Raw genomic sequence first — 72,089 nt, forward strand, 5'->3', positions numbered from 1 at the left:
AATGCTCTGTACATATTGTAGTCAAGTATGACCAAATAAAAATCAATTAATCAGTTATCAAAGATATATCACAAAAAAAATCATAAGAAATTATAGCTCTCACTAAGTGATTTATACTAAGGCAGACAGAGAAACAATGCCATGCACTTAATGCCATTTTTGTCAAAACTTTCCTCAGAACTTATAGACTAATTCACTGGACACTTGTGAACTATGTATGGATAACCACAAAAAACCTGTGCATAAATGCAAGTAGCGTTAAGGTGAAATATAGGGAGGAATAGTCCAGAGAAGACACAGTTAAGGTCTAAGATGACATGTTTAAGTCTGCACTAATTTTGTTGTGTTAGAGAATTCATGTGATATGAACAGGAATTGTAAAGGTGCAAACTGGCATGATGCAGCAGAGTGACTACAATATGCTGATGGTCACAGAGTCCTGATGAAGTTAGAGATTCAGAAGGGGGATTGATGAAGGCTCGCAGATGCAACCTGAAACATCTAAAACTTCATTTGGGATTTTCATCAAGAAGACTAAATAGAGGTGATACTAATAACATGTTGTGGAACATTTATATTGGCAAGAAGGAGATGACTTGTGTATATTTGAAACAACCATGGCACAGAACAGAAACCTGTGCTACACCATGTCTAATTGAATAATTCTTATTAATTTTACTTGTACCTCCTTATTTCTATAATTATTGCATGAACTGGAAGGAATAACATCAGGAATAACTATGAAGGGACAGGATGGTTTACTTCACACAAACAGTGTGTGACAGGACTTCTCTGCAGAGTCCTTAAAAGTAAGTATATAATTTGTAACAAATGACTCATCATCCTTAGACAACCATTAGCTCCATGCTTTAAAGTGGTGCTTATGTCATTAACATCAGTTACTAAAGAGAGAGAGAAAAAATAAACGACTATAATCAGTTGAAATCATTAAACCACAAGAAGAGATTAATCATTTCTGGAAATGTGACACAATCCATTTAAGATAATAGATACACTGGACTAAAAATAAGTCAACATGGCATCATAATGGATTAGTATTATTTCCAATCAGTGTTGTTGTGGATCATATAATATTCTAAGTAAAAAGCTAAGGCAATTAGAATAAATGTAATTTTAATGAGGTAGTAGAAAAATAATAAGCTGGTTTAATGTTTGGCGTTGTTATAGTATTGCATATGCCATAGAGACAGAAAAACACATTGCAGAATATCAGTAGAGTAAGAAATGTAAACTGGGGTAAAGAGACTGAAATGATTGAACTGCAGAAATATGAAGAAAAGTATCAACCAGTTTGTTCTACCTGCTGTTTGTAATTTTATAGCAAGATCAACTATAAAGTAAATGCAATAGATCTGATCTATGTTATGATTCAGGTAAGTATTTTAGTTGTTAGGCATTTACATATCATCTCAAAAATAATGTGCTAATGCAACATATCACAATAGTTGCTGAGTGCTTTTATTTATTTTAAGTGTTAATTACATTATCCTGATTGACAATGCCAAATGTAGGCCTAGTCAAGCCAGGAACTATTCTTGATCATAGGACAAGGTACAGGAACTTTCAAGTGCTACATACAACATGCCACTTTTTTTTAGTATAGTGATAGAGCATATTCAAAGATGCCTTCACATACAGGAGAGGCATTTGCTGTTAACAAATTTACATTCAATGACAAGCATGAGAGATAAGTTGTAGTTCTGAAGGAACAGAGAACAAAATGAGCTTTCAAGGCATTAAAGTATTTTAAGACAGCAGTACACATGTCATAGAAGAAAGGAAATGAGATGATGGTGAGGGGAATTTTAATATTCTACTTCAGAGAGGAACATAATGAGGAGAGTTTCATAGTGAAAGTACAGCTTAGGATAATCCAGAAATGGGTGATAGTAAATCAAGGTTAAATATATCTTTAGAAGGTTACATAGAAGTATTGCCATCTTCACTAATGCTTCATGTCTCAAACAGAAAAAATTACCTCCAACCTCTACATCACTACTTCCCTTGAAACTGATTAAAGAAAACCAGAAATTCATATATCAATCAAAGAAGACAAGTTTTTTTTCTTTTTCAGTACACGGACTTTGCATCAGAAAATGTTTTAAATCCCTAGGGCTATTGACTTATCACCCATAATGAAATCCTATTGAATTTATTCTGAATTTTACAAACAGTTAAATTTGTCCAGAATGAGATTTTCACTCTGCAGCGGAGTGTGCGCTGATATGAAACTTCCTGGCAGATTAAAACTGTGTGCCCGACCGAGACTCGAACTCGGGACCTTTGCCTTTCGCAGGCAAGCGTTCTACCATCTGAGCTACCGAAGCACGACTCATGCCCGGTACTCACAGATACTGGCAGAAGTGAAGCTGTGAGTACCAGGCGTGAGTCGTGCTTCGGTAGCTCAGATGGTAGAGCACTTGCCCGCGAAAGGCAAAGGTCCCAAGTTCGAGTCTCAGTCGGGCACACAGTTTTAATCTGCCAGGAAGTTTCAGTTAAATTTGTGGTCACAATGTGTAGCATTTCAGGGCTACAAAATTAGTAGCAATATTTTTTGTTTTGTTACAACAGATGTCTGGAAAAAGTGATGAAACATGCTACAAAAAAGCCTATGAGGACCAGTAACTAACACCTGCCCTGATGGACACTGTATCTGTAGATATTAGAATGTCGGATGGCAAACACACAAGTGAAGAATATTCATTATCATATGTGGTTAAATCAAGAAAATACATTTCCAGAGACCGAGCGAGGTGGTGCAGTGGTTAGCACACTGGACTCGCATTCCAGAGGACGACGGTTCAATCCCGCATGCGGCCATCCTGATTTAGGTTTTCCATGATTTCCCTAAATCACTCCAGGCAAATGCCGTGATGATTCCTTGAAAGGGCATGGCCGACTTCCTTCCCCATCCTTCCTTAATCCGATGAGACAGATGACCTCGCTGTCTGGTCTCCTCCAAAACAACCCAATCCAACAGTTCCAGACTCACAGCTCCATAGAACATAACTGCAAATATACTGTTGGCTGCATGTTATGAGCAGCATAGATAAATGGGAAGATCTCTTTGTATTCTTGAAGCAACTCAAGAGTTAGTTCAGTGAACATTTACTCATGTGGCCCATAAGTGTTCAACTTCTAACACCACCAGAATGTAAGTTGTCTATCCTCACCCCCTCTCTCTGGTGTAGAGATGGTGGTGCTGGGATGACAGTTAGCTTTGTCAGGAAGTAAACTGCAAGAAACAAGTTTCTTAAAAATTATTTTAATTCTGAAGGTTTAAAAAACCACATAACAGTCTTTTTGGCAGCCTTTTTATACAAGTCCCTTGCAAAATGTAATATCCTATCGATATATTAACATAACTGTTACAGCCTTTTATTCCCATTATGGAGAGAATTGAATATCACATCCAATAAACTTTTGCACATTCATTTGATGCTATAGTTTGCTTCCATTAATGGTATCTTACTGCTCATCATTTCCACAGCTATGGAAAGCATTAATCATGGTAGATGCCATACACACATGTCAAAGCAATGAACTGTGTTGTTTCATATGATTCAGAAACATAGTTGTCATGCTGTGGATCCCATAAGCATCGAAGTCCAACATGCAGGCCTTGATTTTCCTTTTGGAAGATGCTGCATGTTACAACTATTTTATACCTGTGAACAAATTACTTAAAAGTGAGTAGAATACAAATTCATTACCATATTTATAAGTAAGTGGACATGAAATATACATTATTCATTACCATATTTATAAGCAATTGGAAATGAAGCATACATTATCATTTGAAACATAAAATGGATTCCTTAGAACATATACTGACTAACAGGTCTGGTTCCAGAACATTTTTCCACATGAGTGACTTATCATTTAGTGCCCCCCCTCCCATTTTCCCCTCATACACTTTCACCCGTACCAGTTTTTGGTACTAATTGTGACACGTGCTACATACAAATTTTGCACTTTAATGCCTCTGGTGCCCCACTCATACTGGCACTCAAAAGATGGCTTGTGTCACTTTGGCCTTTAGCCAGCCCTGCTAATTAATGCATTTAAATGTTACCAACAAAAAGGTCATATTACAGCACACAAGCAACACATTATAAAAATATTGGCAAGTAGAAATTCTTTGTAATAAAACAGTATTTGAGTTTAAAGTAAAACAATGTGCTGCAGTATTTGTAATCGGACTGTTCGCTAAATGAACTCGTGTAAGTACAGTATTAAAATGTTATAAATACAACTGTAATGAGGCAAAAAGTTCAGATCTTTGTTATGGATGCATCTTAATGCACTTAAACATTTTTTCTAGACAGGTATTTTAATGTAGCTGCATAATTTGCAGTTAAACTCTCTTTTCATTTAGTAAAATTCTAGGAAATAGGGAAAATGCATGTTTTCCCACTTTCACTAATAGTGGGTGCTGGAAATAGTGTTTTAAGGAGTTTCTTGTGACCACAAGCATGTGATGATACATCAGGCTATAAAAAAGACAATGTTTAATACATTACCTTTTGCCTTAAGTTAAAATGATCCAAGATGGACTGGAGCATTGGGGAAGGTTGACACCAGGGGAAAAGAAATGGTTTTCCTTTGTAAAACTGGAGTATTTATTTTTAAAACAACACCTGGAGTTTTTATCTTCAAAAAACACAGTGAATGCATAAATGGATGTTTGTTAACATTGAACACGTATTGTTATTGTAAGTCTGCTTCTTTGACAACAAATATTTTATTGAGCACACCTGATTCACATTTAAGGCACAGAAAGTAATAGTTCCCTACTCTTCTGGGAATACACAAAACAAAAGACTTCTTGAGGTGGATACCACACAGTCAGTACAGTAATCTGAATGTTCGTTGAATAACTCAAATGTCAGTGGTGGAGAACATTGTTTGTAGGTTTGACTGGGAAACACTCGGATATAAGTCACACTCTTGGTGCTTCCATATACCATCAGTTTGTACACTGAAAGCACAACAGTCAGTTGGATAATGAGTGAAGACAGTCCTGCATTAGGCAGTCAAGCGAATCTGTGCATTTGCCAAATGCTATTGGTAAATAACAACAAAGTCCACATCACAGTGAAGGAGGAAACCATGTAGCACAGGGTTATCATCAATACATATGCTGGAAATTCTGTTGTAAATATCCACTGGTTGACAAAAGAGGCCATGGCTGTCTGCAGCAGTCCTTAAGTCATATGTGGGTATTTTGTCAGGTGACCTGGCACTGCCAGATGTAGAGTTCTACACTGCCTCACCAGACATACAGATAATTATATTGTATGATCCATTAACACATCTGGTGGGATTAAAAGAATTGTGTATAATATTTTGTCAGTTAGGCCAAGAAATTTAATACCATTTTGTATTTGTATATGGACAGTTTAAAATTTAACTAATCTCATAAAGCTTAAAAAAAAGTAATTTAAATGATGAGAAACTTAGCTGTTAATGGTTTCTACTCTGCAAATAATTATGTATCACAATTTTATTAGAAGTATTCTAAAATTATTAATGGTAAAAACATTTTAAACTGCTGAGAATAATGACAGATGAAAGGCTTTCATCAAAATTGTATACAGAAACTGAATGCTCTGGTCTTCACTTGAATAATAATCTCCATTATCACTGACACCGAAACATAAAAGCTTATTTGCTTTGTGTAATTTCATGGTATTGTCTTTATGACATCATATTTTGGAGGAATTCAGTGCAAGTATTAAAATTATCCTTCACCAATAAGTTATCTATACCATCAGTTCGAGATCTTTGTACAGTCTGTTGTTCATTTATCACAGAATTCTAGCTCTATCACCCAGTACGTCCTCAAGATATTTGTGTTTAACCCCATGGACAGATCCCTGCCCTGTAATAAAAGTTTAATATATGTTCTTATTCCATTTTAAAATTACAGCATTCACTTTATGTGTGGTGAACTCTTTTTTCTGAAATTACAAATATAACTCTGGAAATGTAAGATTTTTCCAAATGTGAAAACCTGTTTCAAGGCACAAAATAGTCATATACCTAGGGGCAAATATTCTATTCAAGTTGAAAAGTGTTGCAGTCGAGATATCTTGTCAGTATTATATTTATAAGTGTGTGAGTTTCATTATTAATTTACTACATACCAATAATCAGTAACTGAAATCAAATTAAGAAGAAGTATTATCAAAAACGAGTTACCAGTTAAAACATTTTGAAATGGAAGCTACTAACAGCTAACACAAAATTCCATTTTTGAGACAGAACTCAGCTAATTTGCAAATGTCTTTTGTGCTAAGGTAGAGAGATCTTCTGTTTCAAGGTACAAGATGGTACACGGATAATGAAGTATGGCTTAATTGTTCATACATTATTAACTAGTTTAAAAAACAGAGAATTTTACACACCATAAAACTCTAACTTAATAATTAGCAATATCCTCAAAATAGCTTTAATAAATTATGCAGCACTTAAATATGTAGAGCTCATAATATTTACAAATGCTTCACAAGGCACAACCTCATTTCTCACAGCAGCAAAAGCAGTAGAAAATGCTGGAAGCTGATTACGGCTCTCTCTTGTGTATGTTCCTTCATATGATTCTAAAATTGGTCACTAGATTGAAAGACCAACCAAGAAACATCATCTGTTTCTATGTACATCATCTGCCAGGTACTGAAATCTTCCCTAGATTCACTCAGAAAATGTTACAAGCCTTAAGTAATAAAATATCACCAGTTGGCATTTTTTGTGATATTTCCAAGATATTTGATTACGTACATCATATTACTCTCTTAGAAAAATTTAAGTTTTCTGGAACTGGTGGCTTTACACACAACTGGTTTGAGTCATACTTAAACAGAATGCAAAAAGCTGTGTTGAATAATTCAAAAAATGTAGAAAAGAGAGACAATTTTAGTGACTGGGGAGAAATCACAAAAGGAGTCCCACAAGATTCAATTTTGGGTCAAGTCCTATCACTTTCACAGGGTGTTTCAAAAGTCATGTGTAATAGCACAAGTTTGGTATTAATGGAGGAATGGCCCACCACCACTACATCGCTGAAATGATTAGTTGCATGCAATGTGCAGTATCAAATGGTCAGTTGTCTGTAGGGCCACTGATGAACATATTAAATAGACACCATTTACCATAGCTGCATCATGTGGTGCTGTTCTGCAGTGTAGTGAATCATACAACAAGGTATACACATCAGGAGAAGGCAGAAATGGTTCTCATCCACGCGGCAGGCATGAGACGAAGGGAGGCAGCAGCAGGATACCACAGGTGACATCAAAACTGACATAAGTCTAATCACACAATCACTGAACTTTTAATGGAATGGTTCAAGTCTATGGGCAATGTTCACAATGAAGGACCTCCTGGAGGACCACACACAGAAACAAGGGTACACAATTAGCAGTTGCACTAGTTAATTTAATAGCGAATCCAACTCAGTCATCAAAGAAAGTGGCACAGGAATGCAGGATCAGCCAAGCCTCCATGTCCAGGATATTGTCCTCTAATCATTTCCATCACTACTGAATCCACTTTGTCGAAGAACTCCATGATAAAGATACTGACAGGTAATTCTGTAAAAGGTTGAAGAAACATGCACACATTAATGGACCTCTTCACTGGCAATGCTAGTTTCCATTTGAATGAGAGGGTGAATAGATATAACATTATTTATTGGACAAACAACAATTCACATCTTGCTGTCACTCATAGGCTACCCCTTGGTTTGCTATGCTGGAGCCTGTGTTGAAACCTTGGTTACATGTGTGGTGTAACATACATGGGGATATTCTCATTTGTCCCATATTTTCTAATGGAACACTCAATGCTGCATGCTTTACATGCTACATCATCTTGAGCAAACATTACTACCCTATTTGGACAATCTGCCTCTCGAATCAAACAAATATGTGTGTTTTTCTCCCAGTAGGATGGCCATCTCCACATTTCAGGTTAAACATCTACTGATTCCTGGATGAGGTTTTTCCCAGACACTGGATTGGTACATGGTGTTTAGTGAAATGCCACCTAGGTCACCAGACTTGGTGTCAGTAGACTTTTTCCTTTGGGGGCACCTCAAGACGACAACATACACTAACATACCACAAACATTAATTGATCTGCAGGGGAATATCACCAGAGCCTGTACAGAAATACCAACAGCAACATTACGGTCACCGGCAGTGTCTGCCAGATGTGTCATTTGCAGAATGGCTGTTCAATTTTAACACCTTGTGCATTAGAGGTATGTGTGAGCAGCTGACCAGGGATGGAAGCTGCATTGTACTTTTAAGTTTCAGATCATCATGTGTAAATAAAGCATATCTGTAGCACACATTCTCTCTTTGCATTTTCACTACCTCCACTAATTATGACTTTGTCCTATGGGCCAAGACTCAAATCACCAATGTAGACTTTATCAGATGGGACATGACCTTTAAACCACCCTGTATATGTGAATGACTCTCCACTTAACATTTCTCAACCAGAATTGGTGCTTTTTCCAGACGATACTAGTGTTATAATAAATCTCATTAGAGAAAAAGCAACAGAAGAAATTGTTAATGATGCTTTCCAAATAATTATTAAGTTACATGATAATGGCATTTCTCTTCATTTTGACAAAAGACACTACATTCAGTTCTGTACAACAGATAGAATCATACCAACAAGTGGTGTAGCACACGAACAGAAGTCATTACACGGGGTAGAATGCTCCAAATTTTTTGTTGCCTCATACCCACCATCACGTGCACTTCACTCATTATACACTAGAACTCTACTGTTACCAATGTCTCTCTTCCTCTGTTCTATCACACCCTCCCAGTCCACTTATACATGTCACTGTGTGTGACACACAACTCCCCCTGCCTGCACAACAATGAGCTCTCTAGTGCCACATTCCTATCCTGCAGTGTTGCTGCATCTCACTCCCAGCTCTCTCTCAGAATTCTCTCCCCCGCCTAAATTTTCTTCTGGCCTTACCCAAGCCACCTGATCTAGCCCCTCAACCCAGTTGAGCTGCAGTGCCTGTACAAAGTAGCCAAGCCACACAGGTGTGTGTGTGTGTGTGTGTGTGTGTGTGTGTGTGTGTGTGTGTGTGTGTGTAACTACAAAGAAGAACACTATCCAAAAACTTAGCAATGTTCACGTCTTTATCCACCTACTGATGACTCAATAGCTCAACTACATGGTGAGTTGTTACCTCTGCTCCTTTCATTATTTAGATGCAGTCTTAAATAGAAAATTTTTCATGGGTTTCTCCTCAGCTTTACATTTTGACAGCATATGGTTGCTACAACTTTAAACTTAAATCAAACTCTCAACCAGCTTTAACTGTGTCATATGCTCAAAATCAAGATTATATGGAATGAAGGCTACACTGAGTTTTGTAACAATTTTAGCAGACCCTAAAACATGGGTCAAATGACAGAAAACTAATTTTCAATCTATATATTTACAACAGACTAGCTTCTCTGTCGATGTGGTAATCGAAAGTTATTGTATAATGTAAATAATTTAGGAGTATGGGAACAGTATTGGATGGAAAAAACAACTTCCTGTGCCATTTACATGGCACTTGAAGTAAAGACCAGCTGATGACATGTTGTGAAGTGATAACAATAAGCATAGAAACAAGCCAACCAGTCAAAATTCAGTTTTCAGAAGTAATGTAATTCCAGGGGGCAATGGAAACAAAATAAATAAATGCACATTTAATTGTGTTTGGGTCTAAAATAGAAAAACAAACATTTGATATTTTACAGTAATAAACTGACAGACACAGAAGGTATCTAAACATGTTTGGGTAAACAGAAAGAGAAGTACATTGCATTTTGCAGAGGTGGAGTTTAAAAATCCAAACCAGTTGAGAAATATGATACACAGTTTGAGAGTTAGTGAAAAAGGTCTACATCTACATCTACATTTATACTCCGCAAGCCACCCAACGGTGTGTGGCGGAGGGCACTTTGCTTGCCACTGTCATTACCTCCCTTTCCTGTTCCAGTCGCGTATGGTTCGCGGGAAGAACGACTGTCTGAAAGCCTCCGTGCGCGCTCTAATCTCTCTAATTTTACATTCGTGATCTCCTCAGGAGGTATAAGTAGGGGGAAGCAATATATTCGATACCTCATCCAGAAACGCACCCTCTCGAAACCTGGCGAGTAAGCTACACCGCGATGCAGAGCGCCTCTCTTGCAGAGTCTGCCACTTGAGTTTATTAAACATCTCCGTAACGCTATCACGGTTACCAAATAACCCTGTGACAAAACGCGCCGCTCTTCTTTGGATCTTCTCTATCTCCTCCGTCAAGCCGATCTGGTACGGATCCCACACTGATGAGCAATACTCAAGTATAGGTCGAACGAGTGTTTTGTAAGCCACCTCCTTTGTTGATGGACTACATTTTCTAAGCACTCTCCCAATGAATCTCAGCCTGGTACCCGCCTTACCAACAATTAATTTTATATGATCATTCCACTTCAAATCGTTCCGCACGCATACTCCCAGATATTTTACAGAAGTAACTGCTACCAGTGTTTGTTCCGCTATCATATAATCATACAATAAAGGATCCTTCTTTCTATGTATTCGCAATACATTACATTTGTCTATGTTAAGGGACAGTTGCCACTCCCTGCACCAAGTGCCTATCCGCTGCAGATCTTCCTGCATTTCGCTACAATTTTCTAATGCTGCAACTTCTCTGTATACTACAGCATCATCCGCAAAAAGCTGCATGGAACTTCCGACACTATCTACTAGGTCATTTATATATATTGTGAAAAGCAATGGTCCCATAACACTCCCCTGTGGCACGCCAGAGGTTACTTTAACGTCTGTAGACGTCTCTCCATTGATAACAACATGCTGTCTTCTGTTTGCTGAAAACTCTTCAATCCAGCCACACAGCTGGTCTGGTAGTCCGTAGGCTCTTACTTTGTTTATCAGGCGACAGTGCAGAACTGTATCGAACGCCTTCTGGAAGTCAAGAAAAATAGCATCTACCTGGGAGCCTGTATCTAATATTTTCTGGGTCTCATGAACAAATAAAGCGAGTTGGGTCTCACACGATCGCTGTTTCCGGAATCCATGTTGATTCCTACATAGTAGATTCTGGGTTTCCAAAAACGACATGATACTCGAGCAAAAAACATGTTCTAAAATTCTACAACAGATCGACGTCAGAGATATAGGTCTATAGTTTTGCGCATCTGCTCGACGACCCTTCTTGAAGACTGGGACTACCTGTGCTCTTTTCCAATCATTTGGAATCCTCCGTTCCTCTAGAGACTTGCGGTACACGGCTGTTAGAAGGGGGGCAAGTTCTTTCGCGTACTCTGTGTAGAATCGAATTGGTATGCCGTCAGGTCCAGTGGACTTTCCTCTGTTGACTGATTCCAGTTGCTTTTCTATTCCTTGGACACTTATTTCGATGTCAGCCATTTTTTCGTTTGTGCGAGGATTTAGAGAAGGAACTGCAGTGCGGTCTTCCTCTGTGAAACAGCTTTGGAAAAAGATGTTTAGTATTTCAGCTTTACGCGTGTCATCCTCTGTTTCAATGCCATCATCATCCCGGAGTGTCTGGATATGCTGTTTCGAGCCACTTACTGATTTAACGTAAGACCAGAACTTCCTAGGATTTTCTGTCAAGTCGGTACATAGAATTTTACTTTCGAATTCACTGAACGCTTCACGCATAGCCCTCCTTATGCTAACTTTGACATCGTTTAGCTTCTGTTTGTCTGAGAGGTTTTGGCTGCGTTTAAACTTGGAGTGAAGCTCTCTTTGCTTTCACAGTAGTTTCCTAACTTTGTTGTTGTACCACGGTGGGTTTTTCCCGTCCCTCACAGTTTTACTCGGCACGTACCTGTCTAAAACGCATTTTACGATTGCCTTAAACTTTTTCCATAAACACTCAACATTGTCAGTGTCGGAACAGAAATTTTCGTTTTGATCTGTTAGGTAGGTCCTTAATACTCTAGTGTTAACCTAATAAAATTTCTGTTGACATGTCTATTGGGCAGTACAAGTGTGCAGACCTTGTAGAAAATTCCCAGTGATTATTTAGTGTCACAAGAATTTTGCATTTTAGACGAGTATATAAAGAAGTTATATGTTCTATGATATGTATATACCAGTTGTAGGCATCATTGTCAAAGGATATCTGTAAATAACATTAAGACCTAGTGTAAAACTGCAGATAATTATAAAGCGAAGTATTGTACATGTGTCCTATATAAAGCAATGTATTGTACATATGTCCTATAGTCACCTATGGAGATAATGTCTAAGAAACTTTAAGACCTGAATGTGTAGCAATGAATAAAAGTACATAACTTTGCTAGTTATCATATTTTCCAATTTTTTGTTTTTAATTTGTAGGCTAAATATCAAGACACTGGAGTAAGCTGGCTTGTAGTATACAGTATTATAAGTACAAAAATTGTACATAATGTAATCAAACAGGACCAAATAAAATGAACCACATTAGTCAATCGAGGTGATAGGAGAAGAAACATCTCAGTACCATAGGAAAGTCTGCTCCTCTTACGCAGCCACAAAAGGACACTAGTTGAAAACTGGACCACCCGCAAGTGCCCTCTGCACACATTCCAAGAGCCTCTGCTGAGAGCTTAAAAAATTTATATGGTGGACTGCAGTACAATGCAGTGAACATGAACTATATGCCACCACCTCTTATTCTTTTGCCAATCAAAATCAGCTAACGAAAATTTCTTCACCCTCAGGATTTACCTCTCTGTTGAGCATGGTCATGCCACCTAACATTTGCAGATTTCAAATGTTACACAGTAAACAGTTTGTGAAATAATATGAAAAATTAAAATTATTGAATCTTTGCACTGGTGCAATACATATCCTTCTGAAGTGCTCTTTCTTTAAAGATTTGCCTGTTGTATTACTTATCATCCACCCACTCAATCAATGCATAGCTGTGATTTCTCTACTTGATCTGTGAACACCGAAGATGCTCAGTTAAGCTTACGATAAGATGTAATAGCTTTCAAGAATGTAATTACCTGTCAAAATTCATGGCCTTCACTTTCTCCCTGACATTCCTTGTGATGTGGGCACAGAGCTGTGGACAGGCAGCAGGCTCATACTTTACTGTGGATAGGTGGGTCTCCATGACCTCATGGAGAATTTTTATCACCAGTTCAATGTTGAAAGGGCGTCGTGGAGCCAACTGATATGTAGACATGCTGTAAAATTTTCAGTTAGTCGGCCCCTATCATCACGTTACAAATTACATATAGTACATTCAGCAGACATTAATAATGTAAAGTCTGCAGACTTCGAAGGAGTAACATTATGGAAAGGAGACAAATACATGGTGGTTACACACATGTTCAGCAACCTGTCAGAGAACATTAAATGTCATGCTGATAATGTGGTGGAGTTTAAGACTGAATTAAAGAACTTTCTGATGGGCAATTCTTTCTATGCTTTTGAAGAGCATCTTCACAGGAACTCTTGAAATTAATATTTTGGTTTAACACTGTAATATGGTAGTCCCGAGTAATGTTAAGTCAGTTCTTTGGATTAAACTTAAATTCAGTTAAATGTATGTCTTTGACCTCTACATCGCAGAGAACTACTAGTGTATTTGGCCCCCAATTACCAATGTAATGTTATGAGAGAAGCACATACCTGAAATCAGTGAACAAATTTTTGTCTATTTCTGACATTTGAGATGTAGTGGTTAAATTGTGTCTTACTCTTAAGTATTATTTACAGTTACTTCCATTTTAATATATCTTTCTTCATGCTCAAATATATTAGATTCTATGTATTCTATTAGAGGTCTCATAATTATATGCAGTCACCTAGATATGAAGGCTCAAAATTTATTAGAGTTTAAACACGAGGTGTAGTGAATGGTGTAGTTTAGTATGACTTTGATAATTGCAGGTATCTTATATGGGACTGAGAAGCAACTGATATCTGACTCTCAAAAAGATATATGGGTGAGTCACAGAAGAGTGATTTCACTGGAAATAAAATTGTAACACAGCAGAAGGAGAACAATAAATTTTGATCCTTACATAAAGAACATGGAAAATGGTACAACCAGATCAGAAATTATAGCCAGAATTATGTTTCAGTCTTCACCTTAATAAAAAGGATAAGACAGTGTTTCTTAGAATTAACATTTCATGTTATTCTGACCACATTTTCTTGTATTTTCTGAATGTAACTGAAGTAAAGAGAATATGTCTACAACATTATACCATTATAAATATGTGACTGGAAGATCAAAGTGCAGATACGTCATACTTAGGTAGTCACTAGTTGCTGCATTTACCAGTTTCTACATTTAACAGTACATCCATGCTATTCCCTTGCAGTACAATTGGCATGTTCATCTCAGTGTACTTTTGAATCTCTAAAAGATTTTCTGATTTGTTGCAATCCAGTTTGTTACTGAATCTAGTGTTTTCACGGGATGAATGGGGGGAGAGTGAAACGTAGGGTGAATAATATTGGCCACATGATCCCATGCATCCTGTGTACAAACCCATAACACAGTTCCAACCTCTAACAACTCTGTTAATCAAGAGCTATAGCAGCCCTGGGAGAAAGGAAATGATGGATCAAAGTTTAGGCACAGCCTATGGGCTGTTTTTGTGATGAATCTTACACTTGTGGAAGAATGTTGTGAAACATTCTGAAAATTTAAAAATGTGTGATGGAGCAGGATTTGAACCTGGACCCTAGCTTTCAGTGGGCAATGCTCTTACCAACTGAGATATCCAGTCAAAACTCACAGTATACATTCATCCTCTTAAATCTCTCAGGCTGTGGGTGTGACTCCTGATGAGGTACACAGTTTTAATCAGTCAGGAAATTTCAAAAACTGCATAAGCACTCCAGAGTGAAAGGTTCATTCTGTAAGTGACACTGAGTCATGACTAAACTTTTTCTCTGCCTTATTCTTCTCAGTCTTACCAGTCCAGCGAGTAAGGGAAGAGAGAGGTAATGGCAGATTTGTAGCTGCGATGTGGATATGATAGACGTCTGTAGGTCACTGCTCATAAGAAGCTATGGTGTGGGTTTGAGTCCTTGTTTGGCACACAGCTATAATAGCAAGGAAGTTTTAAAAATTATTCCTATTTTTCCAGGGAGTGAAAAATCCATTCTGTTAACTACACTATGTTTGAGTATGTATTAAGCAGTATTGCGCCATGTGCATAACAGATACCACACTGATTCATACAGTCAGGTAAATCATCATGGTAATTACAAATATGAAAAAGGAAAGGTCCAGAGACAGTCTGCATACCAGCACTACTACCTTTGAAGAAGAAATCTATTTTTAACTCAGATGAACTGCATCCTTAAGATTTGATTACAGCTCAAGACCTTTTGAATAGACAAATGTAATTCATGGTTTGTAGGAAGAATATGATAAACATATGCCTACTTACTAAGAGACCAGAGTACAAAAGACAACTGTATCATTATTCTGGACTGTGACAATGCAAAAGACAGCAGCAGTAGTAGTATTTTTACAGCCATATAGGAAACTAAATTGACTGCTGAAGGATATATTACACTCATTAAAATAGCTATTATCTGAGCTAACATAAGTGACTCAGTTACTTTAGCAAGGTAGTTTTGGGTATATGTTCACATACTCTTTAAAAATTGGTTCTAGTTGAGAAGTTACGATGAGTTGATTTTGTTCTCAGCTATTTAGTAAGGGATAAAGTTCCATGTCATTTATAAAGGAATAAATTTATGATTTGTATCAGTGTTCAAATTTTTGTTGGAGAATTTCAGTCAACTTTGTCCACAAAAGAGGCCATTAACTAGTCTCACTTTTTTTTACTAATGAGTTATTTTGCCAATCTCATTCTACTCACTTCATGAATATTACTATCATCTTAATCTTCTGGCACTTGACTTATTGTCATTTGGCTGCTTGCTTCCTAATACAATGTTGTTTTAAGTCTGTATTAATTGTACACTCTTTTACATGCTTTTTGTTCATGATGGAACCAATCTTGTGACACAGAACACATTCTGGAGACCTTATTTAGATTGGTGGCCAAATATTCACCAGTGCTAGTGAAGCAGAATATGGTTACTGCTTCTCTTCTTAGTCCATGAGGCATTACCAAATCATCTATGAGTTTTTCCAGATCTTTTCTTCACATTACTGCACATATATTTCCCTCACATTACTGCGCATATATGAAAATGCAGAACAATTAATGAAACCCATTGTGAACAATGGCATTTGTAGCAAATATAAAACTCAAAACAAGGTTAATAAAAATGGTAATTAGTTACATTTTCTCTTAGAATAGACAATCTCCTGTGTCATTCAAGTTTCCAGGCACAGAAAATGTTACTTTCTTCTGTTTTATTAAGCATGTTCAGAATGTGTTGCTTGGAGCACACATCACAATTGCAATGAATTCACATGTCTTGAAAGTTGCTTTTGAACAGAGAAGGAAATACTGAATCAATTTCCACTTGGGGAATAGATAGTATGTAATATGGTATGTATTCATGGGAAATTTTGAAGTTACATGTCTTGTAGCACCAATATGCGTTAGCGGTAGCTGTATTATCTGCCCTCTTGTCCTTGAGCTCTTGACTTCCAGTTTGTCAGTGAAGGTATAGGTCAAAACACTTACTGTTGATAACATTTAGTGTGTAACATGCTTTCACAAATGATTATTTTGGAAATTGAGCGCAGCAACCTTTAGCTTTCCTCAAACTGTACAGTCCACTGGAGTAACTTTGTACCATTTTCTGAAAATACTGGACAAAAATAAGTTAAACATCAGACATTATAACATTTTACATCTACAGTTACTGAGTGCTTAGGAAAGTGAAAATGTTCACTGACTATGCCCTATCAGGGTTTTTTTTAGTGCTATTACAAAGTTACACTGTCATGTAGGGTAACTTTAGACCAGTCTTAAAAAACATAGTATTTTTATATCTAATTCCCTGGGTAAATTTCGATCATGCCAGAAGGAAATCAGGTGTTAATAAGAAGTAATACTGTTAATAAGTAATAACAGTGTTGATTCAGTACTGCAGGTTTACTTTGTAATATCAAGATATTTGTATAATCTGACATTGTTCAGCTTAAATCACCAGAGACTCTCTTCACAGGCAGTGTAATTAAAGCATAATCACAAGCCTGAGAACTTGTGAAAAGGTGGAGGAACAATTGAAACACGACCTAGAAAGCACAGAGGTATAAAACTGTAAATTTTTTGTAAATAGTAATGCAAGTAGGTGGAACAGCAACCATTGTAAACAAAAGTGATAAGTGGTACTAAGATACCGTGATTCGTAAAAGTAAAAAGTCACCCTGATTGACAATAGCAGTTTTATTACAAGTGCTCTAATATCGCCTATTTAAAAACCACAAGTTTCACATGGCTAAACAATGAACCAAAGTTGAAAGCAGTCCTTACGACACACTTGTTTTACTATGTAGGCCCTACAGTTACTCCTCTAAGTAGTTGAGAGAATTTCACACTATTGTGTCATTTATATGTAAATACTACTGCAAATTACTGGTTTCCAGACTTATCTACTTAATTCTGTTAGCAGCTCACATGTTTTATACACATAAATTTTCAGTTTCCATGGAACTATGAGTCAATGTTACTTGCACATGGAATATTGAATGCTGATTTATGCCAGTAATGTTTTGCAATAATAAGATTTCACTGCTGTGTGATTTATCATGGCATTCTTCCCCTATTAATGTGGCTCGAAGAAGTGTGAACTGCTGTTTGTGTTACACATGAACAAGTTAGAGCATAACAGCATTTTCAATTTTAGGCTGTTATCATATGGCATGGATATCAATGATAAAGGGAGATATAAATAATTTTCTGCGAGCATGGTGGCACCGTGGCTAAGTATTCAGAAGACTGAGGTTCAAAACTCCATTAAGACATTGTAGGTTTTCTGTGGATCTAATTGTACAGAAATATAAATTTGTGAACTTCATGAAAAGTAAAAATGCAGTGATATCTGACTATATGATAAATTAATAGTATGGGGAGTAGCGTTGCCTCAATATCGAGGAGTAACAAAATGCAAGCATATTTAACTCAGCAACCACAACATCCAGTTGTAGCAACAGAAAGCAACCTTTGAATCATTTGCAGGATAATGGGAAAGCAACCTTTGAATCATTTGCAGGATAATGGGAAAAACTAGTTCATTCACACAGGAATTGGCATATACTTATACAGTAATAATGCTTGAGGGCATGGCAACCATAGTAGGTCAGACCAACTGCACTCACTGTAAGCCGACACTTGAGTTTGGCTTGGCTCTGACCACTATGGGACTTAACATCTGAGGTCATCAGTCACCTAGAACTTAGAACTACTTAAAGCTAACTAACCTAACATCCATGCCTGAGGCAGGATTCAAACCTGCGACCGTAGCGGTCGCGCATTTCCAGACTGAAGTGCCTAGAACCGCTCGGCCACTCCGGCTGGCTACACTTGAGTTTCACTTGGCCAGTTATTTCTGGCAAAAAATTGAGAACTCTGGTAGTATCATAGTTAACTGGAGGTGCTGTCCGTGCAGCAGTGTGTACACTTATTTGAAACTTACTGGCAGATGAAAACTGTGTGTGCTGGACTGGGAATGGAACTTGGGCCCTGTCCTTGTGCAAGCAAGTGCTTTACTGACTTGGCTGTCCAAGCACAACTCACTAACCCCCTCACAGCTTCATTTCCTTCAACATGCCTCACCTATCTTCCAAGCTGCACAGAAGTTACACATACTGTGCACGACATGCACTCTTTGAAGAAATCTGCATGCATTTTAGTCCAGCTGTATCAAATTTTGCTACCTTTCTGAATACAAGAGACGTATGTAGAGATAATATTTTGTATAAAATTACAATGAAATGAATACCCTTAGCTGCATACAGGCATTGATATAAGTCAACAGGGACAGTTGAAAATGTGTGCCCTGACCGGGACTTGAGCCCTGGATCTCCTGCTTACATGGCAGACACTATCCATCTGAGCCACTAAGGACTGCAGGGACTCATTTCTGGCATGCCTCCCGTGAGACCCACACTCACAACTTGTTGTCCCGCACTATATTCATAGTGGAAAATTGTACTGAAATGCAGGAGGATCTGCAGCGAATTGACACATGGTGCAGGGAATGGCAATTCAATCTCAATGTAGACAAGTGTAATGTGCTGCAAATACATAGAAAGATAGATCCCTTATCATTTAGCTACAAAATAGCAGGTCAGCAACTGGAAGTAGTTAATTCCATAAATTATCTGGGAGTAGGCATTAGGAGTGATTTAAAATGGAATGATCATATAAAGTTGATCGCCGGCAAAGCAGATGCCAGACAGATTCATTGGAAGAATCCTAAGGAAATGCAATCTGAAAACAAAGGAAGTAGGTTACAGTACGCTTGTTCACCCACTGCTTGAATACTGCTAAGCAGTGTGGGATCCGTACCAGATAGGGTTGATAGAAGAGATAGAGAAGATCCAACAGAGAGCAGCGCGCTTCGTTACAGAATAATTTAGTAATCGCGAAAGCGTTATGGAGATGATAGATAAACTCTGCAGGAGAGACGCTCAGTAGCTCGGTATGGGCTTTTGTTGAAGTTTCAAGAACATACCTTCACCGAGGAGTCAAGAAGTATATTGCTCCCTCCTAAGTATATCTCGCGAAGAGACCATGAGGATAAAATCAGAGAGATTAGAGCCCACACAGAAGCATACCGACAATCTTCCTTTCCACGAATAATACGATACTGGAATAGAAGGGAGAACCGATAGAGGTACTCAGGGTACCCTCCGCCACACACCGTCAGGTGGCTTGCGGAGTATGGATGTGGATGTAGATGTAGACCCTGCCCATCATACTCATTAGTCGTGGCTTTACTGCCGATTCACGTAAGAGTTTGGGCACTGTTTGTGCATCTGCACAGAAGAAGATGGTCAAATGGCTGGTGAGCCTTAACTATGTATACACATCCAAAAGAACAGATACCATCTTCATATATATAATATTTTGTGACTTATCTTGGAAAGTTTGCTCTCTGAATGCTGTGAATAAGCTTTTCACGATGAAACACCACACCATTCTTGTAGTATCTCACACTGAAGGCTGTTGAGTATTTGTTACATTCTGGTTTAAAAAAAAATCACTTGGAATAACGTTTTGGGGAGACATACTCTGTAGATGCATTATGCCTCAGTTGGGTTTTCTAACAAATCTATGGGACATTACTCTGTACTAGATTTATGTATTCATTGCAATCTGATTGAATGTCAATATATTTTTGACAGTTGTAGTTGATTCAAAAGATTCATTGTCAATTACATGGTCAATCAATGTTACGACTTGCTGCTGATTTCCATGCATTACACACATTAGCACGTGTTGTCAGCTGCCAGGTTTCTCACTGAGTGATAATCATTGGTATTTGACTGTTTTGTCTGTTGGATAACATGTGCCATCAACATTAGTCAGGCATTGTCCATCAGCTCATAATTATATATTGTAAGCAGTTATGAATTGTACCTGGATCAATAATCTGCAGATGCGTGCTGATCACGAGGTGTACGGGAAAGTATTGTTGTTGAGTGACTGTAATAGGATACAAGATGATTTAGACAAAATTTTTAGTTGGTGTGATGAGTGGGAGATTGCTCTAAATGCAAAAAAATGTAAGTTAATGCAGGTGAGTAAGAAAAACAATCCCGTAAAGTTCAAATTCAGCATTAGAAGTGTGCCGCTTGATAGTCGCATCGATTAAATGTCTAGGCATAATGGTGCAAAGTGATATGAAAAGGGACAAGCACGTAATGATTGTAGTAGGGAATGCAAATGGTCGACTTTGTTTTATTGCTCAGAGAATCTAGGGAATGTGTGGTTCATCTGTAAATGAGACTATGTATACAACAGTAGTTATGAACCATGCTTGAGTATTACTTGAGTGTTTGCGATACCCACCAGGTCGGATTAAAGGAAGACACTGAAGTAATTCATGGGCGGGTTGCTAGCTTTGTAATTACAAAGACCCTTCATAAACTTAAGACGTTGTTTCGTGGAACAGTATCGAGAAAATTTAGAGAACCGGCATTTGAAGCTGGCTGCAGACGATTAAACTGCCGCCAACGTACATTTCGTGTGAGGACCATGTAGATAAGATAAGGCAAATTAGGGCTCGTACATAGGCATGTAGATAGTTGTTTTTCCCTCGCTCTGTTTGCAACTGGAACATGAAAGAAAATGATTAGTAGCAGTCGAAGGTGCAAGTCTTCTACGCGAGAAATGTATTTAATGGAACTCTAATACCACGGAATACAGTTATACTGCTTTATTAATATCACGAGTACAATAGAAACACATTTGGCAGGCATTTGGATGGGTAACCATCCTGTCTCACGTGGGCGATTTCTTTAAGAACTTTCTCTAGCAGTGAATCGTGACAGCACTTACCAACACGGTTAAGACCAGCTCTTATTGTAATTATGGCGTTCACCATAATATTAGTTAGTCTGTTTTTTATTAAATTTAGTTAGCTAAAGGCCCTTTCCACCTTTGCATTGGACCATGGTAAAACCGAAGGCATAATAGCCAGATCTGAGAGTTCTTGGAAACGATTTAAGCCGCTGGTATCTCACTATAACCTAATTTCATTCCAGAACGCTGCAATGTTGTTGATTTGTTTCCATTGGACAGTGGTGAGCTTGGACCACTGAAAATCAATTTTTGTTACTGTGCTGTCTGACAAGTCCTTAGCCAGCGATACTATTGGTTCTTTTATCACTCTCGAGCATTCTCTTGCAGTAATTAAGGATACTTTTCGCAACACTATTACGTTTTGGGGCAAGTGGCGTTGGAGCTCAGAAACAAGGGAAACAAGAAAATGTTCACATATTTTCCTTATGGCAGTCTCTTTCTCAGATGACATTTTGTTGGAAGTATTCGTATCCTGCAATAAGACTTCGACTTCATGACCTAAGTATATTCTTGGCGACTTATATTTGCGAACATATGCACTTAAAAGATCGCCTCTACACCCTGGTACAATTCTCCTTACGAGCCCACTGTTTAGAAACACAACATTGTTTAGGAGCTGTGATCGGTCTGCAGAATTTGACTGAAATTCCCTATTTACAAGCTGACATTCTTCCAAATAAGGTTTCAGAAAAGTAAGATAAAGTTTGTTTACGTCATCACTGTACATATTATGGAGGACTCAGGCAGTATAACACTTCTCGTGAAGCGCTGTTATCTCAAAGTGGGTTTCTAGTTCAAATCATTGAGACAAAGCACGAGAAACAGCCTCTAAAATAGACATCCAAGGTGTATTGCACTTCTGAACTGTTTTCAATGGATTAGCTCCGTCATTTATTGCACTGAATAACTTTCTATAAGCAATTTGACGAGATGAAGACTTTGAGAACCAAGAATACGTTTCTGACAACAAAAATTCCAAATTCCGGGGCAAAGTTTCTGCTGCGGCCTGCCGCACGGAATGGCAGACATGAGGAATTAAGACAAGATGAGGAACTTCTCTTTTCAAATCCTGACACACACCATTATTGACGGCCACCATAACTGCTCCATTGACCGTACCCACACTGTGCATTAAATGAATGTTCAAGCAGTACTCGTTGAGCAAAGATTTCAAACCATTTGCTGCTGCCACTGCATTGCCTTCCTCTAACTCAACCATTCCCAAGAATGTGGAAACAGTGCGACCTTGGGCATCAGAAAAGTATATCACACATACAGCTAAAAATTTACTGACACTAATGCCTGTATTTCATCCAAAAGTACACTGAAATATCCGTCTCCTATGTCCTTTTTCAGACTGGTCTTGAAATGTGGGTAAAGAATGTTTTTAATCACACCACTACACTTGCTTCTATGCAAACGCTTCAGAAAGACATGGTCAGCGCCTATAAAACACCTTTTTGAAAGGCTGCAAAGGTGATCCACAGGTCTTATTGCGCAATGTTTAGCCACAAATAAACATAATGAGCTTCTGCAGCAGAAACTTCATTGGACCGCCTAACTACATGTGCATCTAGTTTCAACTGCCCCGAAAAGTGTGCCGCAGCTTTTACATGTTTTTTGAAAGATTCAATAAATCCGACAGACGCGAATTTAAACTGCAGTTGCAAAATCGACATCGGACACTCGAAGGCTCGGCGGGGATCTCAAGAAGGCAGTCTTTCAACTGTCTGTTGCTAAGCCACTCTTTTCTAAACTTTTGTGTGTGTTTTTTGTCCTTTTGCTTCGACATTTTGATGAGACAAATAACAAAAAAGGAAATAAAATCACTGATTACAACGCGATTAACTGCACCATAAAGATTAACAATTCAACTCAATGCACTGTGCCGACTTCGATCCACGGTAACTTGTAATTGCAATGCTAAAAGCAAAGAACTAAGAGTGGAAAGGCAGGGGAAACACTACATCGAATTTGATTAAGAGTTAGCTGGAGCCATATTGTTGCCAGTTTAGGATTTTTCACGCTAAATATAATTTCAAATTGTGTAATGGAAAGACTGAATTAAACGTAAAAATATTGTTGCAGAAATCAATCCACAAATCCGTTTAAATATCCGTTGACCGTTAAATGCAAAATTTCACCTGCTGGCAGTGTGTAAAATCCGTCAAATTTAGCGGAAATTCCGCTAGCTTGGCAACCCTGAAAGTAACTCCAGGGGGGGTACACATGCTCTCGCACCTTGAGGAAGAACAAAAATGTTACTGGTGTCAAAGACTGTAGTTTATGACACATCCACATTTCACTGGTTGACATCCCCACAAAGCTACCCTCCGCCATGCGACAAATGGTAGATATGATAAGCAGATGTAGATCATCGATCACATCAAAGTTGACCACCCCTGCGCACCGCAAATGGGTCACATGAAATTTTGAATCGGAGATTGTTTCACAAAAATCCTAAAATGGTAGATCCTATGAGAAATCACCTACCATCTTTGGGAAAACTAGTATGAAAATTCCATGGATCAGTTTTCTAATAGTAGTGTTAACTTGTCATTGTAACACAGTTATCGGTATGTGTGCTGGTGACGATAATACGTAAAAACCCTATTCATGAAAGGAAACCAAAATAATGCACTTCGTACTACAATTGTTTTGCAGCAGTTAACGTGGCTGCCACATATGGTAACGCTTCGCGTAGCCTATGTTTAAAAAAATCGAGTTTAACAAGCGTTGTTGCCTTCTACCCAATCTGTGTGTTTATGTCTGTTTCATAACAATATAACCTGATGTTTACTACTGAAGTTGACACGAAAAAAAATATTTACCCACGAACGACACAACACTATTTGCCTTACCTTTATTTAAATGACTGTTACCACTAGCAAAACTGAAATTACGTTACGCGAATGCACCGCGCAAATGCGGTGTTTCGCCAGCGACAGCTCGCACCGACTGTGCCGTGTATAGTCCAATCGACTGGATCGTACCTTGCAGCGCAAGGCACGGTTCGGTTCGATATCGATTCGGACGCACTTCCTGTAGCTCGTGCCGGTTTCGCCAGAAGCAGCAACCGCAGGTAGCAGAGGTACAGTAACAACGACCTATAGATTCAATATTATATTATGTAACTCTTTCGAGAATAGCGAAAAAGTGAGATCGCAGTGGCATGAAGTGGCTCTTACGCAGCTGGCAATGCTCTCTTTCTGAGATTTGTTAATGAATTAGCCACAAAGTTGAAATTGCTTTCAGTCTGAGTTTCGCGGTAGTTCTTAGAACAAACGTCTGAGCTGCTTTTTCGCCAAACGTAGATCAGAAATTTCTCTGGAGTAAGCATTCAGATGCTTTCCAAACAAACAGTGCCAAAGTGTTTGAAGCGCAGATTATGACTCTCGGGACTAGTCTTTTACCAAAATGTCGCTTCCATCCCTACTTTCTGCAGATTAGCATTTTATTACTTCTAGAGAAATTCTCCTCTGGCCATGACCGCGGTAGCGTCGGAATTCTGTCAAACTGCAGGTGTTTCTGCTGAGACTTGTAGTAATATACTTGGACAGAAGTGACGGCCACGGACAAAAAAACCGGAGAATTTTAATGTAGTAGTTGTTACACTCGGAAAAATATTTGAAACGGAAAAGCATTAAAGAGATGGACTAGTTCGCTTGGTATGTTAAAGCAGAACGGTAAGATGGGAGCAAGCGAAGTACCATGCTTGCATAGGAAACAAAGACAGTAATTCGAATTTCAAATGCACTTGGGGTAAACTACACAGAGAGAGAATGGGAGTTTTTAACTAGCCACGCCTGGGCGCCAACTTTCCAAAATTGCAGATCAGTGGCGGGACGTGGTACATGTTTTCAGGGGACTCCCGATATTTTCTTATAGTGATGGAAATTCCAGTGCATCTGCTGGCAATGGTGTACGTAGTGCCAGTTCCAAATGCGTCTCTGTGCCAAAGCACACTGTCTGTGCCACGATGCGTACTTATTCACTGCATTCGTATAAAAACGTTTATGCATCGAGCATCGAAAAAAAGGAACTACACGTTGATATACCGTAATTTATATTAATATTTACATGCAAAATTCTTCAGAATAACCCTCAAATAAGTTTTCCATTAACATTCAAGAACATAATTTTTTTGTTCACTGTGTTCACTGACAGTCTGTTTCGTACATTAGTAAAAATTTGACCAGCTTTCGAAAACACACGTTCAACATGGACAGATGTTACTAGAACACCAATTTAACGAATCTGCCTGCTTAGCTGTTAAGGGGTCTTTATAAAAAGATAATATAAACATTATTTCTCTAATCTGAATGTCCAATAACCGAGTTCCTGTTTTAGTAGAATATCACTCTGAATATTTTAAAGTGATTGAAATAATAGTAGCAATAAAAACATACGTAGTTTGCTTATCTGTTTACTTCTTCAGTAGCTTGAGATACAGATGTTGAAATTTTTGGTTGCTGGCATCTAGCTACGTCCTCGTTGTAGGTAGCCCATGGTGAATATTCGCCTAGTTCATCTTCATCAGCAACTGTATCTGTAGCAACAGAATTTCCAGTTCCCTGCAAACTCTCTTCTGGATGGGATCTTAAAATTAGGTCTGCTACATCTATGATGACATCTTCTTTGATCTTTCTGGCATCAAGAAGGTCGTTAAAATGCTTTCTTTCTTGAACTTATGATCCAAGAATGTGCAGGCTGCAAATGTCTTGCTCTTCTAAATGTCTTTGAGGTACCTGGTTAAACTGACCACTAGAGATGTTACAACTTGCATCACGAGGCTATGAAACTTCTTTGAATCGATCAATTTCTGGCAGGAAGAAAGTAATCCCTTCCTTTAAACAATCACTTTCGACGCCGATATATATTGGTCTGCACTCATTTCCCGTGTCACTATTCCGAATGGCTTCAGAACTGCCGCGCGGGATAAGCCGAGCGGTCTTAGGCGCTGCAGCCATGGACTGTGCGGCTGGTCCCGGCGGAGGTTCGAGTCCTCCCTCGGGCATGGGTGTGTGTGTTTGACCTTAGGGTAATTTAGGTTAAGTAGTGTGTAAGCTTAGGGACTGATGACCTTAGCAGTTGAGTCCCATAAGATTTCACACACATTTGAACATTTTGCTTCAGAACTGCACACGTGTTACGAATAATAGCCATTCTTCCACTGCAATGGCGGGAACCTTAGCGTTTAGTGCAGCAGCCGTACTTTTCACAGCACTTGAAAGTTTATGGAAGCGTTCGATCATGAAAAATGTCGAGTTCCACCTAGCTGATGCATCGTGGATGAGTTTTTCTAATGGGAGGTCGTTTTGGTGTAAATAGTTTCTTACAAGGGAACCTCCCCATTGCACCCCCCTCAGATTTAGTTATAAGTTGGCACAGTGGATAGGCCTTGAAAAACTGAACACAGATCAATCGAGAAAACAGGAAGAAGTTGTGTGGAACTACGAAAAAAATTAATAAAATATACAAATTGAGTAGTCCATGCGCAACATAGGCAACATCAAGGAGAAAGTGACCTCAGGAGCGTCGTGGTCCCGTGGTTAGCATGAGTAGCTGAGGAACGAGAGGTCCTTGGTTCAAGTCCTCCCTCGAGTGAAAAGTTTACTTTTTTTATCTTCGCAAAGTTATGATCTGTCCGTTCGTTCATTGACGTCTCTGTTCACTGTAATAAGTTTAGTGCCTGTGTTTTGCAACCGCAAAACCGCGCGATTAGTAGACGAAAGGACGTGCCTCTCCAATGAGTACCGAAAACATTTGATTACAAGGTCATAAGTCAACCGATTCCTCCACAGGAAAACACGTCTCACATATTCTATACAATACTGGTGACGGCATGTGCGTCACATGACAGGAATATGTTGTCGACCCACCTAACTTGTACACTTAGCGAATGGGTAAAAAGATTCTACCTTGCCCGATTTAGGTTTTCTTGTGGATGTGATAACACTCCCAAAAAAGTGATGAAAACATAAGAGTTTTTCACATAAACTGTAAATAAAAAATTGAAATTTTCACTCGAGGGAAGACTTGAACCTAGGACTTCTCGTCCCGTAGCTGCTCGTGCTAACCACGGGACCACGGCGCTATTTGTCTCCCACTGTCCTTGATGTTGCCTATCTTCGCATGGACTACTCAGTTTGTATATTTTACTAATTTTTTTCATAGTTCCACACAACTTCTTCCTGTTTTCTCGACTGATCTGTGTTCAGTTTTTCAAGTCTTATCCACTGTGCCAACTTATAACTAAATCTGAGGGGGGTGCGATGGGGAGGTTCCCTTGTTAGGGTTGCCGTTGCTATCGTGCTTCTTTTGAAGTACTCCACGGTTTCCCTCACTTTCTTCAGAACAACTTGTAACTCACGCTGCTTTAACACAAATTGCGCTTTTAAATACAACGTATGAGCGAAAAAGAAAATTAGTACATTTACCTCGTTCGATTGCGCGAACAATATTTGCAGAATTGTCGGACACAACAGTTACAACTTTCTCGTCGATGTTCCGTTCGTTTGTGATGCGCTAAAGCTGAACACATCGATTTTCCGCAATATGTACCTCTGAATACGAGAAACAATCTGACAAGACACTGAGTGATCATAATATCTGGCGAAATAAAATGGGCGGTGACAGCCATGAAACTTCCCGTATTAAGTTATGCCCAACAGTAAGGAAAAAATGTGTGTGAAATCTTATGGGACTTAACTGCTAAGGTCATCAGTCCCTAAGCTTACACACTACTTAACCTAAATTATCCTAAGGACAAACACACACACCCATGCCCGAGGGAGGACTCGAACCTCCGCCGGGACCAGCCGCACCCAACAGTAAGTATTTTAGACAGACAGAAGGTGCAAGAGCAAAGGTATACTGGTACTTTAAGCCGAGAAGACTCATACAAAGAATTTATCAGCGAATGATTTAAAACATATTTTGACGGGAATTCATTGTCAGGATTCAGAGCTTGCGTGTACTCCACAAATCCCGTGTCCTCAACCAAACTGTACGGCTCTAAACCCATGTAGATCATTTTCGTCGAACCGAGGCCTATTTTCTTCTTTTGAGAAACAGTTAGTTTTCTTCTGACGAACGCAGCTACCATCAACTATCTGGTTGTTAGCCTTTGGAACAGGTACTTTCGAAAATTGAGTAGCCGCTGATGTTATAGGAGAGGCAGCTAGATCAATAGACCGACTAGAAATCGAAGCACTATTTCGACACTCAACTTCCCGTTGTTCGTCACTCTTCCTTCTACTTTCCGGCGTCTGAGTAACTTTTCCACCTCCAGACAAAATCACAAAAAAAAGTGCCTCTGAGCACTATGGGACTCAGCTCCTGAGGTCATCAGTCCCCTATAGCGCCTAGAACCGCTCGGGCACCCCGGCCGGCTACAAAATCACAGTCGGGTAGCGACGAAACGTATGCCGTTTAAAAGATGTCATCGTCGATTTGAACTATGTAAAAGATTGACAAGTATCACACACTGCTATGAACTAGTTTTTATAATCTGGAGTGAAATAGCTCCACAAATGGCTAGGTTTCGTCTATCTGTCATTGACACGGAATTCAAGACAATCGATAACATAACGAAAGAGAATAAATCATAGTGTGGCACGGTCCGGCAGCACTTTGTAAGACGGAGAAGCTTGCAGAAACAATTTGTCCCGGCTCTACCACTGACACGGGCACGCATCTGAAAGCACTGTCGTGTATGTGCCATGCCGTTGGCACCAGACAACGACCGTGCAGCCGAGGCAGTCACGTGGCCACATACAGTACTGCTTCGTTCGGCAAGTGCCCGTGCCCGCAATACTGTTCGCTGTATTTATGGAGAAGCAGGCGTCATTGACTGGTGTTCTTGGTTCAAATGGTTCTGAGCACTATGCAGCTCAGTTCCTGAGGTCATCAGTCCCCTAGAATTCAGAACTACTTAAACCTAACTAACCTAAGGACATCACACACATCCATGCCCGAGGCAGGATTCGAACCTACGACCGTAGCGGTTGCTCGGCTCCAGACTGTAGCACCTAGAACCGCACGGCCACTCCGGCCGGAGACTGGTGTTCTTGCCCTTACTAAATAAGGAGTAGCGCTTTAAGTTCAATGTTCACGTCACAGACCTTTTTATTCTCGCAAACGTTTCACAGATTCATTTTTACAGCGGTGCTGGTTCATTTGAAATCATGGCACCATGCCTACCGCGCCGTCTCTGGCACCGGTGTCAAAGCACGGTGCCAGTGCTTTCCTTACATCACAATTTTTTGTAGAATGATTACCGTCTATTCATAATTTTTCGTGAACACTACCTGTATTATAAAGGGGTGTGCTGTGACAAAGTAAAATATACCGCTATTGGTAGGATAATTTGAAGCTGTCCTAGCTCAGTCGGTAACACAGCTGACTTGAACGCAAGTGGCACGGGTTCAAACCCAGGTCCAAATGTAATTGGATGGATCCAGAGGGCATACCTTTCCGAGGTTGACCCAGTCTGAAATGAGTACCAGGGGAACCCTGGGATCAAAGTGACGCAACGACCACGAGTCTGCCTACACAATGTCTTTTGTGACAGGCCCTATCCCGAAGGCTGCCGCGACCGTTGTGACCGAGCGGTTCTACGCGCTTCAGTCCGGAACTGCGCTGCTGCCACGGTCGCAGGTTCGAATCCCGCCTCGGGCATGGAAGTGTGTGATGTCCTTAGGGATGTGTGTGATGTCCTTAGGGATGTGTGTGATGTCCTTAGGGATGTGTGTGATGTCCTTAGGGATGTGTGTGATGTCCTTAGGGATGTGTGTGATGTCCTTAGGGATGTGTGTGATGTCCTTAGGGATGTGTGTGATGTCCTTAGGGATGTGTGTGATGTCCTTACGTTAGTTAGGTTTAAGTAGCTCTAAGTCTAGGGAACTGATGACCTCAGATGTTAAGCCCCATAGTGCTTAGAGCCATTTGAACCATTCGAAGGCTGCCGCGCTAGTGGATTTGGGCTATAAGGATAAGTTGCTGTAATGAACATTCTCAACATATGTAATCGTAACATTAAATGATTCTTTCTGTGAAACTTCCTGGAAGATTATAACAGTGCGCTGGACCGACACTCGAAATCAGGCCCTATGCTTTTCGCCGGCAAGTGCTCTAGCGACTGCGATACTTAAGCGCGATTGACGATCCGTCCTCACAGATTTGCACTTGCCCGCCAAAGGCAAAGGTCCCGAGTTCGGGTCTCGGTGTGGCACACAGTTTTAATCTGACAGGAAGTTTCATATTAATGAACACTCCGCTGCAGAGTGAAAAAATCGTTCTGGATTTTTTCTGTATAAAATAATTAGTTTGCTTTTCGACTTTTAACTCACTAATAAACCTGCCAGTTCCATCGTAATTATTAAGTGTTGTTTACTTCAAACAAATTATAAGCACAATGATAGCAAGAGGCAATGATATTATAAACACATTACTAAGAGAAAATACCACATTCATAAAAATTACAATGACAAAATCTTCATAAATGCAAAAAGAAGAATGTAAAGATTTTGTTGTGACCAGAAACTACAAAATGACTAACTCTGTGTACCAAATAATAATAATAATCATCATGACATGTTAACTTTCAATGTAAAATACATTCCTTCTTACATCATTTTACTTATGCATTTGTTTGCAATTCTGTTAATGTGAGTATTTTATTCATTTTCTCATAAACATGAAGAATTCCAAATCATTCAGTCTGTTTCGGGTCATTGTTAGCGCGAAAACATTTTCAGTTGTCTAAATGCTGAAAATGACCGCTCAGAGGTACAAGAAATACCAGGTATAATTAAAATAATCTGTACAAACTTCATAAATTCTGTGAGGATTTCACACATGGGACCTCTGTTTCCTGTACATAAAATACTTGTAACGTCTGACAAGTGGGCCACTTCTTTCTTCCTTCTGCACCCATGTAGAAACATGTCCCTCCGTAATGTCAGTTATTGTTTATCACACACTGTCCAATAGAACTACAGAATTCGATCAGCACCAATTTGGTCGATAGCATAAGCTTCAGTTTGTGAAATTAATTCCAAAACCGTTGTTTGAAATCTACGATTTCGCGAATCAACAGCCACATCCATCAGTTATTTCAAAAAATAATTGTCAATGCATTTTCTTGGTAGATATCACGTATAAGGATCACTACCTTCGTCGTAGCGTTTTGGCATCTTCTTATTTCCAGACAAAACTGGTTCCTCCGCTTTCCTCATGGTTTCATTCCACGTCTCAAAAAATACATCCCTTTTTTAAGCATAACTTGTAAATAAAGTTTCCACCAAAACAGTGACTTCTCAGTATGACAATGATTTCTTCTGAAAAGAAGAATGAAGTTGTTCAATCCTGCCGAAAACTGAAATTAATATTTTCAGGAAAATAAGAAATCTGAATTGATGTAGGTTTGAAAAATATCCACCAGCCTTCCCATCGAATTCACCTTTTTCGCCTGACAGGTCTTCCAAAAATTTCAAGAGAATGTCATAATTACTTTCCAAAGATTTTAATGATTCTTCTCTCAGACACCACCTTGTGGGACAGAATGGCAACAAAGTGAGTCTGGGAATGTTTTTTACAACACCATATTCATTGTTTTCTTGTAGCGATTCAAATACTCATAGCCTCTTTGGCAAATATCACACAAATGATATTAATCCACGAATAATCATCAGACAGTCTTGCACATAACTAATACCTTGCATTGCATTGCATCTTGTACTACCAAATTCAAATTATGCACCGAACAATGAACAACCAATGCTCTCTGCTCCAAATGAGTAATTCACTTATGGAATCCTGTGAAATACCCACTGGCATTATTCGCACCATCATAACGTTGACCATGACAGTATTTTACGTCGAGATGTAAACGTCTTACAGCCCAGCGGGAGATTGCTGCGTTGCCAGTTGCACGCGCCAAGAGAAGCAGCGCCACAGTATAGTTCGCAAACTTACGTTTAGGGGGGAGCGCGCAGTTTATGAAGTCAAGTCACCACGGCCGCATTAACCCTTTCGCTGCTACAGAGACGTGCTCCCCGCATTCCGCGCTGTGCGCGATTGTCATCACTGCACTGCTCGCCTGTGCAGACACATGGTGTTTCGACTGCTTTGACACACTTCATCATTCGATTTCACAAAAACTATTTGCCCCAAAATTTGATTTTTCACATCTTCTTGACCGATTCCTTCCCCCATAAATGACTTAATTTTGTTTCGATGTTCAACGCAGTTATTGTGCAGCATTAGATGTAGTAAATCATTGCACGAAATTTTGAAGAGTTTGCAGAGGTAAAAAAGTCCATAGCGTATACTTTTCGTATTGTCGATTTTAGTTGCCACTAGAAATTTCAAAAAATTACATTCAAACGAATAAAATTCATGAAGTAAGACACTTCGATATTGTTTTTAAGTAAAGAAAATATCAAGCACCAAACAAGATTTCAACTCAGGACCTTTCGCTTAGCAGCCAAACACTTTAACCATTACGCTAATGCAGCTCATCATTCAAGAGACCTCCTGGAGGACTTTAAAATATCACGCAAAATACCGACAAACACTGTTGGTATGACTATGAGTTACTCACGTTTCGTCGAAGTACAATATGAAATAAACAATTACCGCTGTTCTTTATTGCGAAAAAGCGGTTAGTGAGAATGATACAAACACCTTTCCTTGCTATCGCCTGAATTAGGAGGCTTATTGCTTGTTTGCTATTTGCTATTTGGGGAGCAAAATAACTGATGATGGTCGAAGTAGAGAGGATATAAAATGTAGACTGGCATGGCAAGGAAAGCATTTCTGAAGAAGAGAAATTTGTTAACATCGAGTATAGATTTAAGTGTCAGGAAGTCGTTTCTGAAAGTATTTGTATGGAGTTTAGCCATGTATGGAAGTGAAACATGGACGATAACTAGTTTACACAAGACGAGAATAGAAGCTTTCGACTGAAGACCACAACAACAACAATTGCTTGTTTGGTTTAATTAATTAATAGAATATGAAGCAATTGGTATAACGAATGATTTTTTCAAACTTTCAATAAAAGAAAGTCTGCTATCAAGACATTGCTTTTGTTCAATTACTTTATTTATGACTGAACGTTTCTAAAACTGAAGAGACTTGTCCTCACTCTGCACTGCAGTGGAGCTCTGGCAACGTCGTTCTCTGTTCATTGGCTGACTGTTTTGTGACGTCAGATGTGCAGAACGAACCTAAACTCGGCCACCGTCGTAAATGACGCGCACTTTAGCAGATTTTTGTGCAGTGCTAGGAGGGAGTGTCATGAACAACATACAAAGGGCGTTCAAAAAGTTTTGCACAGTCGTCCATAATATTTTCATTTTTTGCAGAAGGGAATGACATTTCTTTGTGAACATACTTGGAACATTTAGCTATAAGTTGGTACATAAAAGTATTTTCTTTTATTTACAGGTGAGCCATAATGGACTGTGAAGTTGATGTCAGGTTGCGACAACGGTCGGTGATGGAGTTCCTCTTCAAGACCGGCGATGACTCTGCCACATCGATTCACAGGAAGTTGCTCCTTCTTTATGGGGAGGACACAGTAGACCGCAGCACTATCCAGCGGTGGTTGCAGAGGTTTAAAGAGGGTGATTTCTCTCTACTGGAGAATCCATGATGCGGTAGACCATCGACGGCAGTGAGTGATGTGAATAAGGAGACCATTGATCAAATCATCCAAAATGGCAGATGTGTGACGACACGACAGCTAGCTGAAATGACTCGTCTGTCATTGGGTAGTGTGGTATCACTGGTACAGTCACAAGGGTACAGAAAAAACTGTACACGTTGGGTGCTTAGAATACTGACAAGAGAAATGAAAACGATGAGGAAGAATGTGTGTGAGGGTCTCATGAAGGCCTTTACTGAAGAGTGGAAACAGTTTTTTGACGGCGTCATTACCCAGGATGAAACATGGTTGTTTTTGTTCGAACCTGAGAGCAAAACCCAGTCCATGGAGTGACGTCATCCGTGTTCCCCTCGGAAGAAGAAACCAAGAATTTCACGAACAGCAGGCCGAAAGGTGATTGCCTCCTTCTTCTGGTATCAGTGTGGTGTCATTTTCATTGACTTTTTGGAACCTGGCTCCACATTTAACCGGGACCGTTACTGTTTGTCATTGGACAAGTTGCGACGTGCCATCAAGACCCACAGACCACAGCTTCAGGGTCAGCTCATCAGACTACACCATGGCAATGCCAAACCCCATACAGTCCTTATGACGCAGGAGAAAATCAGGAAAATGGGCTGGAAAATTGTTCCTCATCCGCCCTACAGTCCGGACTATACTCCGTCTGATTTTTACCCCTTTGGTCGTCTGAAGGCCCACCTGTGCGGTAAAACATTTGATAGCGAGAAAGACATTTTCTGTGTCAAGCGATGGTGTAAAAGTCAATCCCCAGCATTTTAACAAAGTGCATTTACATCATGGAAAGAACGTTGGGACAAATGCGTCACAGCTGATGGAGGCTACATTCAGTAGGCTCAATGTATAGATAAATGTTCGAAGTATGTTCACAAAACATTTCATTCTCCTCCTACAAAAAATAAAAAATAGAGACGACTGTACAAAACTTTTTGAACGCCCTTTGTACTAAAAATCCTGACCGACAGAGAGTGAGCATTGGAGTTGGGGACGTTTAAAGGTCACTATTTTATGTTGTTCTTGAATAACTCTAAAACTGCGGCTTCTATCGAAAATGTTTCGCAGTACAAACTTAAATTAAATTTACTACAGGAAAAAACCAATAATTTTTTCACTACGACTACATTTCCGCATTGCAGGGAATGAAAAAATAGTATATAATTAAAAACGGTGTTTTAATTGAATAAAATTAATGTTTTACATAAATTGGGTTAAGAACAAATATTAAATTTGTATACCACGTCTAATCGCAGTAGAGCCGTATTAAGGGATAAATTGTGTTCTGGGGGTGTAGTAGGGTGGGGGGCGTGGTGGTGGAGGGTAGAAGCGCGAGGGAAGGTAGGTCGCCAGATTGCGGTCGTGCACTTCCCTCCTTCATAGATCTGCAAACTGGAGAGCTAAAAGGTGATTCCCCTCTGTATCTACTCCACAACATCAAAATAAGCAAATACAGGGTGTTTACAAAATTATACCATTCCCCCACTTTTTCACTAGTGTGTTAACTCTACATAGAATACAGGTAAGAGTTACTAATAATACTAACGCAAGATATGCATATGGACCGAATCTACGCACGTCTCTGCATAATGCTCTGCGCTGCTAGAGGGTAAATAGATTTTTAGTCATCATGTACAGCTGCTTTATCATTCTAATGGGAAAAGTAACTTCCCCCACCACAAGTGCCACTTGCTATTCATTTTGCAGATTCTTACTCTATCTGTATTCCATGTAGTGTTAACGCTTTTATGGAAACTAAACATACCTGGGCATGTCTGCACACTATGTCGCCAGTGATTCATAAGTCCCGCTGCGTAGGGTCGAATAAATTTTTTTAAACACCCTGTAGTTGCTTCTTGTGAAGTTGTAGGGGAGACAGAGCGGAGTATCACCTGCTCCCTCTTCGGTTTGCAAACCTGTCAAGGACGGAAATGCATACCTATGAAGAAGGGAAGTGCATAATCATAACTCGACAAGCTATCTTCTCCCGCGCTTCTACCCTCCACCCGCTCGCGAATTGGTGACACTTGCACGGAGACACAGTTGTACGGAGAGGAAATGTGTTGCCATTTGTACGGAGCCTAGGGCGCTGTTGGTTGTGGACAGGGTGTTCCAGAAGTAGGGCACAATGGCCTGTCCGCCGCAACCTGTGAAGTCTTCTGGGTGAGACCAAAGTCTATTTCCTGCGCAAAGTTCCCTGTCCGTAGTGAGCGTGGCTTTCTTCCAGAGTTCAGAACTGCAGTTGATCTCTTACTGGCAAGTAGTGTTCTGTTTTTTGGTGTGGAAGTAACGGAGTTCACCGACACCAAAAATGGTTCAAATGGCTCTGAGCACTATGCGACTTAACTTCTGAGGTCATCAGTCGCCTAGAACTTAGAACTAATTAAACCTAACTAACCTAAGGACATCACACACATCCATGCCCGAGGCAGGATTCGAACCTGCGACCGTAGCGGTCGCTCGGTTCCAGACTGCAGCGCCTAGTTCAAAAATGGTTCAAATGACTTTGAGCACTATGGGACTTAACATCTGAGGTCATCAGTCCCCTAGAACTTAGAACTACTTAAACGTAACTAACCTAAGGACATCACACACATCCATACCCGAGGCAGGATTCGAACCTGCGACCGTAGCGCCCGCACAGTTCCGGACTGAAGTGGCAGCGCCTAGAACCGCACGGCCAACCCGGCCGGCCCCGTGGCTTCGAACTTCAAAATCATTCTCGCCACAGCTGCATTTGTCAACGGACCTTTACCCATTCGAATCACCTCCCTACGGCGATAGGATCGTAACGCTGAACTAGCACATCCCCATTCTGATGATACAGCTTCACTAAAAGCGCCTTTTCAGGTAACGTCAACATGCTGCGACTGCTGGCGCATCTGATTCTCTCTCTCTCATTACAGCTCTTTTTATACACGATTGTCATGCGCAGTCACTGACGTTTTGCTGTCCAGCGCCATCTGTCGGACATTTTGTGAACATTGTTTTTTTTTTGTTCTAATAAAACCCCATGTCATTCCAAGCATATTTGTCAATTTTTACCTCTCTATTTACATTATTCCGTGGTTTATTAAGTTTTCAAATTTATACTCATTTTTTGATCACCCGGTATATAGCGGACTATACAAGCAAGAAGTGATTTACCGGCGTTGTGTAAACTTTCAAAAGGATAAGTGCAAAGGAAGACTATCCACAAAAAGTAACAATGTTTTAGGAGAAGACAGCCATGTTTGTATTCCGGATAAAGCAGCATGTGAAGTGCGAAAACATTTCGTCATCGCAAAGAAGAGGGCAACAGAAACACATGCTACAGTTTCATCTGTTTACGTTGAAGAAGTAGGGCAGCTCTTCAACCGAAGCTACGACTTAGTAACATCGTTACTATCACACAGAAGTGCGAAACAAACGTTACATCCTATTAGGAGAAAATGCACAGAAGAGCCAAAGAAACTGGTACACCTGCCTAATATCGTGTAGGTCCCCCACGAGCACGCAGAAGTGCTGCAACACGACGTGGCATGGACTCGGCTAATGTCTGAAGTAGTGCTGGAGGGAATTGATACCATGAATCCCACTGGCCTGTCCATAAATTCATAAGAGAACGAGTGGGTGGAGATCTCTTCTGTACAGTACGTTGCAAGCCATCCAGATATGTCTGGGGAGTTTGGTGGCCAGCTGAAGTGTTTAAACTGAGAAGAGTGTTCCTGGAGCCACTCTGTAGCAATTATGGACGTGTGGGGTGTCGCATTGTCCTGCTGGAATTTCCCAAGTCCGTCGGCATGCACAATGGACACTAATGGATGCAGGTGATCAGGCAGGATGCTTACGTATGTGTCACCTGTCAGTCGTATCTAGACGTTTCAGGCGCCCCATATCACTCCAATTGCACACGCCCCACACCATTACAGAGCCTCCACCAGCTTGAACAGTTCCCTGCTGATATGCGGGGTCCATGGATTCGTGAGGTTGTCTCCATACCCATACACGTCCGTTCACTCGATACAATTTTAAACGAGACTCGTCCGACCAGGCAACATGTTTCGAGTCAACAGTCCAATGTCGGTGTTGACGGGCCCAGGTGAGGCGTATAGCTTTGTGTCGTGCAGTCATCAAGGGTACACGAGTGGGCTTTCGGCTCCGAAAGCCCATATCGATGATGTTTCATTGAATGGTTCGCACTCTGACACTTGTTGATGGCCGCTTTGAAATCTGCAGCAATCTGCAGAAGGGTTGCACATCTGTCACGTTGAACGATTCTCTTCAGTCGTCGTTGGTCCCGTTCTTGCAGGATCTTTTTCCGGCCGCAGGGATGTCGGAGATTTGATGTTTTACCGGATTCCTGACATCCACGGTCCACTCTTGAAATGGGCGAACGGGAAAATCCGCACTTCATCGCTATATTGGAGATGCTGTGTCCCATCGCCCGTGCGCCGACTTTAACATTACGTTCAAACTCACTTAAGTCTTGACTACCTGCCATTGCAGCAGTAACCGGTCTAAAAACTACGCCAGACACTTGTTGCCACCCGCAGCGCCGTATTCTACCGGTTTACATATATCTTTACGTATCAAGTCTATACAGATTTCTTTAGCGTTTCAGTGTATATGGGCACTACGCAAGGTCCCACTGATTCTGGAGGAATATTCTCCCAAGAAAATAGTTTGCTGATGAAAGAAAGTAGCAATTTTTTGCTTGTAGATGATAACAGGGGACCGCATGGTATTGAAAAACATGTGGATGGAACGTTCAAGAGTTCGAGCAAGCAGTTTTGACAGTTGTTTATACTCCACGCCGAGCTTAATAGTTCCAGTTGTTTACACTTTGTTGCCAAATAAAAATCCAGAAACCATATTAACGTTTTTTTTTTGAAGCTATTGAAACTAACGTGCCTGGATTGAACCCTGCATTTCTGATGACGGACTTCGAAATTGCCGTCGTACAAGCAGCTAACAGTTTGTTTCCTGAAACAGAAATTATTGGTTGCAGCTGTCATTTTAATCAATGTTCGTGGAATAAAGTTCAATGTTACGGCCTCGTTCCAGCCTACAAGGAAAACGAGGAAATACGCCGCCACATAAGAATGTGTTCTGCTCTAGCACATTTTCCCTTGGAGATATTGCATGATGGTTGGCTGTGTGTTCAAGAGAGCACGCCTGAAGACCAAAAACTTCAGGACTTTTATGACTATTTTGTGGCCCAGTGGCTCAATAAGGAACATATGCCAAGAGAAATGTGGAATTGCAGTGGAAGGCGCCATACCATCATTAATAGCATCTCGGAAGGATGGAACCGAAGAATAAACCCATCAATATCAAAAGTTCATCCGACTGTTTACTCTTTAGTGAAAAATCTTCGAGAAGATGCACAGTACCACGGCTACCAGTTTCAACGACTAATTTTAAACATTGATGGGAACAGAAGGAAAAAGTCAGCAATGAAGGCAGACAAAACGATTGCAAAGGCTTTAAAGAAACTCCAAGCTAATGGGAGCTTAAAATCATTTCTGACTTGGCTCAAATGGCTCTGAGCACTATGGGACTCAACTGCTGAGGTCATTAGTCCCCTAGAACTTAGAACTAGTTAAACCTAACTAACCTAAGGACATCACAAACATCCATGCCCGAGGCAGGATTCGAACCTGCGACCGTAGCGGTCTTGCGGTTCCAGACTGCAGCGCCTTTAACCGCACGGCCACTTCGGCCGGCTTCTGACTTGTGTGGCCTCCTCACAGAAATTACAATGACGAGGAAAACATCAGAATCGTTGAAGCATTTGTAAGTATTGAAATGTTGTTTAATGTAATCATCGGAAATCATGTAAATATTTAAATAAATTTAATTGGGGGACGAAAAGAGACTACCTCCCCATGGTGCCCCCTCGAAACGACACAAAGTCTGCTAAATTTCTCTTGAAATTTGTAAAATATTCCCTAATGAAGACTGAGAAGACTCTCTCAAAGGCCAAGCTTTTCCTAGGGAGTAATCGCAGCATTCGCCTTGGGAGGTTCTTAGAACCAAAATTTGTGTGACCAGACATCGAATATAATATCTTTGCAATGGAAACGCAAGCAGATGTCACGCAGTGAAATCCAACTTTCTCCCTCCGTTAGAAGACGAGCAAACCAGCACGAAACTAGCAAAGACAAAATAAATTAACATAAAAAAGTGACTGATTGCAGTTTTGCAAACTTTCAACATATTTTAAAAATAATTTCTAGTGACACATATAGACTACAGCAGGAATGTTGGAGGATACGTCTAGGCGAACAAGAGCTGTCGCCCTCACTCGCCGCCTGTGTGTGAGTGCTCGCGGTAAAATGGGTCAGACGTCGTTACGTAGCGCAGCACGGCCGATTGATAGCGCAGAAGTGCAAACAATGTGCTGCCTTCAGAGGAATATCATAATTAGGATCGGATTAGCCTTAGATACGAACATACAGTACATACGGCGCAGTGCTTAAGGGGAAATTCCATCCAAAAAATTAATTTTTCTTTCACTTTGCCCATAGCAACCAAATTTTAAAATCGTGTCTACTATGTAAAGGTGTAACAACAACCACGTTTAGAAGTCCATAACTTCACCGGTTTTCGAGTTTTGAATTTTTAACGTGATTTTAATGGTATTCTTGAAAACATCTTTTGGTGCTGAAGCACAGTCTTCACATGGCAGATTTTGTAGGTACAATCTCAAAACATAGTTCAACGGTTCTGTGCACTCATTTTATAAGAAATATTAATTATTTTATTTTCAGTGTTAATTTCAGCCTTAAATTTTCTTTAGCAGTACATAAATGTGATGCTACAGTAAAAAAATTATATTGTCGATAATATTAATGCATAGAAGTTCAAATGGTTCAAATGGCTCTGAGCACTATGGGACTTAACATCTGAGGTCATCAGTCCCCTAGAACTTAGAACTACGCAAAGCTAACTAACCTAAGGACATCACATACATCCATGCCCGAGGCAGGATTCGAACCTGCGACCGTAGCGGTCGCGCGGTTCCAGACTGAAGCGCCTAGAACCGCTCGGCCACACCGGCCGGCTTGCATAGAAGTACGCAGACACATCAAGACTACTTCCTGCAAAACTTTCGTTCAGACTGCTTAATATTTATGATAAAAAATTTAGCATTGAGCTTAGAACAACAAACTTCTCGAAAAACGGATTTTATCATTTTATGAAAAACTGAACTTTACTACAAGACACATAACCATTACAATTCACCGGCGCTATAACGTTTTTCCTTCTTGCTTATATAAGGCTTCTTGTAATGTTAAGATCATGGAAGCCTTTTTTTTTAATTTTGTGAACAGAAACCTACTCACAGTCTTCTTGAGGAGGCACAGTGGCAGGGATATCTGATCATAGGCCAGTGCCTATTTCCTTGGAGCTTGTGATTGTACTGAACAGAATTTCATTGTACTCCCTAAACTTATATTTACACAGTCGACAGGCAAACGAACTAATTTCCAACGACTGACTGCCAATCGTTTCTCTTCAGTTTTCTGGAAAGTGTGATATATTCCTGGCTGTGGCCGCCAGTATTTTATTTTGCTAGAAGCTCGCCTTTATACAGCTTCATACAGGTGAGGTAGCATATGGCACAAAAGTGGGGTGAGGTACAAGCGAAAGATGGTACAGTAGGTACCAGTCCCGTGGGAGAGTCCGCCAATTGGACTGAACTTGCTTCTGGTTGGTCGGCACATTCGGGTGTTAGGCGCCAAAACGCCAAACTTCTCTTATTCATTATTTATATACTTTTCATTGTATTTAACCCAGTTTTCAGTACGACAATCTCTCACGACTTTATCGTTTTTGTTTATTAAATTTCACTAGTTATGAGTAACAAAAGAATAACGATATTGCAACCGAAGTGCTTCGGATACCTTCGGGTCGCTTTGGCGCGCCTGGGAGACAAAGTACTTCAGCTGCGCTAGTCACTTTGTTTCGGGTGTTTCGGAGGACAGGACGTGTATTTGTTTCGGGCGGACATGTTGTATTCTATATCGAGAGTGGATAGAAAATTAATTAAGAAAGCTATGTCGAGTGTTGTAAAAGACAGTATAAATACGTGATTATTTTAAATATAACAAAACAGGATACAATAATGAGAAGCGTCGCCTACAATCATTGTCAGTACTACAGATATTTCCCTCTGTAGATACGGAGACTAACCTGGGCAAGTGGCATCCCATAAAAAGCACAATCACAGGTTCAAGTTGACAGCGTAGCAGCCTCCGCCGAAGAAGGTCCCATGACCGACGAGCTGTCTTCTGCACTGGGGTCGCAGCTGTAGAAGACGACAGGTTGGTGGAAAGAACGGTTACGGACTCTTATTCAATCTCTCCAGATCTCTTCAGATTCCAGATCTGACGTCCAAGGAGCACGCATAATTTATGAAAGCTTGCAACTTGTTTTTCCCAGTTTGAGTTTATGCCAAGTTCGGTGTGGGGCTGGCTCTGTTTGATGGTGATAGAAATAAAAAATTGTCTTTGGTATCTCTCGGGGTGCCACATCCCCCTAATGCAGTCCGTATTTCGAACATTTCTTAGACGTATTTGTAATTCGAATGTGGCGAAATCATTTTTGATTCAAGAGTAAACACTCCAAAGATTGAAATAGTCAGTAAATCTCTTCTGAAAAAAAATGAAGTTTTAGGATGGATTCTCCACTTAAAATAGAGAGTAGCTGTTTTTAAAGGATGGAAAGTAATATAATGGTTGGGTTAGGAACCTCAAATCAGTCAGACACATCAACATCAGTGTATCAGTGTGGGGTGCGTAGTCTAATGTTTATTGTATGTGATGGTATCTTGATACGTTTAGTGTTGTATCAATGTGCTTCAAAACTTTGAACACAATGAAAAAGTTCAGGTTACAACTACATTACAATAGCTTCCATGCAAAAGATTATGGGCACTTGGAAGGCGAACAGAGAGAAAATTATGTGGAAAATAAATAAGGAAAGAAAGAAAAAAAAACGCTTTTAAGCGATATGACTGAAGAAAGTATTCATCATACATACACCTGCAATGTAATGTTTGGGTGATTTATAGTTTCATAGTACGACTAGTTTCGTCGACTTATGTTTCTTTAATGTAAATTTTCACGCATTTAGAATTCTGCAGTTACGATTATGTCGATGTTTGGACTTACGTGTACATGCTGCTTTTTTGCGTAATTAAGAGAACGAAATCCGCCCACACAAGCTCACTGGGGACTTAAGAGCTTGGCTTCGAATTAGCATTACTCATAAAATGTCACCAGACGTTGATCCTAGTATTCTTTGACATTCTGTGTTTTTATATTTAACATTTATGTGTAATGGTAATGAAATATAAGTTTTTAAATTGAAATTTCATCCTAAAATGGCAATCGTCATAAGACTGAAATAGTCGTAAGAATTACCATGTTTCTTATTTAGCACTCCCACTCTGTTCTTTGAAGCATAAAAATATTAAAAGAGATGTGAATTTAATTGCCACTGCTCATTATGTTGAATTTAATTCCAAGTTGTCATTAATACAAAATGGTTCAAATGGCTCTGAGCACTATGGGACTTAACTTCTGAGGCCATCAGTTCCCTAGAACTTAGTACTACTTAAACCCAACTAACCTAAGGACATCACACACATCCATGCCCGAGGCAGGATTCGAACCTGCGACGTAGCGGTCGCGCGGTTCCAGACTGTAGCGCCTAGAACCGCTCGGCCACTTCGGCCGGCTCATTAATACAAGTCTTCAAAATAAATTTACCACGAAAAGCATTAATGAGCCGCCCTGAAGCGATGCAGGTTGCTCACCGTTGTGGTGTGAGCGCAGGCCGGCTCGCACGAGTAGCTCTGCTGTACTGCACCTCTTATACACCCCGTCCTACGTGAGCGGTCAAATGCGAACGCGGCGCGCCACAGGACCGCGTGAACAGGCGACATATAGCGAAGCGGTGCGGTACGGTCGTTCTGTCCTACGTGAGCTGTCAGCTGCGCGGCGAATGATAACAGTTCAAGAGAAAAAAGTGTTTTCCGATTTTCTTGCAGTGAAAAATACTGTGTGTTAATGAAGCACAGCTACATCAACTCCTGTAGTTAGTTTTTCGGTAGAGATTCTCCTGTTCCTTTAAAAAATTAAAAACCCATTCTTTCCGTTTTGGGAGTTTTCTTCACAATAGCCGGCCAGAGTGGCCGAGCGGTTCTAGGCGCTACATGTCTGGAACCGCGCGACCTCTTCGGTCGCAGGTTCGAATCCTGCCTCGGGCATGGATGTGTGTGATGTCCTTAGGTTAGTTAGGTTTAAGTAGTTCTAAGTGCTAGGGGACTGATGACCTCAGAAGTTAAGTCCCATAGTGCTCAGAGCCATTTGTACCATTTCTTCACAATATAATACTTCTCATTCGATTATAAGAAAACTAATCGTTGCAAAGATCTGATTTTTCCGTATCTTACAGTATCATATCGCAGCTTGATGCTGCAGTGTCAATTTTTTTCGATATTTGTCATAGTCGTTGTGATAATCAATTTCTAAGTAAGTTACCTCATCAAATTTAGAGTGTTTACAGTGAAAAATGCGGTCGCTGGCTACTTTACGTTTGGTTAATTTTAGGTGATATGTTCCTGCGTATAAAATGTAGCTGACATATCGAAATTGTTTTTAAAGCTGAAATAATAGCAATATCTCACTACAGAATGGAGAAAGATGCTGAAGAATTTTTATTCCAGGGCGCAGGTGCCGAGCGTTGTGCCTGCAAGCAGCTTGCAGCTCAGTCGTGGATAGTTGTGGAAGCAGACGCGTTATTCTGGTGTCAGCACACCCGCTATTCTGGTGTCAGCACACCCCCCCTTTCAGTACACTACATTCATTATGAAAAGAAGGAAGATATTTTTAATGGAAAACTCGTATCTCAGGTATCAAATACTGAAGAAATATTGTCTACAACAAAGTAGTGAAACTAATATATTTGGAGAGGCATATTCGTGGAGAATTTCACCATTTGTATGAAGAATTGAAATGCCAACCTTTGCTATTCAAGGAGTATGCTCGAATGTTACCTACAACGTTTGATTATATCGTGGACGCTATAAAACCTGTTCTGGCATTGAATTCAACTAATTTCCAGCGACCTATTTCAGTTGAAGAACGGTCGATGGTGTCTTTAAGGTAAGAACACAAACAAATAATAAATCAGTCCTTTTACTTCTTTATTCACATAACTGTATGTACTTAATATTTTACATTTCTCAAACGTTTGTAAGGTCTGAAAGATCAACTTGTGGCACCCGTGGCGTATTTAGCTTCGACAACTCCTTACAAAAAAATCGCGAAGTGAACTGTTTGATAATCTGTAACTAACAAAACTGTATCGTTATAGATCCCACTGATGATGCCTTAGAACTAGACAAGGCGAAACGCGTATGGGATAAATAAAATAACTAGCAGCAGGAAAATGCAGTTTTATTTACAAAACAAGTATCCTGCATTTGTGTTCTAAAATGTAATTTATTTAATGATGGCAACTGTTTCATATATGGCAATATTGTCTTGAACCACAGAAAGTCTTCATCATTGTTATTTTCTTGGTCCTGACGCATTATTTTAATTTTCTCTCTCTCTAATTGGAGAAATGTATATAGGCCATCTTCTTTTTGCATACGTTTATTTCTCGTTGCAGCCGGTGCATTTATCGAGCCTGCTATCATTGCGAGCATGCTATCATTGCGGGTAGTTTCTGTTGCTTGGGGCATGGCCTGCTCTGACTGTTCAAATACAGGAACCTAAAGTTCAGGCTCATCGTTGTCGTTAACACCACTGTCACTGAGAGTCTCATTTTCTGTGTTCCTCACATCCATTTCGTCTTTCAAAGTAGTGTCGTGTGACGAGGGCCTCCCGTCGGGTAGACCGCTCGCCTGGTGCAAGTCTTTCGATTTGACGCCACTTCGGCAACTTGCGCGTCGATGGGGATGAAATGATGATGATTAGGACAACACAACACCCACTCCCTGAGCGGAGAAAATCTCCAACCCAGCCGGGAATCGAACCCCGGCCCGTAGGATTGACTGTCTGTCGCGCTGACCACTCAGCTACCGGGGGGCGGGCTTTCAGAGTAGTAGCACATGCAGAGTTTAAAAAATCCGAAGACGTGCTCGCTGCCGAGTGTTCTGGCTGAACGTTCCCTTCTGTTTTTCGTTGTGTCAAAATATCTTTTAAAAATAGCATGGACTCAAAATATGGCGAAGTGCCTCTATATAGCGGTTCACTGTCGGCGTCAGCTCCAGAACGAGGCTTAGGTACTTTTTTCAATTCTTTTGCAAACGTGTCCCTTATATTTTTCCATTTTTTCTTTGCCGCATCACCTGAAGTAAAAATTTAAAAAGAAAAAGACTTCAAAGCATAACGGTACTAAAAGGTTGTTATCATGTCTCTTTAACAATTGCCGTTTCAATGGGGAACGCTACGAATTGTTGACTTGAATGTTTAGAATTAATGGCGAGCAGTACATTCTCTCTCAGTGAAAATGGAACTTTCCATACGCTATATGAGCTGAGCGAACATGAGACAAATTTAGTACCAAACTCTCCATACTACTGATTCATCCTTGTACATAGAAGCTTAGGAAATTAATGCGATTGTTTAATGACATAATAACTGATGAGGTGCTGCAGACGTTTACTCCACAGTTATTGTGTTCTGGCAAATTTGACCTACGTAATTTATAATTGCTTTTCGACTGAATCTCTCTATATCATAACAACTGACTGCTTGTTGACGATCTATTCAAAAATGGCTCAAATGGTTCTGAGCACTATGGGACTTACCATCTGAGGTCATCAGTTCCGTAGAACTTAGAACTACTTAAACCTAACTAACCTAAGGACATCACACACATCCATGCCAGAGGCAGGATTCGAACCTGCGACCGTAGCGGTCGCGCGATTCCAGACTGTAGCGCCTAGAACCGCTCGGCCACTCCGGCCAACGATCTATTGCAAAAGATGTTAATGGCACATAATGGCAGGATATCACTCTGAATACTATGGTGAGTTTATGTCTGCCGGGAGTGCAAACATAGGTTGGAATCGGTAGCAGAACGTGACCGGGGTGTGACGCAAGATCTGATGGCCGAGAAAAGATTAGTCTCAAAGTAAGGCGCCAGCGATCAGGAAGATTACTTATCTTTATTCTCCACATTGAAGCAGGCACCGTCTACTGCTTCCATAGCAAGTAGCTACGTAATTAAGTTCACAAGACAATTCACAAATCCACAGTGCAATCCAAATCGTAACTAAGTTCTAAGCCCAAGGTTGTCATATAAAATTTATACAATAACACTTCGATATTAACACAGCTATCGAACAAGAGCGAGTGGCCGTCGCGTCAGGTCTGTGCTCCCGTTATATGTTGTGGCCATAGAGAGAACTGCAGGCAAGAACTATTGAATGGCGCGACGTGGCTGGGCTCTGAGCACTATGGGACTTAACATCTTACGTCATCAGTCCCCTAGAACTTAGAACTATTTAAACCTAACTAACCTAAGGACATCACACACATCCATGCCCGAGGCAGGATTCGAACCTGCGACCGTAGCAGTCCCGCGGTTCCGGACTGCAGCGCCTAGAACCGCACGGCCACCGCGGCCGGCTGGCGCGTCTTCAGCCGGAGATAAGGCCATGAACCTCCGATGGCCGCGATATGAAGCTAACAATTTCTAAAACGGCTATTTCCAAAATCGTTGCAGAGGTTTTTAAAGCTATCTGGACAACACTCTTAATGAAGCACATGCTTGAGCCAACAGAAGATGATTTTAAAAAATAGCATAATGACTTTGGGACAGATGGCAATTCCCTAACTGTCTTGGAAGTATAGATGCAAAACACATCCGCATTAAAAAAAAAACAGTAAATTTGGTTCCATGTGTTACTGCTACAAATCCTTCTTTTCCATTGGATTATTAGCCGTCACCTACGCAAATTACAGATTTGTCATGGTGAGTGTAGGCTCCTACGACAAAGACAATGACGCAAGTGTGTTTGATGAATGCCCCTTCCGACATGCTATAGAAAAGGGAAAACAAACTGCCTGAAGAAGAATTTTTGCCAGGATCCAGTATCAAGTGTCCATATGTTTACCTACGTGATGCAGGATTTCCACTAAAGGAATATTTAATGAGGCCCTTCCCAGAAAGAACGACGACTGCAGGTGACGGTAAAGAGATATACAAGTATCGGTTATCTCGGGCAAGCATGGTGGTGGAATGCTCAGTTGGTTCTATAACATCTAAATTTAGAATTTTACATAAACCTATCGACACTAGTGTGGAAATTGCAGTACATATTGTTAAAGCTATAACTTTATTACACAACATCGTCCGTGATCTTGAATCAATAAACGAGCCAGAGGAGGCATTTTTTCAAGATGTGTACCGAAATATACCAAATTCAGCACAAGACAATTTACAAACGAGATACAATGCATCATCACGAGCAGCTGTGCAAGTGAAGGATGATTTTAAATTGTATTTTGAACAAAATCCTGTACACAGAATGTAGACTACACTGCTTAAAAATGTGTTATGTGCTCTTACTTGTAGTATCATTCATATATATATATATATATATATATATATATATATATATATATATATATATATGAAGAAAAATTTTAAATTGTTTGAACAAAATCCTGCGCACAGAAAGTAAACAACATGGCTCAATAAATGTATGTTACACATGTATTGTATTGTATTGTACTGTATGTTAAACGGGGACCTAGAAACGACGGAGAGGCTCCGTCCCCGCCGCAGTGGTCCACAACCCCACGACGACTACCGCAGTCCACTTCGCCCCTCCGCCGCCCCACACCGAACCCAGGACCCAGGGCTATTGTGCGGTTCGGGCCCCGGTGGACCCCCCCCCCCCCCCCTCCAGGGAACGTCACACACCAGACGAGTGTAACCCCTATGTTTGCGTGGTAGAGTAATGGTGGTGTACGCGTACGTGGAGAACTTGTTTGCGCAGCAATCGCCGACATAGTGTAACTGAGGCGGAATAAGGGGAACCAGCCCGCATTCGCCGAGGCAAATGGAAAACCGCCTAAAAACCATCCACAGACTGGCCGGTTCACCGGACCTCGACACAAATTCGCATTCTTGCCGTGGACCAGGCGCTCCTTACCGCCTGGAAAGCCGTGCGTTAGACCGCACGGCCAACCGGGCGGGCTATGTTAGGCTAAATTTACACTGCCCGTGATGCGATGCGATGCAATGCGATGCCGAGCGGAGCGATGACGCGCTGAAATAGCGTGACAATGGGCAGGCTTGGTTTAACAGTGGCAACGGAGCGGTGCCCGTTTAGACTGCAGGCTGGGCCAAGCGACGTGATGCGGTGCAATGCGATGAAATGAAATGTCGTGTGACGAGAGCCTCCCGTCGGGTAGAAAGGTCGCCTGGTGCAAGTCTTTCGATTTGACGCCACTTCGGCGACTTGCGCGTCGATGGGGATGATATGATGATGATTAGGACAACACAACACCCAGTCCCTGAGCGGAGAAAGTCTCCGACCCAACCGGGAATCGAACCTGGGCCCTTAGGATTGACAGTCTGTCGCGCTGACCACTCAGCTACCGGGGGCGGACAGGTGCGATGCGATGACTCCGCTGTAGTCGCAACCGAGTTTGTGTTTCGCGCGAGTGTTCGGAACGATTGCTTGTTTGCGCTTGCGTCTGGAGTAATTGCTTGCTTGCGATGGACGTCGAAAGACTAACAATGTGCGTGAACGCCCCGTGTTGTGGGACCCGAAAAATAAATATTACAACAATAGGGAATTTGTTCGTCAAGCGTGGAATGAAATAGCTGATGATTGTGGAACAGACAGTAAGTACAAAAAAGTAAAATAAGTAACACAAACAACTTCGTTTATTTTCTAATTTTAATTGTGTATAGATACTATTACAGTATTTTGATAATGAAATGACGTTCACAATAGTTACAGTATTTGATAATTTCGACATGAAATATATTTGCGTTAATGACTGTTGACATAGTTTTTGAAGGCCTCTCTGACACTCTTCGCTCTTCTTGAGGCACTACTGTTTGCTCTGTCATTTTGGAAGTGTGCTGCTAAAGCACTGTGTTCTGTTATGTCCTGGTCAATAGACAATTTAAGGGAAATATAGGCCCATCTTTATCGATTACTATATTGTGCAAGACGCAGATGATGCACTGAATAATAATGGCTGCATTTCTACAGAAGTTTCAATTTCCTTTCGGAGAAGACGCCACTTGTTGTTGTGGTCTTCAGTCCTGAGTCTGGTTTGATGCAGCTCTCCTTGCTACTCTATCCTGTGCAAGCTTCTTCATTTCCTAATATGTGCTGCAGCCTACATCCTTCTCAATCTGCTTAGTGTATTCATCTCTCGGTCTCCCTCTACGATTTTTACCCTCCACGCTGCCCTCCAATACTAAATTGGTGATCCCTTGATGCCTCAGAACATGTCCTACCAACAGATCCCTTCTTCTAGTCAAGTTGTGCCACAAACTCCTCTTCTCCCCAACCCTATTCAGCACTTCCTCATTAGTTATGTGATCTACCCATCTAATCTTCAGCATTCTTCTGTAGCACCACATTTCGAAAGTTTCTATTCTCTTCTTGTCTAAACTATTTATCGTCCATGTTTCACTTCCATACATGGCTACACTCCATACAAATACTTTCAGAAACGACTTCCTGACACTTAAATCTATACTCGATGTTAAAAAATTTCTCTTCTTCAGAAAAGCTTTCCTTGCCATTGCCAGTCTACATTTTATATCCTCTCTACTTCGACCATCATCAGTTATTTTTCTCCCTAAATAGCAAAACTCCTTTACTACTTTAAGTGTCTCATTTCCTTATCTAATTCCCTCAGCATCACCCGAATTAATTCGGCTGCATTCCATTATTCTCGTTTTGCTTTTGTTGATGTTCATCTTATATCCTCCTTTGAAGACACTGTCCATTCCGTTCAACAGCTCTTCCAAGTCCTTTGCTGTCTCTGACAGAATTACAATGTCATCGGCGAACCTTAAAGTTTTTATTCTTCTCCATGGATTTTAATACCTACTCCGAATTTTTCTTTTGTTTCCTTTACTGCTTGCTCAATATACAGATTGAACAACATTGGGGAGAGGCTACAACCCTGTCTTACTCCCTTCCCAACCACTGCTTCCCTTTCATGTCCCTCGACTCTTATAACTGCCATCTGGTTTCTGTACAAATTGTAAATAGCCTTTCGCTCCCTGTATTTTACCCCTGCCACCTTTAGAATTTGAAAGAGAGTATTCCAGTCAACATTGTCAAAAGCTTTCTCTAAGTCTACAAATGCTATAAATGTAGGTTTGCCGCCGGCCGAAGTGGCCGTGCGGTTAAAGGCGCTGCAGTCTGGAACCGCAAGACCGCTACGGTCGCAGGTTCGAATCCTGCCTCGGGCATGGATGTTTGTGATGTCCTTAGGTTAGTTAGGTTTAAGTAGTTCTAAGTTCTAGGGGACTAATTACCTCAGCAGTTGAGTCCCATAGTGCTCAGAGCCATTTGAACCATTTTGTAGGTTTGCCTTTCCTTAATCTATTTTCTAAGATAAGTCGTAGGGTCAGTATTGCCTCACGTGTTCCAACATTTCTGCGGAATCCAAACTGATCTTCGCCAAGGTCGGCTTCTACCAGTTTTTCCATTCGCCTGTAAAGAATTCACGTTAGTATTTTGCAGCTGTGACTTATTAAACTGATAGTTCGGTAATTTTCACATCTGTCAACACCTGCTTTCTTTGGGATTGGAATTATTATATTCTTCTTGAAGTCTGAGGGTATTTCGCCTGTCTCATACATCTTGCTCACCAGATGGTAGAGTTTTTTCAGGACTGGCTCTCCCAAGGCTGTCAGTAGTTCTAATGGAATGTTGTCTACTCCCGGGGCCTTGTTTCGTTTAAGGTCTTTCAGTGCTAGACGCCACTTGCTGGCCATAATTCCGAAAGTGCGTTCCAACACCGTTCTAGCCCTCGATAGCCCCTCTTAAATAACCTCTCTTCCTCAGTCAGTGACAGTCCAGGAAAAGGGCGCATTAAGTTTTCCAGTAGTGGAAAGGCTTCATCTCCAACCAACAGTAATGGGGCTTTTACTGAAGTACCTGGTAGTTCTTTCGGCGGAGGCCAGTTTTCAGTTTCGTTCGAAATATTATTGTACAAGTTTCTTGCTCTAAATGTGCCACCATCTGATTGCTTGCCATAGCCTCCAATGTCAACTGCTATTAATCTGCAGTTAGCATCGGCTACAGCTAGTAAAGCAAGCGAAAAATATTTTTTGTTGCCAGCAATGCGAAAACTATCACAAGCAGCTCATTTGAGAGCCAGGATAATAATTCAGCAGGTTCTTTTGGAAGAATTGGAACAATCAACCACTTCCACTGCACATTCGTTGATGTCACCCTATGCACCTGAAAATCCAATTGAAATCATAATTGCTGGAAATCCGCAAAATGAAATAGTCATTTCTGAAATTCAACCTGATGACATTGTTATTTCAAGCCACCAAGATTCTGAAAACTTTGATACTTAAGTGAGTGAACTGTGGTGTATTTTACTTCTCATTGTCAACTAAGTCAAAATTTATTAAAAGAAAGTTTGAATCTATCACAATTTGTGAATTTTTCATAATAAAATTATTGCTGTAAACTTATTATTGTGTACTTACTTGATGGTGACCATAACTTTCTCTTCAGGGGTAATAGCCAGTCTGAAATTTGTGTTTTGCTTCTGTACTCTATTTGAAACAGACGACACTATATAATCAAATGTCTCTGTACTCATTCTGAAATAATTTCAAAATTTATCCTCATCTTTTCTCAAGTCAATGTACAAATGATGAAATTCTCCTACAGCCCTCCTCTCCTTGTTGATTTCATGCATCCACTCACGACTGCGTTGACTTCTCAGAGCATTATTTTCTAATAAAAGAGAATTTACTGGGTCGAGGAAAAACGACATAACGCCGAGACTGCTCAATAATTGCTGGCCAGATCGCGCGCGCGCTGTATCGTGTGCAATGTGAACGTCGCATTGCATCGCATCGCATCACAGGCAGTGTAAACGTACCCTTACACATTTTCTTACCTGTAGTATCAATTATTTTCGCAACTTCCTCCCATTCACGGTATGATATTAAACGGTTATGATAATTTTTATTTTTCTTGTCCCACAATACACGCCGTTCTTGAACAGCACTGATCAGAATTTCAGCAATTTTAAGATGAGAAACACACTGCAAACCGCGTCCACTTCGCCCGGAAATATCGATTTTATCGCGTCCGCTTCGCCAACTCGCCTGCCTCGCACGTGCGCGCTCACGTAGGACAATTTGACCGTTGGCCATTGTATGTCACTCAGTACAAGTCTGCCAACCCCCCCCACCCCCCACCCTCTCGCCCACCACCCTGTTACACCATCAGAACACAATTTATCCCTTAATACGGCTCTATGCAGTTAGACGTGGTACACACATTTAACATATTTGTTCTTAACCCACAACAGTTAATAGTAAAGATTAATTTTATACCATGAAAACATAGTTTTTAATTATATGCTATTTTTCCATCCACTGCAAAGCCTAAACTACTAGTCATAGAGAAAAGATGAACAGGACCTGTTGTGCAGGAAATTTAATGTTGTATACATTTGTACTGGGAAACATCTTCGCTTGTTCAAGAAAAACATTACAGAAAGTGACCTTTATAAACTCCAACAACCTTCCCCGAATCTCCCACCAGCCCTACGCTCATACCCTACCGGTCAGGATTTTTAATATGTTGTTCGTGACATTTTCTCCTGTCACTGTAGAAAAATTTGCGACTACACGATTTTTTACCCTAATTTTCCTTCGTTGGACTATTATGACATCCTGGACGACTTCAAGCGATGTCTTAGAACTTGTTGAAGCTACTTCAAGAAGCCCATAAGCACCTCAACTTACACATTTTGGAGAAATGAAGACCATGAGTGGGCCTACATTTCTATATTCTGAAAAACCAAATAGTGATGATCTACAGCGGGAGGGAGTAGGATCGTTCCTAAGTAAAGGAATGAAGAACAACAGCCTGTGCCTTCAAGAATTCTCTTCACAAGGATCACTGGATGAAGGAGAAACATATTGGTAGTGCGATGTTATGCACCAACTGAAGAGGCTAGTGAAGAGTTTGAAGCCAACTTCCACGTGGAACTCCAGAAAATAGCTGAGAACGCCAGCAGGAAAGATATTTTGACTACGATGGGCATTTTCATCCAAAGATGAGAGCAGACGATCTAGGATTAGAGCAAGTAATTGGACAACATGGAGTGGGGAACATGAATAATAACTGAGACCTTTTTGTGGATTTCTGTTCCAGTTATGATCTTCTATAATTATTGGTGACACGATCTTTTCCTCAAAGAATATTATAAAATAGCACAGGTGTCTCCAATTTTTCACACTCAGAATCAAACTTACCATGTACCTTTTAGCGGAAAGTGGAGAAAATTTCTCATAGACTTGAGGCACTGAAGGGGAGCAGACATAGGCAATGACCACCATCTTATCACTGCACCTGTTCGCATCAAGATAGCGCTATGAAAAAATTATTCCACTCTCAAAGCAAGAGATGTGATGTTGCAAAATTGAAAAATGAAAGTAGTACCCAAGAGTGCAAACCAGAACTAACAAAGTGGTTTAAGTGCCTTCGCATTGATGAAGAAAGGACATCGATGAACACTGGGAGAATGTGAAAATTTACTTTACAGTTAGAGCTGAAAAAAATTACTGCGTTTAGGAACCCAAAAAGAGAAAGGAATAGATGTCAGAAACAACCTGCAATTGTATCGAACAACGGAGAGAAGTAAAACAAACTGAACACTAGCAAGACACAGCTCCAATAGATTAAACTACTGGTGGAATATAAAACTAAGGAAATGTCAACGTGTACATCTGCACGATTACTCTGCAATTCACAGTCAGGTGCCTGACAAAGAGCTCATCGAACCACCTTCGTGATATTTCTGTACCATTCCACTCTCGAACAGAACAAGAGGTTCAAAAATTGCTCTGAGCACTGTGGGACTTAACATCTGAGGTCATCAATCCCCTAGAACTTAGAACTACTTAAACCTAACTAACCTAAGGACATCACACACATCTATGCCCGAGGCAGGATTCGAACCTGCGACTGTAGAGGTCGTGCGGTTCCAGACAAGCGCCTAGAACCGCTCGGTCACACCGGCCGACTGAGAACAAGAGGAAAAACGAACACTTACGTCGATTTCTCTTCTTTTAATTTTGATGAACTTTTCTCCCTATGTAGATGGGCTCCAGTAAAATACTGGGTGATTCACAAAGATATATAATTATTTTTATATGTTATATTACAAGTAAAACTATAGAAAAAAGTACATATAAACATAGGTCAGCAAATGTTTAGTTACGGGGTTACAGCTAATAAAAGATTTTGCCTGAAATTTAGCAACTTCGATAATATGAAGCCATCGCAAAACTGTACACGGTTAAGGTAAAGCACGATTTCCATTTATTTTAGCCGGCCGCGGTGCCGGAGCGGTTCTAGGCGCTTCAGTCCGGAACCGCGCGACTGCTACCGTCGCAGGTTCGAATCCTGCCTCGGGCATGGATGTGTGTGATGTCCTTAGGTTAGTTAGGTTTAAGTAGTTCCAAGTTCTAGGGGACTGATGACCACAGATGTTAAGTCCCATAGTGCTCAGAGCCATTTTGTTGTTATTGGTCTGGTGTTCAAAATGTTCAAATGTGTGTGAAATCTTATGGGACTTAACTGCTAAGGTCATCAGTCCCTATGCTTACACACTACTTAACCTAAATTATCCTAAGGACAAACACACATACCCATGCCCGAGGGAGGACTCGAACCTCCGCCGGGACCAGCCGCACAGTCCATGACTGCAGCGCCCGAGACCGCTCGGCTAATCCCGCGCTATTGGTCTGGTGAATCTAATAAAACATGTCCCAGACATGTATCTGCGGTTGTTTCCCAGAACATCCAGAGAAGCAAAGATTATCATGCAAGTAAATTTGTTTAATTTCCATTAAGAATGGCCCGCATCTCGTGGTCGTGCGGTAGCGTTCTCGCTTCCCACGCCCGGGTTCCCGGGTTCGATTCCCGGCGGGGTCAGAGATTTTCTCTGCCTCGTGATGGCTGGGTGTTGTGTGATGTCCTTAGGATAGTTAGGTTTAAGTAGTTCTAAGTTCTAGGGGACTGATGACCATAGATGTTAAGTCCCATAGTGCTCAGAGCCATTAAGAATGTAGAAACGTTTATGACATTGTTGGCAACCGTTAGTGAGTTGTTTCAGTCGTTTCCTAATCTTGAAACGAGTTAGTTTTCTGTATTGTTCAGTGAAAGAACATAATAACAACAGTGTATTTAAGTGAAACCACATAGTAACTGTTGTAGTTTGTAGATTATTTATGAAATAGGGATGCCTTTCAAGTTTTCGACAAATGAATACGCAGATGTGGTGTTTATTTATGGAAAAAGGTGATGGTAATGCTACGGCTGCAGTTAACGAATATCGTGTACGCTATACAACTCGGAGGATTCCGAATGCACGAACGATTAGCGGAGTATTTCGAATGTTATGGGAGACAGGTTCTCTACTACCTAGCGTTCATAGTCAGTACTAGCGCTCGATACGTGAAGACGATACTGAGGATATTATAGATGCTGTTCAACGTAGCCCGGGTACCAGTACACGACGTATCTCTCAACGATTAGGCGTTTCACAATCTAAGGTATGCTGTACACTGAAGTACAATAATCTGTATCCTTACCATAAACAAAAAGTGCATCTTTTACATTTGGGAGATCCTGACCTTCGCTTGGAGGTGTGCAACTGGTTAAATACCAATCGGCAGTTACACAACTACATTGTATTTACAGATAAGGTACAGTTTACTTGAGATGGTATAAAAAATTTATATAACGAGCACGTATGGTCTGAGGCAATCCCACATGCTACAGAGCAATGCAATTTCCAGCAGTGATTTAGCATAAATGTGTGGCGTTCATTTTCCCAGAATGTCTAACTGGCGTGACGTACTTACAATTCCTTCAAGAAGAAATGCCACACTTGCTCTAAGATGTTCCACTTGCTACGCGACTGCAAACGAAGTTTTAACGTGATGGTGCACCTCCGCATTTCACCAAATCCGTTACTACACATTTAAATGAACATTTTTCCCAGAAATGGATTGGTCGTGGTGCTACACTTCCGTGGCCACCCACATAGCCCGATTTAATACCAATGGATTTTTGTGTATGGGGATGGATGAAAGACATAGTTTATGAGGACAAAGCCAACACATAAGAGGCATTACTTGCTCGCATTATGAATACAATAGACGAAATTAAGAACAACCCTGTGAAACTGAAACGAGCAACAAAATCTCTTCATACACGTGCAGTTAAATGCATTGAACTCGGTGGAGACATTTTTGAACATTTATGTGAATGTATTGCACGGTAGCACAGCGTGTTCGGTCAGAGGGCTGTTTGCTTTCCGTAATAAAAAAAGGAAGAAAGAAACTGAGTAAAGGAATCAACGATCAACTAGAACGGATGCCTTGCGACGTCCGCTCAGACCAAACGCAACGAACAATACCGACCAAAACGCAAAAAAATAAAAAGTCGTAATCGTTGTGCTTTCTAAACTTATATTCACGTGTTCGTGTCCAAACATACCTTTTTTTTTATTTTTTTGGCACATTTCGACCCTCGTCTAAGGTTACGAGTCTGATTGAACACAGAAGCCAATTCGCTTCACATTCTACACACCAGTAATAACACATACAGTAGAGCGTCGATTATCCGAACGTCGGTCAACCGAACGACCGCTTAACCGAACTGTGTACTCGCTCGCACCTGTTAATCTTCCACCCTACCGTCCATCATCCCCTCACTCCCAAACCAAGTTTCCCACAGTAGTCGCCTCACTGGGCCACCGCTGGCGAAACATTGCTTCTAATGGGGCCTTCACAAGGCGCTGCTGACCGGCCAAGCCGCCAGTCGCTGTGTTTCAACAATCAGCACACTTCTGTCGGCTTGGCACTGGCAGTAGAAGTAGCGGCAGTATCACAGCTGTTCACAGCAACAGCTGCGCCAGCTTAGAGTTGAGGCGTGCCGCTCCGCGCAGTTTGAAGGATTGCGCGCCCCCAAGAAGAGCTTCGGTGCAAACAGTCACCTTCTGTTCTCTGTTTCGACCACTAGTGTGCTGCTGCGTGAAGAAGTGAACTTGACTATAATAAAATGCTTAAACGTAAACGTGTGGTCCTTTCTATGAGGGACAAGTACGAGATTATTACTATATATTCCTACTGAAGTTGCCTTTGTATGTTACTTTGTAATACTAAACGAGATGCCTGTTTTTTATGAATAAATTTACTGTACAGTACTTCGTTTTGGCAAATAAACATGCACAGTTCGATTATCCGAACAAATCAGTTTTCCGAACACCCTTGTCCCCCAATTACTTCGGATAATCGACGCTCTACTGTACTTCCGGAAACAACTCCGCAGGACAGCTCGTGGCTGCGTCGCGATCAGAACAGCTTACGCTTCAACATTTCCTCGCGCTGCAGCGGCTACCGGCCACCGGCCAGACGCCACGCGCCGCCTGAAATCGGGCGCCGCCCAGGTGAATGCGGCGCGACGCTGTCAGTGTATTTATCAACTGTCATTTTCTAATTTGAAGTTCTAGTTATCAACTTGCAGTTAAGCACTGGATTTTGCATACTTGAAAATCGTAAACTATGGTTAAGCGTTTTAAAATTGGGTTGCAAGTGGAAAAAGGTGTAATAACTGCAACACAGTATTTACTTTTTGTGTAACAGAGGGGTGAATGCAGAGGAGGCACCTCGAAAGATTTTAACTGTGCGTGGAGTACTTGCTTTTGGGAAAAATACGCCAGAAAAAGATATTCTTGTTTCAACAAAGATTGTACTGGCATGAATGATTTTCCACATTAAGGAATCTCGACTACTGATATAAGTGATGGATTACCATTTAACCATCATGCGACATTTGCATTCAACAGGCAAGGTTCAGAAGTCTGGTGTAGGAGTACTGCATGCTCTAATTCGGAACAACAAAAATCAACGGAGTGACTATTATTGCAGTTTTGCATGAACGTCATCAGGTCGCTCATTTAGCATTCTTATGCAATATTGTTACTGGTGACCAGTTATGATGCCTTTATCGTTAACTTCCTAAGAAGAAATGAAAGGCTGAGCTCCACCAAAAAACGCAAACTCGAGCAAGGAGTAGTTTGAACATATTTTCATTCTGATAGCTCCAAAAGTGTGTTTTGCACTACGAATTCTTCCCAAAGGGTGTGTCCATCACAGCTGGAATTTGTTGCCAACAATTGAGACACCTTTCGGTTGTAGTGTAAAAAAACCAACCGACAAAACTACATCACGTGTGCTACTGCATGATAACGCACCCTGTTGATTTGAGAAACAAAACTATCCAGGAGATTGATAGGGAAGTCATGTCTCAGACACAGGTCCATCTGATCGTAAACTCGTAAAATTTTACCTTTCCCGCTCTTGATCGATCAACCATTAAGGCAATTGATTTCTAGACGAAAATGCTCTTCAAACTACACTGGTTTAATTACATCGTTAGAACCAGTACGTTTCTACAGACGTAGAATTTGTAAACTACTTTAGCATTGTCAGATTGTTTTAGATATTGTGACAGAATATACTGTTGCTGATTAATTTCTCTTTGATGATTACTGTTGTGTTCAATAAACTAATGGCAAACGCAATTAAAATATTCACTGTACTGATATAAATTAAATTTAACTTACCACAGAAACATCACGACGGCAGTCTATCTTAATAAAGCATTAAGTGTCTATAAGATGATTGTGCCTATCTTAACACGAATTAGTGGGATATTACCGACTTGACTTCGAAAAGGTCTGTATTTACTTCATGTCCTGTATCATACTCTAGTATTATGAAAATGTGGAAGTTCATAGATAAAATTATGTATTCACAACAGCAAAAATATGTCGGCAGAAAAGAAAAGTGGCACTATGAATTTTGCAGTACAGTAAGGTTTTCGCTCTGACATTAAGGAGTACTGAAGTAGCAAGACGAATTTTGCTCATGCGTTGTCTTACGATTCCCTGACTGAGTTTCTATCGGCCTGCCTGTAGCTTTGCTACAAGAGTAATAAAAATTTGACTTTCAGCGAGTCTCGAAAGGCGAATTCCTATACCGAGTAGACATCATTTTGAGGTTGAATTATTGGCAAATGTCAATCAGACGTGTGCCGTTGTTTCGGTGTGCTGAATTTTTAACAATGATTTTTATATAGGTTTTTTCTGTCCTATATTGAGCGTTGGAATTCCATTAACATTTTTACGTCATCTTGGTGAATTTTGCTCATAGTTTTTTCGAATGTGTTCCAGAATTTGACATTTTCGGGTTTTTTCTTATTTTCGATGTTGGTAGAGGTATGTGCATTGACGAGTGTATATTTTTTAACGGGGCTCTGAATGCGCATCGTCGTAAGTCGATTGTTGATGGGTGTGATTACTTTGACAGAGTTGATGATGGATCTGTGTACGAGAAATTTCATGCCGAAGATTGGTGCGCCTTTCGCTACCTTTTGTTGTGTTTTGCTTTGGAAGATGCGATAGTTTCGTAATTCAAGGTTTCATTGTCAATTAGTCATGTTTCTTGAACAGCAAGGATGAGAAATTTTGGTCGGTCGATTTCTTATTTGAGATTTTTTAGTTTTCCTGTTATGATCAAATGTTTAAATGTGTGTGAGTTCTAAGGGACCAAACTGCTTAGGTCATCGGTCCTTAGACTTGCACACTACTTAAACTAATTTATACTAAGAACAACACACACACCCATGCCCGAGGGAGGACTCGAACCTCCGGCGGGAGGGGCCGCGCAGTCCGTCACATGACGCCAAAATCCGCGCGGCCACTCCGCGCGGGAATGTTGTGATCAGTGTATTGATATTTAGTTGTTCAAAAAATGTTATTATGTGTGTGAGGTCTTATGGCACTTAACTGACAAGGTCATCAGTCCCTAAGCTTACACACTACTTAACCTAAATTATCCTAAGGACAAACACACACACCCATGCCCGAGGGAGGACTCGAACCTCCGCCGGGACCAGCCGCACAGCCCATGACTGCAGCGCCTGAGACCGCTCGACTAATCCCGTACAGCTGATATTTAGTGTTTCAATGAATGTTTTCTGCTTCCAGTGAAGTTTACCAGAGATCTCCAATATTCTCTGCTGTGCTAGCTTGGACTCCCCAGAGTCCGAAAGTCCAATTGTCATCTGTCGACGGGCGGGCTGTGTACCACCTGGCGTAAAATTGAATTTACTTGCACAGTTCTTGTTTGCTTGTGTTGCATTGGTTTGGCCTAGATGATACCAGGACCAGATAGGTTCTTGAAGCCATTAGAACCAAATATTTTCAGCCGAGCTAACAAAAGGCGGCCAGAGTACCGGTGCTTTTTCACTCAGACGTGTCTAGATTTTGGGTTCAACGGGTTGAATAGCCGTTGAGGATTGTGGTAGCATTTGGTCCACCCCAAGTATTTGATTTCCTCGATATCACCCACGTCTAGGAATTTTCTCCTATCCGCCACCTGGGGAGGCGCTCGATGGAGGATCTAACATCCTCACACGGGATTATTATTATTATTATTATTATTATTATTATTATCAGCAAATCCGATATGGTGTATCTTCCCACCACTGAAATAGATGGGCCGGCCGGTGTGGCCGAGCGGATCTAGGCGCTACAGTCTGGAACCGCGCGACCGCTACGGTCGCAGGTTCGAATCCTGCCTCGGGCATGGATGTGAGTGATGTCCTTAAGTCAGTTAGGTTTAAGTAGTTCTAAATTCTAGGGGACTGATGACGTCAGATGTTAAGTCCCGTAGTGCTCAGAGCCATTTGAACCATTTTTTGAAATAGTTGTGTATTGTTCCATTCAATATTTGCATCATATCAATGTAGGTTATAATTACGTTACATTGCTGCTAGTAGAGATATTCCTCACTTTTTCTTCGGCAGTTGCTACCTGTTACTCTATCAAAGGAATTTATGGGCGCAGCATTGTTGCAATACAGAGTTTCAAATTATCCGATTTCTGTAATTTTAGTTCGATACCAGATCTTTCTAATCGTATTCAGCCAGTCACTCTTAATGTGGATTTCCGACTACGACTCTCATCATACTACAGACTCGGTAAACCACATTCCTAATCGGACTGTTGAATCTAGGTCACTTATCTATAACGGGGCGTGAATTCTTAAACACTATGGATAGTATTAATACTGTTTGCTAATCACAAATACGTTATTTAAATATAGATATATGGAGTAACGAGATAGCAATTTGTTTACAGGACCACAGCCCCATCCATCAGAGCAGAACGGTGCAAGATTGGTTTCAGGGCCAAGAGAGGAAATAGTTGCCGTTTGTTCCACGTCCGATAGAGAATATCTGGACAAAGGTAACGAGGTCATTGCCATGTGGACCTACAAATGCAAATGACCTTTGGATGAATATAGAAAAAGTATGGTGGGAAGTAAACCGTCACGCTACACTATCGAGGATCATAGTGGAATCGCTCCGACGCCTTCGAGAAATCTTACGTAATGATGGTGGGTGGGTTGGTTACCAGAAGTATACTCGTCCACAAAACCCAGTTGGACAATTATCTGATAATCGGTCAAGCTTTGCTTTGTCGCAGCTCTTTAGCAAACAAGTCCATTTACTTTCAGTCTCTTCCTCACAATTCTTGCAATGCAAGATATGTTACGTTATGTTATATTAACCGGGGACCTAGAAACGACGGAGAGGCTCCGTCCCCGCCGCAGCCGCAGTGGTCCACAACTCCACGACGACTACCGCTGTCCACTTCACCCCTCCGCCGCCCCACACCGAACCCAGGGTTATTGTGTGGTTCGGCCCCCGGTGGACCCCCCCCCCCCCCCCCCCCCAGAGAGCGTCTCACACCAGACGAGCGTAACCCCTATGTTTGCGTGGTAGAATAATGGTGGTGTACGCGTACGTGGAGAACTTGTTTGCGCAGCAATCGCCGACATAGTGTAACTGAGGCGGAATAAGGGGAACCAGCCCGCATTCGCCGAGGCAAATGGAAAACCGCCTAAAAACCATCCACAGACTGGCCGGTTCACCGGACCTCGACACAAATCCGCCTGGCGGATTCCTGCCGGGGACCGGCGTTCCTTTCCGTCCGGAAAGCAGTGCGTTAAGACCGCACGGCCAACCGGGCGGGCAACGCAAGGTAACTGAAAAATCTCATCCACTCGACGCAAAGTTACAAACTCAATTTTTACCCAACCCATGTCCTGCATATTACGTTAAGTAAGTAAGATGTATGAACTCCATAATATCGTTAGCAGAGACAGTGCGCTCTTGTTGTCACGGCTCGCGAAAAGTGCAGCGATTAGCAGTCCCAATGCCACCAGGATTTGCTTATGTTGGCTGAGCGTGGACACTGCAGCTGACGCATCACCATAAAAAGAAAGAAAACACCTTGGCTCTGACTGCAGTGAGTGGACATCACTGCCTACATTCTCTTATAGTAACCAACGTGAGACTCTACTCGCAGGTGCCATGGGGCAATTGGAATGGGTATCTTGTCATTAGTCTTCAGAACACTAACCAGTGATGAAATGACCTCTCTATTTGAATCCCAAGAAAATAGAAACCTTTTCGCAAAGCAGTGTGAGGTGATATCAAAATTTATTCAAAACACAAAAATTAACAGCAGAGCTTTCATGCACGCAGTAGTAGCACACAAAGAAATATTATGTCTTGGAAGCGTATGTTTCATTTTCTCCTCTCATATCAAGGGCCTTGGTTTAGTATGAAGTGAGAAAATAAACACAAACTATAGTTTCTGAGAAGCATATAAGTCATTTCGTCTTCTTATATGGCTTTTGTTTTAGTATGAAGTGAAAAAATTCTGAAGCATAATGGGACACCAGATTATCATCGCAGGCCCAGAAACGCAAAAAGTAGAGAGCTCTCCATTCTTTTGTCCAACAGTGTTTCCTTTCATGCATTATTACTGCTCGCAGATTCTTATTTTTGGCATTAAGTTCTTCAACAGAATGAGCCTTACGTCATTGTGCTAATTACGGTACTGAAAAAATGCAACAAAGACAAGTTCCCCTAGTGCAGTGAAGATATTTGCAGATGTCTGTATTCAGCAGGGACTGCCAGCTGCCGCAACACTTTACAGAATTCATGCGGCAGGCAACGCAACTGTGTGTGCACTTCAGACTTGATTCAGTAAGTCGTCAGGAGACGGACGGAAACGTCAAATTCACGTCGCTTTCCGAGTCATATTCAATCCAAAATGAGGTGTTATTAAGGTAGTTGAGCTTTCTAGCAATAACAATTTGATAATTCCCATATGAGTATTCCGACAGCCAAGAGAACCCGTTAGTGTGAAACCATTGGGAACTACATTAATATGAAACTGCAAGAACTCTAGACATTACGTGGACTCTTCCCTTCGCTGGGTAATTCTTACTGTTATTTAGGATTCTCTGTGTCCTAGGCGTAATGCAAGTGAAATTTCACATTCATGAGTCGCTTTCCGCTAATCTTGAGAAACATCAGTAACTTGTAACCACTGTAACAACTGTGTGATGATAATAGTAGAGGTAAGGCACACATAATCTAGCGCTGATTACCTACGTAAGTAAAGATAGTGTGGTGGCGTCGTCGCTTCCCTTTATTTGGCATCAGCTTGAGTAATCTGATTTAACGAACTTAGTACTCCATTCACGAGTTGCTGATTATACAGTATTACTACAGAGATAATCGTGCAGGTATTACATTAATTCTGCAGTCAATTGCTTGATAAATATTACCGTCAGCTATGCAGCTGAAATGACTCACTACACAGGTACTTTATGTTGCACTTGGTTAAGTGATCAACTCGCTGCAAACCTGCTTCTACTGTTCGTAAGTACTTGTATACTGTGAAAGTGTTGTTAATAAAACTTCTCTATTTAAACTAGACTGAACTGCATGTGACTGCTTTAGTCTTTAATAAAACTTGCATCTGACTGCGTATTTAACTGAACTGAACTTTATCTGACTGCATGAAAATATTTTTGGAAAATTAATACTCAAAATACACATCTTACTGCATGAGAGTTTAGTGGTAAAAATAAATGAAAGTCACCAACCTGCATCTGACTGCGTCTGTGGACTTAGCTCGTGCACTCCTTCCCGTTTAGCCGATAATAAAACATATATTCAACTCAGCCGTAGTGCAATGGCAAAAAATTGTCATTCTAGATAACTTTACCCATTTTGGCCCTGTTTGTTACTTAATAAAAATTCTGTCCTGATCTGAATAATTTGCCAACTGTGCAATGGCACATAGATTATTTTACTCTGATAAATGAAATTATTAGCTTTACTCATGGGAACTTTACTTTAATGTACCTTTTGGTTCAATGCAAGCACAGGATGCGGAGAACGACATAAGGTGTGAGATGAAACTCTAATTTTATCTAAAAAATATTTATTGTTCAAACTTTTAAGGCACATGTGAAAAACTAAAAAAAAACTTCTATAGCATGGATTTACGAGAAAGTTTCACAAAACGCTTATTGCATCAACAATGGGATTTCTATCTAGCTTTTATACATTATTTAACCAAAGAAAACCTATTTTATTAAATATTCTTTCTAGTTTCCCCAGGTATGTGCCGAGTTTCGCTCAATATATAGCTTATTATGTGCGTAGCGCCAATTCCTACTTTGATGCTGTCACGACCCGGCTGCCTCCTGCAGGCATCTAGCTCTGACTCGAAACACGTCTGCTGTCTCTGCGCATCTCCTCACCACTACTCAAACTTTTACCGCGTGCACCTATAAGATCTTACTACTCGAAGATGTACTACTCGTCCAACCTTGCGGTTGGGAACTATCGACATTTTTCACTGGCTATATCGTGATCGAATCTCAGCTCATACCTTTCAACTGACCATTCGTTATTTGACTAAATATGCGCTACAATCTGATTTGCATGCATATGACATGGGTTAGCGCAAAGTCAAAGCAATGACTACTGAATGGATGCCGTTGGAGTCCCGTTACATTGGTGGTAAGACAAATGTTCGCAAATCACCTGTATTGCCTCAAAAAACAATTGCATGTTAAATATCGAAGGACAGATGTCCACACTGTCACAGGGCGCTGAAATACAGCAACGACGGCAGATGAAAATTTGTCGCCGATCGGGGCTCGAAACTGGACCGCCAGCTTATTAGTCATATGCACTGACCATTGCTATATCGGGGTACACCAGCCAACCTCCCTACAGAACCTATCTACACACGCTCCTCGTCAGACGCAAATTCTCATCTTTGCCACCTACCACATACGTGGAACCCCCCACCATCCATTGTGCCACTCGCTCGCAGCCACACTGTATTCCCGCAAGGGTTCCGACGAGGACGATGACATGCGTCTAGCACTGAAAACTTTCTATGGCCCTTCGAGACCTGAATAATTATACAGAATGTTTCAGGAGGAAGAGTAAATATTGTAGGAGGTGGTAGTATAGACAAATTGTAGACAAAATGCCATATAACTTGTGTCCAAGTTTTATTGAGTACATACATCTGGGTTCCCCCCCCCCCCCCCCCATGAATCATGGACCTTGCCGTTGGTGGGGAGGCTTGCGTGCCTCAGCGATACAGATAGCCGTACCGTAGGTAAACCACAACGGAGGGGTGTCTGTTGAGAGGCCAGACAAACGTGTGGTTCCTGAAGAGGGGCAGCAGCCTTTTCAGTAGTTGCAGGGGCAACAGTCTGGATGATTGACTGATCTGACCTCGTAACAATAACCAAAACGGCCTTGCTGTGCTGGTACTGCGAACGGCTGAAAGCAAGGGGAAACTACAGCCGTAATTTTTCCCGAGGGCATGCAGCTTTACTGTATGATTAAATGATGATGGCGTCCTCTTGGGTAAAATATTCCGGAGGTAAAATAGTCCCCCATTCGGATCTCCGGGCGGGGACTACTCAAGAGTATGCCGTTATCAGGAGAAAGAAAACTGGCGTTCTACGGATCGGAGCGTGGAATGTCAGGTCCCTTAAGCGGGCAGGTAGGTTAGAAAATTTGAAAAGGGAAATGGATAGGTTAAAGTTAGATATAGTGGGAATTAGTGAAGTTCGGTGGCAGGAGGAACAAGACTTCTGGTCAAGTGACTACAGAGTTATAAACACAAAGTCAAATAGGGGTAATGCAGGAGTAGGTTTAATAATGAATAGGAAAATAGGAAGGCGGGTAAGCTACTACAAACAGCTTAGTGAACGCATTATTGTGGCCAAGATAGATACGAAGCCCACGCCTACTACAGTAGTACAAGTTTATATGCCAACTAGCTCTGCAGATGACGAAGAAATTGAAGAAATGTATGATGAAATAAAAGAAATTATTCAGATAGTGAAGGGAGACGAAAATTTAATAGTCATGGGTGACTGGAATTCGGTAGTAGGAAAAGGAAGAGGAGGGAACGTAGTAGGTGAATATGGTTTGGGGGGAAGAAATGAAAGAGGAAGCCGTCTGGTAGAATTTTGCACAGAGCACAACTTAACGATAGCTAACACTTGGTTCAAGAGTCATAAAAGAAGGTTGTATACATGGAAGAAGCCTGGAGATACTGACAGGTTTCAGATAGATTATATAATGGTAAGACAGAGATTTAGGAACCAGGTTTTAAATTTTAAGACGTTTCCAGGGGCAGATGTGGACTCTGACCACAATCTATTGGTTATGACCTGTAGATTGAAACTGAAGAAACTGCAAAAAGGTGGGAATTTAAGGAGATGGGACCTGGATAAACTGAAAGAACCAAAGGTTGTAGAGAGTTTCAGGGAGATCATAAGGGAACAATTGACAGGAATGGGGGAAAGAAATACAGTAGGAGAAGAATGGGTAGCTTTGAGGGATGAAGTAGTAAAGGCAGCAGAGGATCAAGTAGGTAAAAAGACGAGGGCTAGTAGAAATCCTTGGGTAACAGAAGAAATATTGAATTTAATTGATGAAAGGAGAAAATATAAAAATGCAGTAAATGAAGCAGGGAAAAAGGAATACAAACGTCTCAAAAATGAGATCGACAGGAAGTGCAAAATGGCTAAGCAGGGATGGCTAGAGGACAAATGTAAGGATGTAGAGGCTTATCTCACTAGGGGTAAGATAGATACTGCCTACAGGAAAATTAAAGAGACATTTGGAGATAAGAGAACCACTTGTATGAACATCAAGAGCTCAGATGGAAACCCAGTTCTAAGCAAAGAAGGGAAAGCAGAAAGGTGGAAGGAGTATATAGAGGGTCTATACAAGGGCGAAGTACTTGAGGACAATATCATGGAAAGAGAAGAGGATGTAGATGGAGATGAAATGGGAGATACGATACTGCGTGAGGAGTTTGACAGAGCACTGAAAGACCTGAGTCGAAACAAGGCCCCCGGAGTGTACAACATTCCATTGGAACTACTGACGGCCTTGGGAGACCCAGTCATGACAAAACTCTACCATCTGGTGAGCAAGATGTACGAAACAGGCGAAATACCCTCAGACTTCAAGAAGAATATAATAATTCCAATCCCAAAGAAAGCAGGTGTTGACAGATGTGAGAATTACCGAACAATCAGTTTAATAAGCCACAGCTGCAAAATACTAACGCGAATTCTTTACAGACGAATGGAAAAACTAGTAGAAGCTGACCTCGGGGAAGATCAGTTTGGATTCCGTAGAAATACTGGAACACGTGAGGCAATACTGACCTTACGACTTATCTTAGAAGAAAGATTAAGGAAAGGCAAACCTACGTTTCTAGCATTTGTAGACTTAGAGAAAGCTTTTGACAATGTTGACTGGAATACTCTCTTTCAAATTCTAAAGGTGGCAGGGGTAAAATACAGGGAGGGAAAGGCTATTTACAATTTGTACAGAAACCAGATGGCAGTTATAAGAGTCGAGGGACATGAAAGGGAAGCAGTGGTTGGGAAGGGAGTAAGACAGGGTTGTAGCCTCTCCCCGATGTTATTCAATCTGTATATTGAGCAAGCAGTAAAGGAAACAAAAGAAAAATTCGGAGTAGGTATTAAAATCCATGGAGAAGAAATAAAAACTTTGAGATTCGCCGATGACATTGTAATTCTGTCAGAGACAGCAAAGGACTTGGAAGAGCAGTTGAACGGAATGGATAGTGTCTTCAAAGGAGGATATAAGATGAACATCAACAAAAGCAAAACGGGGATAATGGAATGTAGTCGAATTAAGTCGGGTGATGCTGAGGGAATTAGATTAGGAAATGAGACACTTAAAGTGGTAAAGGAGTTTTGCTATTTGGGGAGCAAAATAACTGATGATGGTCGAAGTAGAGAGGATATAAAATGTAGACTGGCAATGGCAAGGAAAGCGTTTCTGAAGAAGAGAAATTTGTTAACATCGAGTATAGATTTAAGTGTCAGGAAGTCGTTTCTGAAAGTATTTGTATGGAGTGTAGCCATGTATGGAAGTGAAACATGGACGGTAAATAGTTTGGACAAGAAGAGAATAGAAGCTTTCGAAATGTGGTGCTGCAGAAGAATACTGAAGATTAGATGGGTAGATCACATAACTAATGAGGAGGTACTGAATAGGATTGGGTAGAAGAGGAGTTTGTGGCACAACTTGACCAGAAGAAGGGATCGGTTGGTAGGACATGTTCTGAGGCATCAAGGGATCACCAATTTAGTATTGGAGGGCAGCGTGGAGGGTAAAAATCGTAGGGGGAGACCAAGAGATGAATACACTAAGCAGATTCAGAAGGATGTAGGTTGCAGTAGGTACTGGGAGATGAAGAAGCTTGCACAGGATAGAGTAGCATTGAGAGCTGCATCAAACCAGTCTCAGGACTGAAGACCACAACAACAACAGCACCTGGGTTCAATGCATTTCGTTTCGTTTGTTGGTCCCTACAGGACCCCGTTGTCTACACTTCCTTGAAAATGAGCTTCCAGCATTATTGGAAGAGGTTCCTTTCGCTACAAGAATGCGTATGTTCCTCCGACATGACGGGGCTCCTGAACATTCTAGTCGTCAGGTGACACATCATCCAAACCTAACTTTTCTCGGAAGATGGATCAATAGACATTGGCACATTCCTTGGCCACCAAGGTCCGCAGACCTTATCTGCTTTGATTTTTGCCTGCGGGAATGGTTGCAAGGCGAAGTCTACGAAGAAAAAGTAAACCCAAGAGCCCATTTGATCGTTTGGATTATGAATAGTGCAGCCCTCATAAAAGAACGCAAAGACGACCTCAGAAGAGCTACACGTGGTGTCATCAAGAAAAGTAAAAAATGCATTGAAGATGGAAGGGGAATTTTTGAAAATCAACTTTGAACGTCCTCATTTGCCTTTGCTTTGAGTATGTTAGTGTTACGTACTAACAGCTGTATCTCTGTACTCAATAAAAAGTGGACACATTTATACGAAATTTTTTATGCAATTCGTCTGTACTTCCACCAGCTAAAATATTTATTATTCCTCCTGAAACACTCTGTAGATGCAGATATGTGCGGTGTCTGTTCTTTTGGACATGTCCGAAAGAAAAGACACCACGAATCCGAGTTCGAACCTGGTCAGGCACAAATTTTCATCTGCCGCCGTAGGTGTACTTTAACGCCCTGTGACAGCCTGGACATCCATCGATATTTAATCGATTAACAAGACTGTCTATTACTATTCGTAGTGTCTGTTCTTTCGGACATGTCCGCACACACACACCACACACACACACACAATCGTAAGTGCTATTCGGAAAATGTTTGGCAAATCAATGATAGTGAATGGCTGGAGCTGCATTAACCTACTCATTTCACTAGATACAGTAGTAATGTTCTGAACAATTCCTGTTTAATAAGTGACAGCAACAGTGTCTCTCATCGTTTACTTTGTGAGAAACTTGCTTCTTTCTGTCCTAGCCTATACTACAGCAATGAGTGAATGCTCACATTCTTGTTACCTCACTGGATGTGCCACTACAACTGTAGTCAAAGATTAAAATACCGCTGGGAAAGTATATTTCAAGTCAAATGGTTTTGCTCCTCCTCTATTGTCATTGAAAACTATCACAACGAAATTAAGTACAGGTATCCTACGAAACCCTTGAGTTCATACTGCGGTGCTGTGCAGATGAAAAAAGTAATTTTTCACAAGTATCAGATGACAGATGGGGGCTTGTCAGATTCCAATATTATGACTGCATTATAAATTGCTGGTTCGCAGACGCTTTTATCTCGCTTATTCTAATTGTTTTTTGAATGTTGAGCTGGAAGAACAGAAACATCAGGTTTTCGCCATATGGAATATTCGAATTCAGCTTAAGTCTTCACGTTTCGAGCAACGACAGAATATCCATCAGAAAAGCTGACAAGAAGTCATGTTATGCCTGTCTTCTGGCGGGTGTGCCAATGACAGTGATCTCAATAACAATATTGAATAGCAAAGATACGTTGCCAACTCAACCACTGGAGAAGCTCCAAAATTGTGAATCGCGTCTGGTGAATACGCTTTCAAGGTTTCGGTCCGCTTAAAACAGTAAAACACAAATAATTGTCGCAATTATTAATTTATGACGTTTCATTTGCACTCAGTGCATCGATTTATTACAAGTAATTACACTCTATCTCCTAAACTTACTTACAGAAATCTGAAAAAGACGCA

The 72,089-nt window shown here is 40.9% G+C and overlaps 1 protein-coding gene across 1 annotated transcript; it reads right to left on the reverse strand.

Annotated features, from left to right (window-relative positions):
* Positions 1-3,511: 3,511 nt before the first annotated feature.
* LOC126249588 (dynein light chain Tctex-type 5-B-like) lies at positions 3,512-24,463 on the reverse strand. Its single transcript, XM_049951252.1, has 3 exons — positions 24,425-24,463; positions 13,086-13,268; positions 3,512-3,689 (listed from the first exon to the last, which is right to left on the reverse strand). The coding sequence occupies exons 2-3, from the start codon at positions 13,265-13,267 to the stop codon at positions 3,524-3,526; spliced, it is 348 nt and encodes a 115-aa protein (XP_049807209.1). The 5' UTR covers position 13,268; positions 24,425-24,463; the 3' UTR covers positions 3,512-3,523.
* Between the last annotated feature and the right edge of the window lie 47,626 nt (positions 24,464-72,089).

Source organism: Schistocerca nitens, chromosome 3 (assembly GCF_023898315.1).
Source record: "Schistocerca nitens isolate TAMUIC-IGC-003100 chromosome 3, iqSchNite1.1, whole genome shotgun sequence".
Taxonomy (NCBI): Eukaryota; Metazoa; Arthropoda; class Insecta; order Orthoptera; family Acrididae; genus Schistocerca; species Schistocerca nitens.

Coding starts and splice junctions, on each gene's coding strand:
- LOC126249588 (XM_049951252.1), bottom strand. CDS start 13,267: ATGTCTACATATCAGTTGGCTCCACGACGCCCTTTCAACATTGAACTG. Junction 3,690..13,085: donor AAGGCCATGAATTTTGACAG/GTAATTACATTC, acceptor ATTTGTTCACAG/GTATAAAATAGTTGTAACAT.